This window comes from Erpetoichthys calabaricus, chromosome 9, assembly GCF_900747795.2.
Source record: "Erpetoichthys calabaricus chromosome 9, fErpCal1.3, whole genome shotgun sequence".
Taxonomy (NCBI): Eukaryota; Metazoa; Chordata; class Cladistia; order Polypteriformes; family Polypteridae; genus Erpetoichthys; species Erpetoichthys calabaricus.
The window spans coordinates 133,773,685-133,845,773 of record NC_041402.2 but is presented as its reverse complement, the minus strand read 5'-3'; the positions used below and the strand labels follow the sequence as shown (position 1 = coordinate 133,845,773).

Here is a 72,089-nt window from a genome sequence, read left to right as displayed (position 1 = left end):
TGAACATTCAGTGCTTGGTGCGAATAGGCCAGCAGCATTTTATTTTACTCAGATCTCAGCAGCAGCATACAACAATGCGTACCGCGCCACCTGTGGAGATTTGTATGCGGCTTACAATGTGTACCTCGCTTCGCACACATCAACATCTGCGGACTACGGTAGTGTAATGATCGTGATGGCTGTGGAGTCGTTCCTGCCGCTGAAAGTACTTAATAATAATATGTCCTTACGTATTATTTTCAGTGTGAGGGTTGGCTGTGATCGGGGCTAATATCCAACGCCTGGGCGGAAGGATTTGGGATTTCAGAATAATAATCCCGAAATGCGTAGCATAAGTCCGCCGCCTGCCACGATGTTGGGGTTGGATTTCAGTCTCGTAAGGTTTTTCGGGCAGCTGCACAGAAGGTGACTGTGCATTCGGCTTTGGACATGCATATGAAGGCGACTGCGCATCCGCCGCCTGCCGTGATTTTGGGATTGGATTTCAGTCTCGTAAGGTTTTTCAGGCAGCTGCGCAGAAGGCAACTGCGCATTCGGCTTCAGACGTGCGCAGAAGGCGACTGCGCATTCGGCTTCGGACGGATGTGAGTGAGTGAGTGAGTGAGTGAGTGAGTGAGTGAGTGAGTGAGTGAGTGAGTGAGTGAGTGAGTGAGTGAGTGAGGCGAATTATGTATTAAGATAGCTTGTGTATCCACTAAGGTCAAAAAATGAAACAAATTAGTTTTGTGCAAATATTAAGAACACCTGCTCAGGCTTTTGCATAATTGTGGCAAGTTTCAGTCAAATGCTGGCTAATTGTTGGCATATTGTTGGCGCCTAGCAAAAATGTAGTGTTAAGATGATGTAATGATGTTAAGAAATAGCATAATAGAAGATGCATGCGCTAAATTGAGAGGCTTATTCCATGGATCAAGGCAAGACTTGCTACTTTAGAATAAGCTTTTCTGCATTCTCAATTAAACTCGAGACTGATTTTTTCAAGAAGAGTTCTATCACCTCAAACTCAGCATCACAGGCTCAGGATGCTGTTTGCTCTACTGCTTGATTTGTTCAAGGTTTGACTGAAAACATGGTCATCTGTAGGAAGCAGTGAAGAATAATAATATTCAGTGGGTCACTATGGTCTGTATATTTAATAAGCTTTGCAATTATATAGCCTGTCTATTCATGTGTTGGATGGGATTGGCTCCAGCAGACCCCCATGACACTGTAGTTAGATGCAACATGGAATCGAAACAGTTAAACGATCTGAAGTAATAAAAATTATACAGACAATAATGGATACAAATCCATACGTCCAAAAGTATCGCACTTTACACGAAATTTATCAGCAAAACACGGACAAAGAAATTTTCCTGAATTTCTATATGAATCTGAAAAATCACAGTCGCATTTATAATAAACCCACACGTGACGAATTGTCAGCAATAATAATTTCAAAACATGTAGATATTAAAGACAGAGTAGATATCCGTGCATATCCAAAGGCAAAGCATGATTTGTCATTTATGTCAAATACATCTCCACATGCCGACCCTTTACTCTTTCCTTTGCTTTTCCCAGATGGCGAAACAGTATGGTTGTACAATATGAAACAAATGCTTTCAGAAAAACGAATAACACCCACACAATATTTTGGGTCAAAGTTAGTGATACGTTCCCCTGTATTTAACCCACTTCTATCATCTCAACGTCTGTCCCAACATTAAATTATTAATGCGCATGTAAAAGTCACAGCTAATCGTCTCTTCTTTATTAAATCGAATCAAGCTAAACCTTGAGCATGGGAAAGGCGCTATATAAATAAAATGCATTATTATTATTATTATTATTATTATTAACATATGCATTGTCTCATTGATCACGTTCAAAATTTAAATATCAATAGTTCAGACAAATTCAAAATAGGTAAAGCAATAATATTACCATTATCATATCAAGGTAGTCCAAGAGCATTGCAACAGTTATATCAAGATGCAATGGCAATATCCAGAACTATCAGTCAGCCAGATTTATTTATTACAATGACGTGCAATCCATAGTGGCCAGAAGTCCACAGCTTCTTGAGAACAATGCCACCAGCTACATCGGCTCTGGATATTCTCACTTCCGTAAGTAGATTGTATTATCAGAAAGTCTTATTTTTATTGAATGAACTCGAAACGGTGTTCGGGCAAAAAGGAGATCTTGATATGCCATTCGTATTAAAATGATTACAGTTTCCTGTGAGAATAACTTTTGCAATGACAATTAATAAATCACAAGGACAAACATTGGAAAATGTCGGTTTATTTATAAGAGACAAAGAAACGATATTCACTCACGGCCAGTTATACATTGCATGGTCACGCTTTAAGACCAAACAAGGAATCAAAATTCAATGCGATCTTAAAGCAAAGTTCATTCCAAATATTGTTTTTACTGAAGTTTTAAAATGAAAAGTGGACATAATGCATATGTAACAGTTCCCATGAAAAATAAAAACACTTTAAATTTTATTTCCAAAGGACCAAGCCCGGGGGTTGGCGAGCGAAGCGAACAGGAGGCAGAGCCCCCTAGTGTATATATATATATATATATATATATATATATATATATATATATATATATATACGAGGGTTGTCTGGGTTCCGTGCGGAATTTTATCATTTGTCGAGTGTCAGCCTGTCGAAACCTGTTTTGCTGTGTAGAGGGATTATTCAAGTGGTTGCATGTTTTTGTTTAGATCTTTTGCTCCCTCTCTTCCTTCAGAATGAACAGGAGAAGCAAACGAACTGAGAGTGCGCAGCCGGCGCTAGCGCCGAAGCTCCCAACTCCGTGCGTGCGTGACTTTCGAGTGATAATTTTTTACGACTTTTCTGATGGTTTAACAGCTAAAGAGTGCTGCCAAAAACTTTCTCGCATCTTCAAGAAGAATGCTCCAAAGAAGATGATGGTTTTTAAGTGGTTCCAGCGCTTCAGCACAGGCCACTTCAACTTTGACAATGAAGAACATGAACCGAAACCGTGAAGTTCGACTGATGGCAGAAATGCTGATCATGTGAAGGAGTTCCTGGAAGAAGATGGTTGTGTGACCATCAGGAAAACTGCCGTGGAACTTGTGATGACCCGGTATGCTGTCGACACCATCATTTGACGAGATCTTGGCTTTACAAAGAAATGTGCCCGATGGGTTCCAAGGCTGCTGACTGTGGAACAAAAGCAAGCTCGCGTGGAATGGTGCAAGTTTTTCCTTGACAAGTTCAACAATGGCCAATCGATCTTGCACCATGTGACTTTTGGCTCTTCCCGAAGGTGAAAGAACCCCTGCGAGGCCACAACTTCGAAACTCGAGAGGAACTGATTGCAGCTGTCAAAGAACAGCTGGACAACCTCCCAAAGACAGCCTTTCGCGAGTGTTTTGCGGCGTGGGTCAGAAGAGCCCAAAGGTGCATTGATGTTGGCGGTGAATACTTGTAACCTAGACAACCCTCGTATATATATATATATATATATATATATATATATATATATATATATATATATATATATATATATATATATATATATATATATATATATATATCTATTTGCAGTTGGAGATCCACAAAGGGAGAAAAAACGAATCACGTATCATAAAATAGTTTTATTCCTGAGCTTTCAACCCCTATCAGGGGTCTTCATCAGAGGATAATGCTTAGACTTACAAGAATCAAAGGCAATATATAGCAACACATTCAGTAGGGGGGTGGGTGGAGATGACTAAGTCCGTATGATCAAAAGGGGTGGGGGGTTTATCGTTAAATTAAAGTGCATATGTCCTTCTTAAGTTGGCATATGCTGGGTTTATGTCCAAGTGTCTGTTGATGGCATTTTCATCTGATAGCCAAGACTCGGACAACTCTCTGGCGCTTTTTGTACTGGCCTTAAATTTTACTTTCACGTTGTCCCAGTTGAATGTGTGTCCTGTCGATCTATATATATATACTCTGATATATAGTATAGATTTTTTTTTTCCAGTTTATTATTATGTTACAGTAAGCAGTTTTCAATTTTTGTTATGCATTGCTTTCCTTTGTTTTCATTCTTGTGCTCCTGCTGAAAAGCATTTCTTCGGCTTTGCAAACAGAAAAGTTAAGAAGTATAAAAGTATTAATTGGCAATGAGTGATTTTGCTGTGGTTGTGGTGGTGGCAATTTTGTCTCTTTTGTGGTTTTGAGATAGCATGGTAAGTGAAATGAGCTTACATAGCGCGATTCTTTGCACTGAACCCAGTCCTCCAAGGAGCTAGCACTTTTTGAAAAATACACCATGTTTCGTGCCTGGAATCTTCATATGTTTCTGTTTCTCTCACCAGGTCTGATACTTACAGTGCATCCGGAAAGTATTTACAGCGCATCACTTTTTCCATATTTTGTTATGTTACAGCCTTATTCCAAAATGGATTAAATTCATTTTTTCCCTCAGAATTCTAAACACAACACCCCATAATGACAACATGAAAAAAGTTTACTTGAGGTTTTCGCAAATTTATTAAAAATAAAAAAACTGAGAAATCACATGTACATAAGCATTCACAGCCTTTGCTCAATACTTTGTCGATGCACCTTTGACAGCAATTACAGCCTCAAATCTTTTTAAATATGATGCCACAAGCTTGGCACACCTATCCTTGGCTAGTTTCGCCCATTCCTCTTTGCAGCACCTCTCAAGCTCCATCAGGTTGGATGGGAAGCGTTGGTGCACAGTCATTTTAAGATCTCTACAGTGATGTTCAATCGGATTCAAGTCTGGGGTCTGGCTGGGCCACTCAAGGACATTCACAGAGTTGTCCTGAATCCACTCTTTTGATATCTTGGCTGTGTGCTTAGGGTCGTTGTCCAGCTGAAAGAAGAACCGTCGCCCCAGTCTGAGGTCAAGAGCGCTCCTGGAGCAGGTTTTCATCCAGGATGTCTCTGTACATTGCTGCAGTCATCTTTCCCTTTATTTTGACTAGTCTCCCAGTTCCTGCCGCTGAAAAAACATCCCCACAGCATGATGCTGCCACCACCATGCTTCACTGTAGGGATGGTATTGGCCTGGTGATGAGCAGTGCCTTGTTTCCTCCAAATGTGATGCCTGGCATTCACACCAAAGAGTTCAATCTTTGTCTCATCAGACCAGAGAATTTTCTTTCTCATGGTCTGAGAGTCCTTCAGGTGCCTTTTGGAAAACTCCAGGCGGGCTGCCATGTGCCTTTTACTAAGGAGTGGCTTTCGTCTGGCCACTCTACCATACAGGCCTGATTGGTGGATTGCTGCAGAGATGGTTGTCCATCTGGAAGGTTCTCCTCTCTCCACAGAGGACCTCTGGAGCTCTGACAGAGTGACCATCGGGTTCTTGGTCACCTCCCTGACTAAGGTCCTTCTCCCTCGATCACTCAGTTTAGATGTCCGGCCAGCTCTAGGAAGAGTCCTGGTGGTTTCGAACTTCTTCCACTTACGGATGATAATAATAATAATTCATTACATTTAGGATGATGGAGGCCACTGTGCTCTTTGGGACCTTCAAAGCAGCAGAAATTTTTCTGTAACCTTCCCAAGATTTGTGCCTCGAGACAATCCTGTCTCGGAGGTCTACAGACAATTCCTTTGATTTCATGCTTGGTTTGTGCTCTGACATGAACTGTCAAATGTGTGACCTTATTTAGACAGGTGTGTGCCTTTCCAAATCATGTCCAATCAACTGAATTTACCACAGGTGGATTCCAATTAAGCTGCAGAAACATCTCAAGGATGATCAGGAGAAACAAGATGCACCTGAGCTCAATTTTGAGCTTCATGGCAAAGGCTGTGAATACTTATGTACATGTGCTTTCTCAATTTTTTTTATTTTTAATAAATTCGCAAAAATCTTAAGTAAACTTTTTTCACGTTGTCATAATGGGGTGTTGTGTGTAGAATTCTGAGGAAAAAAATGAATTTAATCCATTTTGGAATAAGGCTGTAACATAACAAAATGTGGAAAAAGTGATGCACTGTGAATACTTTCCGGATGCACTGTATAGGTTCCTAAAAGGTAGGGGTGTCTACACAGCATATCTGCAACAGTCCACTGCTGTTCTGATACATATTTGGCTATTAATTTTTTATGTCATGCACTCGCAGCTCAGTGAAAATGTGGTATGTGTATTAGGTGATCCTCAAAATTATGTAGAACTATCGACAAAAGTTTCATGGGTTATAGGGAAGCCTGTCCTGGATACCATACATCACTTCCAAGAGATCACAATTCGGTATCAAATTCTATGTGCTGTATGAAGCAAGCTCTAGATACATTTGGAACTTTACAGTGGTAGAGGGACCAAGTGGGGTGACAAGTACTGTCAATATGATAATGCTGATCAGGCACTGATATTCTACACAATCATGCACAAGCAACAGAAAAAAATACTACAAAAAATCTTTTGACATTTGCTCAAACAGTGCCTAGGTGTGTCAGTGACTGTTTCAAATCATGTCACACCAAGTATGCATACTAAATCTGCATCAGTACAACAGTGAAAACTAGACATACCTTTCAAACTGTGATTATGTTGATGTTTTGGTATATATTTTACACATAATAATAAATTAAATTTTTTGTCATTTAAAAAAATTACAACATATTTGGCTTGTTTTTCCAGGGGAAAATATTACATTAAAGAGGCTATGGATTATATGAATATTGTGCAGCATATGTACAATTGACAGAAACATTTCAGCATTCAAATGTCTTCTAAATTGGTGGTATACTCTAAATCAACCACTGGATCTCTATTTTGTTTTTAACCGTTAATGGTAATTGGGTCACAGAGCAAAGAATACAGTATGGTGTAAATATAAAAGAGTTCCATGTAATGTTTGAAGGAAAGACTTCAGAATTATTGGAGGGAAACTGGAGAGCCTGAAAGGCAGGAATTGTTGCATAGGAAGAAGTTGAGTTTGCTGAATTGTGTAGGATTATTTTTCAGAGGTCCTACATGTGTTCATGTTTCTTAAATTAAATATTTCTTAATTTTGGTAACTCTACTGTAAACATAATAAAAAATACGCATAACATTTTCTATATGTTTTTGACAATTTAATGCTTCTTTTATGACTAAATGCAAATACCCATAATCAGAATACAGTATTTATAAACCCGGTAAAGCAATTTTGATATTTGCAGATTTTTACAATCAAAACTGGCAATTAAAGAAAGCTTACATATTTACTTGTTTTGTGTCTAATGTACATATTAGTTTGATGTTCTTCTGAACCAATGGCCTCAAACCACTCACTTTAAAACAGCTTTGTGGTTTAGTTAGAAGTGCGATCAGTCTGAGTGTATCTGAATGTCGATATCCTACTTTATATTTCCGTAGTACCTCAAACTTTGCTTTTTTATCTTTATTTTGTGAAAAAAATGAAAACAGGTCAACATTTACTATATGCAGATTTGAATCTGAAAGGAATACTAAAGTGGCGGAGCAGGAGGACTGTTAAATCTTTGTGTAATAAAAGATGGACAGGTGCAATAAAATAATTTATACATGAGTTGGTGAAAGTGCCTGAGCTATTGTGACTGTTGTGGAATAAATGTATATAACTCAGGATTTACAGATGTACAATAATTTAACAAACAATTTAAAATTATTAATGTGTCAAAAAACTGACATAAGTTTTGCAAATAAAGTAAAGGTAGTAATAATGTGCAGTCTGATGACTTGTAGTTTACAAAATAACAATGTAAAACCACATCCTGCTTTCCCACTAGTCTATCCTCCTTTCATCTCTATGGTTTTAGCAACAAACAATTAATTATACACTATAAAAAGGTGTGTGGTAAAACTGAATTTTTAATATATCACAAAAACACTTGGTTAAAGTTTATTGTCACATGTACACTATACAGTTCATTATTGTATTTAGATTCATTTCCTCCTCCACCTCCAATAGTTTCTTTATTTATACTGCTTTACAGTTCCTTGAGTTATATTGTAGAAAAATAAACGTTTTAAACAGGCACAAGCATTTCCTGCATTTTTAAAGGCATACAGTAAATAAAATAAAAATTGAATATATATACTAGTACATATATATACAGTATACTGTATATATATATATATATATATATATATATATATATATATATATATTGTGGCAGATGGCCGGGGCCCATGCCCGGCCAGGACACCCCTTCAGTATTTGTTCAAGGGGAGCTGTTCAATACCTCCCCCTGGACGCTAGGTGGCATCCCCCCTGGGTTGGAGCAGTGCCTCAGTCTCCCGCAGGACTCCATGGGAATTGGAGTTTGGTGCAGCCCTGTTGGGTCCCGCAAGCGCCAGCAGGAGGTGCTGCAGTTGGGACTCCTGAGCCCTTATGGGCAGTGTTTTCATCACCCCCAGAAGTGCAGCCGGAACTCGGCAATCAAGCACCTGGAACACTTCTGGGTGCCTTATAAAAGGAGCCAGCAGCCACCACTGAGGGAGCCTGAGTTGGGAGGACGAGGACAACAATTGCCAGGAGGAGTAGTGGTGTAAAGAATAGTGTGTGTTTTGCTTTGAAGTGTTTTGGGACCAGGTACTGCCTGTGGGAAGAAAAATAAAAATTTATTTAGTTTTTATACGTGCCTCCGGTGTCACTCTGTGTTGGGTTGGTGCCTATATAGCACCTTTGTTACTATATATATATAAATAAAATCAGTACCTAATAATCTAACATATATTAAACAATGCTCAGTGTAGTGATTTTTTAAAAACTTAATTCTCTTACCGGTAAACAAAAACATTATAGCAGAAAACAGCTCATCAAGAAAATGAAAATAACATTGTACCGGTAATTACAATATATTTCAAGATCATAATAATAAAGAATTAGACATTCTAGTATTAAGATGTCAATAATTGAATTAAATAAATATATCAAATAAAAATACTAGCATTAGGTAACTTGATTATTTACAAAATAAAACATAACTAGGACTTTCTGTGATTGGCTGCATTATCTATCCTATGAGTATGCATCCTTGCTTTTTATGTTTCTGATTATGATTAATAAAATTGATCTAATATAATCTGAGCTAATCTTGTAAATCTAGTATAAATTATAAATTATTTAAATAGATTAATATAATGTAAAAATAGTATAAATACATTTAGAAATTTATGAGATAAATTTAAGTCTGTCCAGTCTAGGACTACTAGACTTCATTACTGAATTCACCCACATTTTAGTCTTGCTGAGCCAACCTACTAGTAAATTTTACTTAAAAATGGGTGGAAACAATTGACTAATCCAAATGCTCATGAAAGCGGAAGAGATGGTGATTTTGAAATGCAAAAAGCAGAGGTGCTCTTGTTGATCTTTTCTGACAGGGAGGAAAGTTCTGATTATGATAAAATGTCTACACTGTCTAAAGCCAAAAAGTCTCCTAAATATACTCCTATTAAAAATGTATGCTGCATGTGCAGAGTGCACATTGCAAGTGTTAAAAAATAAACATGACCTGTTGCAATGGAAGAACCTTTTTGTTATATTGGACTATGCACTGATATTCAAAGATACCAACAGACTAGTGGTAAAAGTGAACAATACGTTGTCACAGATGCAGCATGTGCTCTCTGTTATTTATTTACCATGGCAGCAATGGAGTCGAAGTAAGGTGGGAAGTACTGGCAGCTATGTTCATCAAAATATGAACGGCAAAATATTCATTTGAAGTAAACAATGTGTCAAACCCCATCAAAAGGGGAGCTGTTAAGGTAGATGATAACGAAGAGCCACAGGAGATGCAGATTTCAGTACTCAAAATACTCGATTCAATAAATCGGTGTAACGACAACTGTAAATGCACACACAAGACTGAATCCAACTTCTAAATGTTCATCTAAATAAATAAAGTAAGTTGATATTACTGTCTAATTGGAAATGCAAATATGCTCTGCCAGAATATACCTGCAATGTTTTAACACGTAGTATATACCTAGACAATAATGCTTACCTAAATTCTGTTTACTGTTGTTATACCATATAGTGATGTGTTACTCAAAATCTCATCTGGGGGGTATTTTTCGTACGTGGATTACTTGTTTAGCCGGATGTAATTGTTGACGATTTGGCATGTTCCTGGATCTGTCAGTTTTTTGAAACTCTTGCTGGAAGTGTTGTCATAGCAACACATCCTAATCCTCAAACCTGCTCGGAGCAGGTTTGTTCTATGTAAACAAGGATTAGCTCACACACTTAATCAGTTTCCATGCGTGGAATTCATTCGGTCATGGCTTTGCCGTTCATGAATGAGCGACCAATTGATATCGGTACGCAAATTATAAGAGAAGAATTTCATATAGAGAGGAGTTTGCGCGATCAGCAAGATCCTTTATCGCTCCTGAAGGAAATTCTTTTCTAAAGATACCGCTTTAGCAGTATTAGGACCTTATATTCGAAGTCAAACTCTGTGAAGTCGGGCTCTCACAACCACACAGACAGTATGCATTGCTTTGAGGTTTTTGCAAACAGCACTTTTATATATACTGTAGGCGATGCGGAAAATCTATCTAAGAGTGCAGTTTGCCAGGCAATTCGTAAAGTCTGTTTGGCTCTGAAAGATTTCCTTCGGGTTTTCATTGTGTTTCCTGGACACCTGCGTGTGCAGACAAAAGAGGCATTTCATGCCATTGCAGGTATTCCATAAAGAATCTCACAATCAGCCTAACATTCTCATTACCCAGGGTTTCCAAATGTGATTGGGGCACATGGGACTGATCACAGTGGAATTTGATCAAACATTATTTGGAAAATGTACCTCTCCTCCTGATGAATAATCGGACACAGTGTCTTCATCAAATATTTGACCTTTGTCAATATCTTGTTGGTCAGACACAGGTTCTAGGAATATGACATTCCCTGCAACTGACCCAACAAAAAAGAGGGCTATATGGAACATACCTACAGTGCATCCGGAAAGTATTCACAGTGCATCACTTTTTCCACATTTTGTTATGTTACAGCCTTATTCCAAAATGGATTAAATTCATTTTTTTCCTCAGAATTCTACACACAACACCCCATAATGACAACGTGAAAAAAGTTTACTTGAGGTTTTTGCAAATTTATTAAAAATAAAAAAATTGAGAAAGCACATGTACATAAGTATTCACAACCTTTGCCATGAAGCTCGAAATTGAGCTCAGGTGCATCCTGTATCCCCTGATCATCCTTGAGATGTTTCTGCAGCTTAATTGGAGTCCACCTGTGGTAAATTCAGTTGATTGGACATGATTTGGAAAGGCACACACCTGTCTATATAAGGTCCCACAGTTGACAGTTCATGTCAGAGCACAAACCAAGCATGAAGTCAAAGGAATTGTCTGTAGACCTCCGAGACAGGATTGTCTCGAGGCACAAATCTTGGGAACGTTACAGAAAAGTTTCTGCTGCTTTGAAGGTCCCAATGAGCACAGTGGCCTCCATCATCCGTAAGTGGAAGAAGTTCGAAACCACCAGGACTCTTCCCAGAGCTGGCCGGCCATCTAAACTGAGTGATAGGGGAAGAAAGGCCTTAGTCAGGGAGGTGACCAAGAACCCGATGGTCACTCTGTCAGAGCTCCAGAGGTCCTCTGTGGAGAGAGGAGAACCTTCCAGAAGGACAACCATCTCTGCAGCAATCCACCAATCAGGCCTGTATGGTAGAGTGGCCAGACGGAAGCCACTCCTTAGTAAAAGGCACATGGCAGCCCGTCTGGAGTTTGCCAAAAGGCACCTGAAGGACTCTCAGACCATGAGAAAGAAAATTCTCTGGTCTGATGAGACAAAGATTGAACTCTTTGGTGTGAATGCCAGGCGTCACTTTTGGAGGAAACCTGGCACCATCCCTACAGTGAAGCATGGTGGTGGCAGCATCATGCTGTGGGGATGTTTTTCAGCGGCAGGAACTGGGAGACTAGTCAGGATAAAGGAAAAGATGACTGCAGCAATGTACAGAGACATCCTGGATGAAAGCCTGCTCCAGAGCGCTCTTAACCTCAGACTGGGACGACGGTTCATCTTTCAGCAGGACAACGACCCTAAGCACACAGCCAAGATATCAAAGGAGTGGCTTCAGGACAACTCTGTGAATGTCCTTGAGTGGCCCAGCCAGAGCCCAGACTTGAATCCAATTGAACATCTCTGGAGAGATCTTAAAATGGCTGTGCACTGACGCTTCCCATCCAACCTGATGGAGCTGGAGATGTGCTGCAAAGAGGAATGGGCAAAACTGCCCAAGGATAGGTGTGCCAAGCTTGTGGCATCATATTCAAAAAGACTTGAGGCTGTAATTGCTGCCAAAGGTGTATCGACAAAGTATTGAGCAAAGGCTGTGAATACTTATGTACATGTGATTTCTCAGTTTTTTTATTTTTAATAAATTTGCAAAAACCTCAAGTAAACTTTTTTCATGTTGTCATTATGGGGTGTTGTGTGCAGAATTTAATCCATTTTGGAATAAGGCTGTAACATAACAAAAGGTGGAAAAGGTGATGCACTGTGAATAATTTCCGGATGCACTGTATGGCACACATTGAGGACAAATATATGCAATGACCATCCTTTACCTGAAATGAAGTGACCACTGCATCCTACCACTGGTTCTGAGGAGGAGCTTCCCCGTGGAATGCCCTCAGAACAGGGCGATGGGCATTTTGCTGGAGAGCCAACTTTTCTGCAGGGGTTTGGTCTGGACCGTGTGGACCTCCACCTGTTTTTTGCTTGTCTGCCTTCTTATTAGCTTTAAAATTAATCTTCTTTACATTATATATGATTATTTATGTCATCAATTCTTTAAATAGTTATATACCAATATTTACCAGTTTGAAGTATATTCTTGTACTTCACTTTAACCTGTTCCCGTGTTCTCCTTGTGCTCACGTTTGATCTGGAATTATGACATATTAAATAATAATTAATATGACACATAGGAAATGAAACGCTGCTTTCAGTAATTACAATGCACACGCATTTAATTTGTCGGCCACTTTTTGCCAGCCGTCTTTTCTGGTTCGGGCTGCTTTTGCAGTGTTACCCCTTGTGCATATTAAATCTTGAAATTCTTCACGTCCTTCGAATGAAAGGTCTTGCGCCGCGTGTGTGAAAAAAAAATGCGCCCGTTCTTTCGTCATTTTGTTACAGCCTATCAAAAACTTGCTGATCATGTTTTCTAGACTCAATATATATGGGCTTTTCAATCAGCGCGGGCGCGCGCATTCATCTCGGATGATTAGATCCAGTTTGACTAATCTACTACACAGCTGTGTTTGAAAAACCGACTTATTCCGGATGAGTTTCACTGGCATTAACTCATCCAAGATGAGGCATCTGATCTCGGATGATTTAAGCGACATACGGAAAATACCCCCCTGGGGCCAAGTAGCTGCAGTGGTCTACGTGTGTATGTTTGTTTATCTTCTGTCACTGCACTCTTTACAATGACCAAATTAATCATTAATCTTCACTTACTTTGTCCTACTGTGATTCTAAAATAATAATAGCAACTTTAAGTTTTTATTTATTCTCAGCATGAAGTCTTCTATTCAGTTTCATTTGTTCTCTCCTTGAAACCCCGGCAGTTTAAACACACGGACTTCAGTAATTGGGATTGGGTGTTTTAGGAAAAAAATCCTGCGGGCACAGCCTTTGCTGCAGCAACATTTTCCTCTGTTCACTTCAAACATTTTAACTTATACTGTCCAGATATGTATTCATTTTTCAGAATCACTTCTGGTCTGAGGAGACTACCAACATCTTTGACCTTTGGGTATTTATGTAATAATTTTAAACATGTGTAAGTGTTCTTGTAAAATCAATTCTTTGTCAGGTGTTGGAGGAGCAGAGATATGAGTGATCTTTAAGATTGGATTGTAGTGTTTATTGCCTGATCTTCATGAAAATTAAACTGCATGCAGTGTTATGCCAATAAAGCAAAATTAATTTTTCCCATCTTACCTGAAAATAGATGCTATTAGAAATGTACAAGTTATCATTATATCTTACATTAGATCAAAATTATAGTATCAATGCTAAATATGAAAAGTAACATTTTATTTTATCCATTTAAAAGTTTCTGTACTTGATAGGACCAATTCAGGGTTAAAGTGGAGCCAGAGACTAACCTAGTAGCATTAGGTGCTAGATAGGAACCCACATTAAATGGGACACAGAGTGAGTGCAAGACATGTTTCCTCACACCTTAACATTCACGCATGTCACACCATTTTAAACTTACCAAATTATATCCAAGTGTTGGAATGTGAGAGAAAAATAAGAATATTCCAGTGAAAAATGCAGAAGACACAGAAAAAATGTGGAAACTCCTCAGAGCAATGACAAGACTGCTCCTTGAGTTGTGATTCAGCAGCACTAATCACTGTTATGCCCTTATTTGATTACATTTCATCTTATTATTATTTGCAAATTTCTGCAAAATATCATAAACTTAGCAAATAATGTGGTTTTAAATTAAAAAAAACAAACAATTTAACATCTTATATTTATTCAAATAATTCTATATATTCTGATAATTGCAAACCCTCCATATTTTTGTCCCCAAATATTATACTTTGAACCTATCCCTATATTTTTTTTATATTGCCACGAGACGGTGCTGTGGTAAAGTGAGGTCCGTGGCTGTTTGGCATTTTTAAATAAATAATTTCCACACTGCCATCTTTACGGGGGTGTGTGTGTTGTGTGTTGTGTGTGTGTGTAGGGGGGGGGGGGGGGGGGGGGGGGCGTAGCAACATAGTGAGTGGTTCCTGTGTGCAATGCAGGAATGGACAGCCCTGCATTTAGTGCACAGGTGCAGGATCATCCCCAACCCTAACTGACGCCGGGAGCTGCTCATTACCACAGCTGTGCCACATCCCCAGTTTAAAAGGGAAGTGTGAGTGCAAGAAAAGGAGGAATCAAGAAAGGAAAACAAGAAGAAAAGCCAGAGGTTAAAAAAAAAAGAGAGAGAGAGAGAGATGGAGGCGGAAGGAGCTGGTGCGGGAGTGAGCGAGCTGAAGAGAGCATACTTGAGGGAGAGAATGCAGGCAGCTGAGAAGTCAGCGGCGAACAGGAGTGTGGCCGACACTCAAGGAGGTGGGTTGGAATGGGTCACTCTACCTGTGCTGCAATGAGGTGTAGGAGTGACCGGAAGTTTAGACAGCTCGTCACGGAATAAGGAGCAGGGGTCAAGGAGGCTTGGGAGGAGAGCCCCAGTGTGAGTAGCCTGGCTGTTGGGAATCCAAGACGAGGTCGGGAGAGGGAGCCTTTCCGTAGCCATGGGATGGCATGAATGCAGACCTGAGGAAGGTCAGCTGCGTCTGCTGTTAGGGCAACAGGATAAGCAGAAGAGCTGCCAGTTAAAAGATCGAGGATAGGATAGTTTCCAGTCAGTTGGCTTTAACCACGTTTTAATGGATGTATTTTCTATTTTGATTTTAACCTCCACTTCACCTTTGTTATTAATTGGATTATTCATTTATTGAACTATTTTTTTTTTTTTGAGCAGCGCACTGCACTTTTGGAACATCTTGATTTGTTTTTAATAAAAGCACTGAGCACTTTACATTTTCCCCTTGCTTCATTTTGTCCTCATCAGCCATGCTCATCCCGCTTACATTATCGATGGTGTTGGGTTCAAGAGTCTCCTTAAAGAAAAACAAGAGCGAGCAAGGAGCCGACCCGCACTGTCATGGGTACACATTGTGGTCCACTGCCACAAGACACAGCGCAGCCTAAAAGTTTCCATTTGATAGTTCACACTTAAACATCAACATTGTGGTTGCAGCAACAAGTGGAAGCTTCAGCTATGCTTTGGTGCTTTGATTTATAGAAGACTCACAATTCAAATCCTTATTCTTAAAATTAGAAATTATGACTTGATTACAAAGGACAACTTGCTTTATTACTTACTTCACAACTTAAAAAATACATAGTAGTAAAATATAACAAACAACATCTGTTTACAAATTAACTACAGAACTTTAATTTAGGGCTCTGTAAATCTTTAAAAGTACATAAAAGTGGGTGACTTGCTTAAATACTAGAACCTTGCTTTTTTTAACTTTTAAATGGAAAATGGATGACATTTTTTTTTTTTTAACGGAATGCAGAGCAAAAAATTACTTTGATGAAAAACGTGTATGAATGAGGATAAGAAGTGCATTTAAAGTGTACAACATGGGATGAATCTTTAATAGATTAACAGATTCAAAACATTGGTTATTAGTAGATTATATATAATATATGCATACACACACACACACACACACACACACCAATGCTATATTTTTAAAAAGGGTTCCATTGTGTAGGTCATTTTAGATGCATCTATGTATTTTCTAACATACCTGTTTGGATTCAGTGTCATGTACAGTGAGAATCTATCCAAAAATTGAGGATCCAAACCTGGAAAAGGTGCCAGTCCACCACAGGGCACACTCTATTACATATCCCCATTAAGCCAATCTACAGTTTACCAATCTAAAATAAACCTAATACATAAACCTTTTCCAATGTGAAAGAAAAGCCAGTGTAGTAATAGGAAAAAACTTTATTTATGTAGCATGTTCTTAGACACAAAGTGCTTCCCAAATTCAATGAATAAATCCAATATATATACATATATAAAGACAATAACTAAAAACTGCAAACATCTAAAATAAATAAAACCTATGATTAGTCAAATACCTGAAAAGATAAGTCTTCAGCTTTAAATTATTTATATTGCCTTTTGAGTGCATGGCCAGAGTAAGTGAAGTCTTGGAGCTACCACCTTTAATTGAGTCCTAGGGATAGTCAGTAGAGCCTACCCAGAGGACCTAAGGGATCAACTTGGAGAGAAAGAACGGAGAAGATCCACCACAAATTCGAATTCTTGGCCATGCATGGCACAATATATAAGAACCAGAATTTTAAAGTGAATTCTAATATTAATTGGAAGCCACTGTAATGCCATTAAAACAGGAGTAATATGTGTTCTTCTGTTTGTTTTTGTTAAAAGCCTTGCAACAGCATTTTGGATGTTGAAACATCAAAAAAATTCTAAGTCCACTAAGTGAGTGAATGGGCTTGCCCCTGAATCCAGCCTTCTGGTGCTGTAAGTCTGCAGTGCTAGCCACTGAGCCAGTTTGCTGTCCCTCTTCCTCTTTATAAAACCTGAAAAATAAAGTAAAAAATGCCACATTTCCTAGGACTAATCTAACATATGCATAATTTTACATTTAAATGGTATTGTGATAAAGGGATAAGTATGCTACAAGTTTCAATTTCCAGCTTGGTCCCTGTTAACTGTTTGCATGGCTGCTCACCTGTTTTTTTTTTCCCCCCTGGATAATCAAGTTTTCTCTCACATTCCCTGGATGTGCATGGTTGTTTAATTGGCCCAGTACAACTACTTTTATTAAACACCGATCCCATATTTTAAACATGAAACTTTGTTGCCTTTGGTTCATGTAGGAAATTCAGCATCAAGTTGCGCAAGTACCTGTGCAAGCTGAAAGCCATAAATTACTGGATCAGTTTTGTTAAAGAAATAACTAATGAACATAAGGTTAGGTTACAGAAATATACCCAAGGATGAGGGAACCTTCATAAAAGTGTACAGCATTACATAAGACATACTGTACAGTACAATGTAGTTATGGATAAAATGAGGTGACATTCAGTCCATGTTGCTGTCTAAATTATTCAAAGGACAGCAAGCATGATTTCACTATGACAATGTTCTGGTTTGCTGTTAATATGAACAGAGATGCTGATCTTCCCAACAATTAATTCATTGCAAAGATTACTTCTTAGTACAATTCTGTTCTTGCTTTTAGAAATTTTCTTTTGTGAGAAGACCTGCTTGCAGCTGTATGTGCCACCAAATACTGATGTCATATGCACTGCCAGCTTGCAAAGTCTTCCAAACAATTCCCAAGTACAATCTGTGCAAATCAAGCAAAGAAACTCTGGTAGACTTATTTTTAAGTTTACTATTGTACTGAAATCCAGCTAAAAGACTTCTGGAGCAGTTTTCACATTAACATAACAAGGAGATGAAAACATTGCAAACTATCTCTTGTCACCTAAAATCCTGAAACTGATAATTCAAATTCACGCCGAAGGAAGACAACCTGAGCGACATGTCTGGAAAAGTCTACACTTCAGTCTTAACACATTTCCTTAAAATTAGGAAAATCAACAGCTTTTACATGTTGCCTTTAATTCCGATTATTGAAAAATTTGATGAATGAAGAAAAAGATAAATTAACAGCACTAAAACAAAACTGGAATGAGCTCACCTGGAAAGCCTCGGCTATCCTCTTCTTCTAAATCAACACACAAAAACTACAAAGGCACACTGGGGATGTCGCTACCATTACATGCTACTCCTTGTTTTACCAAAAATATAGGTTGAAGTGCAAAAATAATCTACTTTAGCAGAAAAGGAACACCTTTCTTCTAATTTGCTTTTTCTACATTAGTGCACAGGCCTGAAGTCACACCCACGTTCCCGCCATCCACCAAGTCTATCGCTGATAAAACTGCCACGCGCAAACTAGCAAGGAAAGCAACCATCCACGTGGCTGTGTTACTGACGTTCTCTATTCAATGGGTAAAACCTGGAGTTGTTTACAGTAATCCCTCCTCCATCGCGGGGGTTGCGTTCCAGAGCCACCCGCGAAATAAGAATATCCGCAAAGTAGAAACCATATGTTTATATGGTTATTTTTATATTGTCATGCTTGGGTCACAGATTTGCGCAGAAACACAGGAGATTGTAGAGAGACAGGAACGTTATTCAAACACTGCAAACAAACATTTGTCTCTTTTTCAAAAGTTTAAACTGTGCTCCATGACAAGACAGAGATGACAGTTCACTCTCACAATTAAAAGAATGCAAACATATCTTCCTCTTCAAAGGAGCAAACAAATCAATAGTGCTGTTTGGCTGTTAAGTATGCGAAGCACCGCGGCACAAAGCTGTTGAAGGCGGCAGCTCACACCCCCTCCGTCAGGAGCAGAGAGAGAGAGAGAGAGAGAGAGAGAGAGAGAGACAGATAAAAAAATCAATACGTGCCCTTCGTGCTTTTAAGTATGCGAAGCACCGTTCAGCATGTCGTTTCAGGAAGCAGCTGCAGCTGCACAAAAGATAGAAACGTGAAGATAATCTTTCAGCATTTTTAGACGAGCGTCTGTATCGTCTAGGTGTGCGAACAGCCCCCCTGCTCACACCCCCCTACGTCAGCACAAGAGAGAGAGAGAGAGAGAGAAAGTAAGTTGGGTAGCTTCTCAGCCATCTGCCAATAGCGCCCCTTGTATGAAATCGACTAGGCAAACCAACTGAGGAAGCATGTACCAGAAATTAAAAGACCCATTGTCCGCAGAAACCCGCGAAGCAGCGAAAAATCCGCGATATATATTTAAATATGCTTACATATAAAATCTGCGATGGAGTGAAGCCGCGAAAGGCGAAGCGCGATATAGCGAGGGATTACTGTAAATTTTTTTGGATGAAAAGGCATGGCAACTTACTACGTTTACACCAGTTGACTATAGCATTATCTTGTTAAGAACGTCTTGTGTGCTGCATTAACTGTAAATTATGGCTGTTATAATGGTTAAGAAAAGAGTAGCCCCGGACATTTTAAAAATGTAATTTTTAATAACTGTGTACTCAACCATGATACATTATTTTGCCATATTTTTAATTGACTTAATACCTTTTTGTTTTCCTAACTCTGAGGAATCAAATTAAGTACCTGGTTGGGCAGACCAAAAAAATTAACAGATTCAAGTTTTCCACAAGGCAAATTATATTCTGTATCTAATTTATAACGTACAAAATTTGAATGTAAATATTTAGAAGTCACCCCATTTGCTAGTTTGTATACCATATAAACTGAGCAGGAGATATCTGTTCCACACTTGTAGGTCTACACCATTAGCACAGTCTTTGATGAAGTTGGAAAATTCTTATGAAGGTTTATGACCAGTCAAAGAATAAACTTTTTCTGTTCCTCAGCCTTTGCTTGTATGTCGCCGTAATTTTTAATATGACTTTTTCCTCTTTCTTCGGAAATGAACAAGACTTTTCTCAGCCTTTCTCCATAAAGACATCAAAGAAGGATATTTTTCTTTTTATTACCAGATCCTCCAACTTCAGCTTCAGCTTAAAACATTAATGAATGTTTGGTAATGGTGACTGCTGCAGGCATTTGCATCATCTTTTCATTTGTTTCTGCTGGGACTTCTCTCATCAAAAAGGGCGTAAAGATAAATGTGTACTTTCTCGTAGAATTATCCCTCTCCATTTTTCCATTTTTTTTTTTTGGTTTGTTTACTAAGAAGTCAGCCACTTAAGAACTCTGGAAAAGGGTTTGCATGAAGTAACAATCAAAATACAATGGGAATTTCTCACAATCTGGCCAAAACTTCACAGGAGGACAAAGGCAAGCCTTATGGAGAAAGAATTTATATGTGTAGAATCATATGAACTGGTTTGTGGACCATCCTCCTGGAAAGCCACCACTTTAACTCAAGCCAATTCCTTAAAGTGAAGCAATTTTCTGCTGTTAATGAAAATGCATTATTTAATTCAATGGCTTGTTAATACTCCAATCTGCTAAACAATATATTTCTATAACTGTTGGTTTCCTTTTTACCCTGAGAGAACCATCAGAATGTTTTGTAGATCAGAACAGATATTCTTTTCAAACATTTTATTGAGACAGATATGATAGACAAAGAGCGGCAACTGGAATGAAGTCAGCTGATCATTTGCTGGCTTTCTTTGCATTACATTATTTGGTTGACGATAAAGGAAAACAAAACCAGTGATGGCTTCTGAAATTTAAAAAAGGCCCAATTAAATATGAGGCTATGGAAAAAAAAAAAAAAAAATGTTTTAAAATGTAGAACTTGCTATTTACCTTTTTATTTTTACCTAGGTCTGCTAGGCATAAGAAAAAAGATAGTTTAAAGGCTCTGGTGATGGTAATTCCCTGCTGCTTCAGGGGTTGGCGCTGTGTAACAACACCTTTTCTTTTCCTTCCTCTGCAATCTGGAAGACCGGCCGTTTTTCTACCATTGACATTCAGGTATCTGTCCACCTGGGCCCGGCCCTCTCTACTGGAAGTAAACATAATCGGAAGCTCCTCCATTCTTCTGATCAGTCAGTGCCAGACTCCTGTCTAAAAAGACATCTTCATTTAATGCTGTTAAATCACTTTTTTTTTTTTTTTTTTAAATCAATTACACAGGCTTTTCCCACAGATGCCCTGACACTTCTTACTGTGTCTTCTTATTCTTACACAGGATATATAAATTCAGCATATGTCATCCTGTTTTACTCATTCCATAACGTCTCCATGCCTATAAGAACTGGCATATGAGGATATTTAATCAGTTTCTATTAGAGAATTTGAATCACATCTCATGAGGTACATAAGGAATAAAGGACCTCTTTTTGTTAATTACTGTCGCTTATGTTTTCTTCCACAAGGCAAAACAAGTCTGTTCCATTAGTGGCAGAAATTCACTGTGTACTGAGAAAATGGCTACAATAAAAACCTAAAAACCTGCAGCCACTGCAGTGATTCCAGGACCTGAGTTTCACACCCCTGACAATCAAGCTTGAAAACAGGAGGCTAGCACTGAAAGGATTGATGCTAGATATTTAAAGATGGAATGACCATTATAGACAGCATAATATAAATAAAGCAAAATAATGCAAAAGAAGACTCTTACAAGAGTTGGTGTTTTTATTTTATAATTTTCTTAAATATATGCATGGAAATTCATAATATTTACATCATTTTTGCATCAGTAAGACAATATAAGCTTAACATATACTAAGGACAATGACAAAAAAAACAAAACACCTTGACAAACTTGTATTTAAATACATATTTATGTTTGGAAAAAAAAAAAAAAAAACAGAAAATTAAACGTAATGTAGTAGTACTGGTCAAGGATGTGCTCTTTTTCCTGTAAATTTTTATTCACAAAACTAAATACTGAAATTAATGAGATCATATTCTTAATTTAAACACTAACAAATCAAGTACTATAAATAAAGTGCCTGCTATATCCAACAGTTGCAAACCAACCAATAACTGTGCAAATTTAATACTTGAGTTTAAAAAAAAAAAAAAAGTGCAGCAGAATATGACAAGAGAAATGTAAACTACCTGTGTAGAGACTACACAGTAATGCAGCAAAGACCACCACATTTTTAAAACCAAATGCCTCAAATTCTTAAGAATTTATTAAGAATAAAAAAAAAAAAAATGTTTTGCAGCATTACTCACTAGCACTTTAAACAGCAATACGTTTTGTTCTTTCTAACGTGGTCTTTCAGTTCAAGTATACCCACAGGTACTTTTTGTTAAGCAGGAAAGCAGATGAATAAATTAAATGACCAACATTTAAAAAATACTTTGAATGACTAAACAATACAAATATCTTTACAGAAGCAGACATGATTTAGCAACTAGCGACAAGGATTCAACCATTTGCACAAACCAGAAAATGCATTCTACCAAAATCACTTGCTAGAACAAGCTGTCCTTGGAAATTATTCAAGTTTAACATAACAAAGTAAACCTTCATATTTCAAAACATAAATTAATTGCATAAGTATTATGCTGGAAAAAAATGGTGAAAAAAATAATGGGGACAGTTAAGATATTCAAGATACTAAACTCTTATGTTTAAGACAAATTATTGAACATCACGTCAGCAATGTAAACAATACCAAAAACCAGATACCAGACACTGAAGCGTGACATTTAGTAAAGACAGTCGAGTTTGCATATATTGATTAGTGTCTAAGTAATTTCAAAAACTGTGCAGCTCCAAATAACTGGACGTACCTTAGTAATTGTGAAGTTTACAGACACTCAACAGAAAACCAAGTATGCTGTTAACATTTGCCCACAGTTAGACAATGCTAAGCAGTAATATCACTTAGATTATTTTTTTTACAAGAATTAATGTTAGAATAGTCAAAAAGTACAGTAGATAACATATACGGATATGTAATGTTACTTGAATGAACTATGCCATTTACATCAAATATATGAAGCAGATGCTCTTACTATGTAGTGAACAAAATGATTTACATTACATTTATGTAATCACAATGCCAATGAGTAAAGAACTTAACTTTTTTCTTTACACAAAGTTATATGCATTACAAGAATACCTTTATTTTTCCAAATGATAGTGAAAATGTGAATTGTCTGTACATCTAATAAAGAAGAACATTTTAGTCAAACTACCACCAGATAAAATACCAGAAATCAACAGTGATGGTTACTTAAAATATGTTCTCTCTTCAAAATGTAAAATAGTCAATGTATACTTGTATATCTACAGATTTTATATGCAATCAATCAGTTGCTATTCCAAGGTGAACACAAAGAAATATTTACTAGATTTAACAGAAACCTATCCTTTAAAGACATTAAATGTCTGGCATACTATATATTCTACAATAAAAACATGATATACTGAAAGTAATGCAACTTGTCATTTTATCATTGCTCATCTTTTCAACATTTTATTTTGATAACTTGTTTCAGTATCAAAATTTAACGTGATCATGAATTGGTTTTGTGTTAAACATTTAATATTTCACATTTGCTTCCAACTGACTGGGACATTGGCTGTCACATGTAGCACTGGAAGAGAGAGATACAAAATTTACACTAGCTTTTAAAACAAATGTTAAAAAAGCAAAATTACACATTTTATTTTTCAAGACTCACAGATAAGATATATAATCATAAACTATCCTGAAGATGGAAAAATAAACAAATACAGTTAAAAGAAAACCTAAATAGAAGGAACTGTAAACTTTGCATTTAGAATGACAGATTCTTATAAAGTAAACGTCTAAAATCTGTATATGTTAAATGTTGCATTACTTTACGGGAAAATGTAAATAAAATCTCATAAGTAGTACAATGGCTTTCATAACTCTGTTGATCAAATTAGTGTTGATTTGGGTTATAGGGAGACAATTCTGTAGGATAGCTCGGAGTACTATAATTTAGCATAAATGGAATAGCAAGTGATTGGACTAGTAGAACTCTGGATTTTGATTTCAGAGCAGATTGTTAAATGACAAATGCTGAAATACATCTCAGAACTGGACCCAGCTGGATGACTGCTGACTCTGATTAGAAGCTGAACTATAGAGAAAGAAAAAAAAAAAAAGTTAACACAAGTTGAAGTAAAGGCAATAATCCTAAATCCAAAAAGTGATTAAAAACATTAAAGGAGAAAGCATTAATGAAAAGATTCTGAAAGTTCTCCTACACAAATTCTGTTTATTCAGAATTCTAAAAAGGTTTTCCAATATAGTATTGGCATAAATACGAATATAAATTAAGTACACTTAATTCCAGAAGCAAAAGTCTATGGGAGTGAGGCTTGCTAGTGGGGTTGTGACATAAATACACATGTTCAGGTTTAATAAATTAATTTCACTAACCAGTACGACTGAACTAATGGGTTTATTTCTATGAAAATCAAATTGGTGTTTTTATCTGATGTGTAAAGTTGCTTAATAATGGTTTGCAAAATAATGAAGGTCTGTAGTATTTACTGGATAGGAAAAATGCAGATTTAGTTACTGGTTTTAACTTATTGCCTGTACCTTGATGAGCTAGAAAAATCTCCCCAAAGGTCAGTTGCTTGTGCAGATTCTGATGGAACAGAGCTGGGCATGTCCAAGTCTAAAAGAAAACCTTAAAACACACAAAAGAACAAAACAATTAGACATTATAATTGCATAGTAAAAATTGTATGTTACTACTTTTTTTTTTTTAAATCTTTCAGTTTCTTTTCTAACTTTTACTGGCATTTTTCTCAGGCAATGACAACATGCACAGTTCTTTAAGTACATATTTTTTTCAACAAAAACTGTCCCACCTGTGCAATATGGGGTTAATATACTGTTAGAAAATATGTTTACGATATAAAGCATTTAGAAAAAGTCTAAAAAATATTTCTAGATTCCACATCATGTCAAATTAGGTAATAATGAAAAATTATGCAATCCTAGGTGCATTCCTACATTTGACTTAAAGTGTATCAGCAAATTAATTCCTTTTAATTTACTTTGCAACCAATATTCAAATTTCATGCTGGACTAACTAGATGTTTACTCGGCAACACTGGGAAAAGGTTTTTTTTGTTTTTTTTTTTAAATCTTTTTTACTTTTTGATCATGCATGTTTTTTTTTTGTTCATAAAGCAAGTTTGTTATTTTACTCTGTGGTAACAAATAATTCTTTAAAAAAATGCAACATTGCAAACATTGGATGTTAAATACATTTGTATCATGCATATATCCACCTTAATAAAAAAGATAATTGATTCTGTGTGTGTGTGTGCACATTTTATATATTTCTCAGTTTCATACCTGTATCGCCTGTGCACTGGGAAGCATTGCCAGGAGCAGCAACTTCTGGAATGTGATTAGGAGAGACAGAAGACACAGGGGGAGCTATTTTTCCACCTGGAGGAGGAGGCAGAAGTCCAAGGGCCCCAGTACCTTGTAATCGTGGTTTAGGCCCATCTTTTTTCTTTGCTTGCTAAGGAAAGTTTTAAAAAGTAGAAATATTACTGACAAATGTGGTTTTATGGCATTTTTACATTTTTTTCATGACCTACCCAAGACGTACAGTCTTTCTAAGCCCAAGTTAAAGGAGTACTCAAACCAAAAATGATTCTTATGTTAGCTACCCCATGTAGTTTTGCAGTGATGGCCATACATAATCTAACTAAAACAACTTTAATGGATGCCATTATTCTTAGTTCCATCAAAGTTATCATTGTCAATGCATTATTAAAGTAATTAGTGACAGATTTGAATGCCAGGTATTATACATCAATTTTAAATCTGCCATTTTTTCTAATTTCTTAAAAAGAATTCAGTCTTGTAGCTTTAGTCTCTATTTACAGTAATCCCTCGCTATACAGTAATCCCTCCTCCATCGCGGGGGTTGCGTTCCAGAGCCACCCGCGAAATAAGAATATCCGCGAAGTAGAAACCATATGTTTATATGGTTATTTTTATATTGTCATGCTTGGGTCACAGATTTGCGCAGAAACACAGGAGGTTGTAGAGAGACAGGAACGTTATTCAAACACTGCAAACAAACATTTGTCTCTTTTTCAAAAGTTTAAACTGTGCTCCATGACAAGACAGAGATGACAGTTCACTCTCACAATTAAAAGAATGCAAACATATCTTCCTCTTCTAAGGAGTGCACATCAGGAGCAGATCATGTCACAGAGATAGAGAAAAGCAAACAAATCAATAGAGCTGTTTGGCTTTTAAGTATGCTAAGCACCGCGGCACAAAGCTGTTGAAGGCGGCAGCTCACACCCCTTCCGTCAGGAGCAGAGAGAGAGAGAGACAAACAAAAATCAATACGTGCCCTTCGAGCTTTTAAGTATGCGAAGCACCGTGCAGCATGTCGTTTCAGGAAGCAGCTGCACAAAAGATAGCAACGTGAAGATAATCTTTTAGCATTTTTAGACTAGCGTCCCTATCGTCTAGGTGTGCGAACAGCCCCCCTGCTCAATCCCCCTATGTCAGGATCAGAGAAAGTCAGCGCAAGACAGAGACAAAAGTAAGCTGGGTAGCCTCTCAGCCATCTGCCAATAGCGTCCCTTGTATGAAATCAACTGGGCAAACCAACTGAGGAAGCATGTACCAGAAATTAAAAGACCCATTGTCCGCAGAAATCCGCGATATATATTTAAATATGCTTACATATAAAATCCGCGATGGAGTGAAGCCGTGAAAGGCGAAGCGCGATATAGCGAGGGATTTTATATGTAAGCATATTTAAATATATATCGCGGATTTTTTGCTGGTTCGCGGATTTCTGTGGACAATGGGTCTTTTAATTTCTGGTACATGCTTCCTCAGTTGGTTTGCCCAGTTGATTTCATACAAGGGACGCTACTGGCAGATGGCTGAGAAGCTACCCAACTTACTTTTCTCTCTCTCTCTCTCGTGCTGACTTTCTCTGATCCTGACGTAGGGGGATTGAGCAGGGGGGCTGTTCGCACACCTAGACGATACGGATGCTCGTCTAAAAATGCTGAAAGATTATCTTCACGTTGCTACCTTCTGTGCAGCTGCTTCGTGAAGCGACATGCTGCACGGTGCTTCGCATACTTAAAAGCTCGAAGGGCACGTATTGATTTTTGATTGTTTGTTTTTCTCTGTCTCTATCTCTCGCTCTCTCTGCACCTGACGGAGGGGGTGTGAGCTGCCGCCTTCAACAGCTTTGTGCCGCGGTGCTTCACATACTTAAAAGCCAAACAGCCCTATTGATTTGTTTGCTTTCCTCTCTCTGACAGTCTCTGCTCCTGATGCGCACTCCTTTGAAGAGGAAGATATGTTTGCATTCTTTTAATTGTGAGATAGAACTGTCATTTCTGTCTTGTCATGGAGCACAATTTAAACTTTTGAAAAAGAGACAAATGTTTATTTGCAGTGTTTGAATAACGTTCCTGTCTCTCTACAACCTCCTGTGTTTCTGCGCAAATCTGTGACCCAAGCAGGACAATATAAAAATAACTATATAAACATATGGTTTCTACTTTGCGGACTTTGTTATTTCGCGGGTGGCTCTGGAACGCAACCCCCGCGATGGAGGAGGGATTACTGTAAATAAAAAAAAGCAGCCTTTCACCCTACTGACAGCAAAGAAAGAAGTTTAGGTTATAAAATATAGTATATCATAATATTATGGTTTCTCACAGCTTTTGAAGCTACCAACCAAAGCATTATGTAACAGACTCATAGAATTTAGTTGAACTGTCACAGTGGATCCCTTCCTAAGAACAATACCTATTTCTACCAACCAGGGAGGGGATGCATACCTTATCTCCCCACAGATGGCAAGGGGGCAAATAGCAAAAAAAAAAAAAATTTGAATGCCACAGTTGAATAACTGAAGTGTGACTGCACCTTATATTACCATGCCTCAAAATGAACAATCAGAAGGAAAGCGAACTGAAAAAGACTATTTGGAAAGGATGCAGAAGCAGTCACTTACTGATAAGAATGAAGTTAAAGAGCTTGGAGTTTGCAAAAACACAAAGGCCAAAGCTAGTAGCTTATGCAGTCAGTACATTTGGAGTTTAGGCATAAAGGCATTCAAAAAAGCATATTACATATAGAGGAAACTGTGTTGGTGGAAAGCTGATTCTGATGACACAATTATGACCAACATTACAAACGTTTTCAAAATTTGCTTCTGCCAGAAAGCAGGAATTTGGTTACAGGTGTTCCTTCAGTATATAACCAAAAAAAAAAAACATTCAAAACTTAAATAAGGAAAATTAACTATCTGTGAATTACATACCTATTTTAAGACAGCTGCAAGAGAAATTGATGAGAAAATGACCTGATTCATAAAATAATTTAAACATGCAGTTCCAATCTGAGACTTTTGTGTTATATCAACCAATGTGAAAGATAAAATAGTACAATATAGTTATCCACCTCAGTTTTACATTGGAAACGGAATTGAACTGGCCACAAATTCTGGTTACCAAGAATTTCTCAAATTATTAAATACTATCTGTGCTACTTTTCTAAGTCAGGCTGAAATCTAAATAATCAAAAGATTTCAGCGCTGTTTGCAGTGCACCTTGCAATGGGTATGTGTCTGTTATATACCATTTGGTGTGAGATTCATAAAAGCAGTGTTAATGCTTGTGATGTGCCATCCATTCGAATGACAAATACAAAGCATTTTATTACTAAAAAATATTTTTTTGATGAGCCAACTTCTGGAATTACAGATACATAGCAACTGGGCAGACACAATTCTTAAACTTTATTTCGAAGACTCGTATAATAAAATCAATGCTTGGACCCAAAAAGGGCATTATTATCATCATAATGACACAGTCAAAAAGAAACAAATAACAATAGCTAACAAAGGCCATATAGTAATAAATTAAAATACCACTGCATAATTGGGATTATTTTACTGCTGACATGTCACACTCACATAATACAATTTATTTATTATGACATTATAAGATTAAATTATACATATATTTACAAATTTGCTAACTCCAATTCATTATAAAGTAAGCTCTGTGCTCCTAGTTGTATAAAATGCTCAGACAAACTCACAAATGGTTTACACTTAAAGAATTCAACTACTTTAAGATGCTTGAAAATGTAGTGCTGTCTGAGTAAAAAATTACAAAATCACTAGTCTATGCTCATTTGTCTTTCACCTTTGTCTTTAATTTTCAGTGTCATACCTACTAGAATGCACAGGGGTAAATAATTAAAATTTGTAATTACTGAAAAGACACTAAAAACATATAAACTGGGGAAGTGACAGCTAGCCTAAATAAGGTAGGGTTATAATTAAAATCGGAATTTGATTAGGGTGAAGAACCTGCAGCCCCAGGAATCCCCCAGGACTGAACTCAAGAAACAATGATTTAATTTGTTCTTTATGAATAAACATGCTAGCGAGTATGGCACTGTTGTTGCTGCTGCCTTGAACATTTGGTTTTATTTGCAGTGTTGTCCAATCTATTTACTGTTACTTGTACTTATTAGGATAAAATTTTGGGAGCAAATTCCATAGAAAAGGAGTTTTAAGCACTTAGAGCTATGGCAAAAAAAAAAAAAAACATGTTTATACATTTCTTTTATAAATATAAAAACAATCTCATATTACTGCAAAAGCAGGATAGGAAGTCCCCCAGGACCGAAATTGTCTATTACCATGTTTACTTTTAATAATATTGTATACCATTTTAAGATATTGATTTTCAAAAAAACAATTTTCATCACCCCTTGATATAGTAATGTAGACAATGTAAATTAATGAAATACACAATCTTTATTCATTATTTTGCCCCAAATAGAAAATATTTATTTTCTAACAAAGTACCACAAAAAGGTGAAACACCTGCCTACTATTACACATCCTCAACCACTATGCAGTACTATTTACCATTATAAACCTGTTATAATAATAAAACATTCATACCCCAATATTTAATGTGATTGTCTGTCCTTCTTTGAAGCCAAGGTCTAGTTTTGGACCTGCATTCTGGTTCTGACCCTCTTTAGAGATTTCATTTTCTTGTTTCACCCACCTAAAAATATATAAATTTTTCAATGACAAGCAGTCAAAGTATGCAAATATAATAACACAATAAGCACTTTCTTAATAAAAGCATAGGCATGAACACATTTCCAATTGCCAACCTGCCACCAAATGTATTTATTTTGTTTGCCACTTTCACAATGACACTGTATTAACTCAATATAATGTGAGGAGTCCTCTAAATGCAAAGGACAGTAGAGAACGCATCAAACTTATTGACTGACTAGAGTACCCCTATTCCAAAGTAGGGTAAGGTTTGTTTTGAAGTGGGTAGAAGCCTAGAGTGGAGGCATTGGCTGTACCATCACTGGTTAGAACATCAGTATATTACAGAGCACTCTCACCCACACCTGTTTAGACAGAGCCATTTTAGAGAAATTGATGAACCAAATGTGCAGGTCATTTAAATATTTGTTGTTTTTATTTTCCTCATTGATTTTTAAAAGTACACTGCAGTATGTACATGTCAGAACCAACTTGCCCACAGTAGGTAATTTAACATTTAAATTCAAATTCAATGGAATTGCCCAACCCATCTGTAAAGCTATGAAGCCAGATAACCCATTACACTTCAACATCTTTAACTGACATGTAGAGCACACCTTTCCAAAGTGGATTTTGCATTGTGGCTTGTGGGGCTTTGCAAAGTCATGCTGTAATTTGTATTAAATTTTGGTTTAAAATTTATCAAAAAAGGGCTTGAAATTAACAGCTGCCATGTTACTTTTAGCTACAGTATGAAACATTCTGAACAGTTATTCAATAAACTGAATTATACTACCCCAATCCTATGTCTGAAGAGACCAACTAATGCAATGAATCTATGTACAGAGCCAGAATTCTGACATTTTAAGGGATAAAAATTCAGACTAACAGATAAAACTAAACAATACAGTTCAGATACTAAAAGTGTTATACAGCCTTTTATCTCACAGTTTCATTAAGCTGACATTATACAGCTTCTTAATGATTCCAAATATAAGGTATTAAAATTGGAAACCATATTTTGAGTTTCAGAAGCCAAAAGCTGATGCAACTACTGTAAAAACAACCCAATACAAAAATAGGATTGTGTATGCAAAGTGACATCAAAAAGAAAGTGTAATTTGCATGTGCGCGCACACACACACACACACACACAAAGACAAAATTGCTTGTGACTGCTAAAACATTGAATGTGATCCAAAAAGAAACACTGCAGTACAACAGATCAGATGTGCTGGACCCGACCCAACTTGATACTTTTGAGTACTTAGCACCAGTTGAGCACTATGGGCAGGAGCCAGGAATCAAAGAACAGAATAAGGGACTATATCAATGTCAGCAACTCCAGCAAGATGTACTATGTATTATCCAAAGCAACTAAAAAGAACACTGCCTACATTGAAAAAGCTCATGAAAATTATTGCTTCAAAGCTATGGTAAGAAGTTATAATAAAGAAAAAAAAAAAATCATCAAAAGGGTACTGTATTTAAAAAAAAAAAAAAAAAGTTTACTTGATGAAGCATTGCATTACCTTCTATTACCTTCTCCCACATCTAATTCAATACCAAAAAAATTAAAACTCACCAGTAGTATTGGAGTCACTTACAGTTGCAAATAATTTAATAAAAAAAATTTAAACATAAACATCGCTTTTTGTTTTTCTCTACTCCCCTTCTAAAATATTGCTACCTATGCAAATAGGCTGGGGCATTGAGGAGAAATTTCAAGACCACTGCAGTGGAATAGGTTTAGAAAGCACTGATTTAGAGGATTCATTGATATCCAATATGCTTACCTAAGGGCAACATTGATAACCATCCATCCATCTTCCAACCCGCTGAATCCGAACACAGGGTCACGGGGGTCTGCTGGAGCCAATCCCAGCCAACACAGGGCACAAGGCAGGAAACAATCCTGGGCAGGGTGCCAACCCACCGCAGGACACACACAAACACACCCACATACCAAGCACACACTAGGGCCAATTTAGAATCGCCAATCCACCTAACCTGCATGTCTTTGGACTGTGGGAGGAAACCGGAGCGCACGGAGGAAACCCACGCAGACACGGGGAGAACATGCAAACTCCACGCAGGGAGGACCCGGGAAGCGAACCCAGGTCCCCAGATCTCCCAACTGCGAGGCAGCAGCGCTACCCACTGCGCCACCGTGCCGCCCAACATTGATAACTTCTTGTCTAATTCTACAGCAGCTTTGAGTAGTTACTTGGATGGAAAACTTGGTCATTTGAAACAGAATGGGACATCCTTTTCCCTCTGTGTTACAATGGGTAGATTAGAATTTTTTCCATTTAAACATTATGAGAGTGTATGTATTACATGCACTGTATTTTTAAAGATTTCTCTGTCTTCAGGTATGCAGTATGTGTATAAAGATTCTCCAACCATAACTTTAAACTTTGCGAAATATTTGATTTTACAGATAATGGCCCTTGGTACATGGCTTCCCTTGGAACCATCATTTTTGAAAATTCTGAAAACATACAATAGATTCAGTTATTTTTGTCCATAATCTCTTTACTGCTGAGCATTTTACATTTCCTTTGTCCTGAAACTGAAGGCTGTAGGAAAATGTTTACCAGTTAAGAGGTGAGCTGCTTTAATGTCCAATTTTCATTAGTTCTTTCTCCAATAAGTTTAGTAAAGAACTTTGACATACGTTTTAAAGGAATTGACAGACTCGCCTGTTTGTGTGTTTTTTTGGCTTTATCCAAACTTTAACAGATGTTGAAGGATTTTTTGGGAGTATATAGTGGATTCTGTACCAAAGCAATACAGACTACATATATTAAAATGCAGAATGATACACAAAATACTTGAGAGCAAAATAACATCATTGAGAGAATATGTGCCTCAAACATCCATACTTGATAAATGGAAAAGTCCAAAACAAAAGATTCTGATTATTGTTTTAGTAAGTACATTGCACTGGCAGGGGTTTGGATGCATCAATGAATGGATATTGTAGTGGATTTGGACATTTTAATTAAGGGAAGTAATTTAGCTCAAAATATAGCAAAAACAACCAAATACCTAAATGTAAAAGTGATGTGTGGATGAAAATTTTAATTTGGAATGGAAGGATTTCTTCTCTCCGATTCTGATGACAGAAGAATGTACACAGGAGAGATTACATGGACTTTTTTATAGTGACTGAAATGCAAAACTAGCAGACTGAAATGTTGAAGCAACATTACTTGAATTGCTTGACTTAGTTAAGGTTTAACAACTGGTCTTGGTTTGTAGCATTCTTGTTTAATTTAGTTAAGATTAAAAAAATGGATTGCTTGTTTTTCTATTTGACAAAAGGTTTAACCATTTGAAAGGTGTACTTAAATATTAAATTACCACATGTATTAGAGTTTAATTTATAATAAGGATAACAAGGAGGCATGTCTTAGGACTGGACAAATCTAATATAGGAAAATTAAATTAGACAATGAACTAGAGAGAATGTCTTTTCCATCTGAGAATGACATAAGCTGCTGCGAGTTTGCTTCTGGAGAGTTTCGTAGCTAAGAAATGTGCTGGTTAGACAGAGAATACGGACCACTTTAAAACTGCTGCAGCTACAACAGTCCAGGTTGGATACTTTATTTAGTACTTCTGCCTTTGTGTCTGCTTAAGGTATTACACTGAGTAGAAGAAGTTTGCCTTCACTGCTATCTTACCATATGGTTTCTCGCCATGGGAATTAAGAAGCCCATTGTTAATTCCACATCACTAGAGGTGAGAGAAGACAATTCTGAATATTGTGTTGTGCCCCTTATAATATTCTTCCTGCCCAGCAGAGCCTGAATAAATGGTACCCTCTGTGTCAAGCACCCACATCACTGAAGCACATTTTAACAGGAGGCATAATAAACCTCATCCAACAGCAGTATATCAGGAGGCATAACCAATTACTTGGGCAGCTGGCATCAATTCTGAAGCAGAGGCTAGTCACAACAAACAGAAGACCCCCCCCCCCCCAAACACCAACAGGAAAGGCTCTCCTTCAAATGTCTGTACTAGCAGACCAGCTCAGAGAGAGGCCTATAACACCAAAAGATGCAATTATTTCCATCAAAGATAATGGTTACAACACTGAGGCAAGCTGGTATACATTGCAGAACTTATGGTGTCAAGGGAAGGCGGCGCTGAAGAATCATGAGAGAAAGAACTTGAAGTACACTAAACAGTAATGTCCTCATGTCCTGGGCTCATCATTGAAACCTCAAGGATGAAGGGTGCCCACCTGATGCTATGATGTACTAATCCTGTCTTAACAAAGGGACTAAAATATCAAGTCCTACAAACTTTAATGTGCATAGTGTAGTCTAGGGTAAAACAGCAAGACTAACTTTGTGGTTTTAGCCCCAACTGCCAAGTCGCCACATGAGCACAAGACTGAAGCATGTAGTGAGGACAGCAGAGAGGTTCATCAGGGTCTCCATCTCCTCCATCCAGGACATTTTTCAGAAACGCAGTTCGCATAGTGCCTCCACCACTGTGAAATATGTCTCTCACCCATCATACATACTATTTGGCCTCCAGCCGCCAGGTAGAAGATACCACAGCATTAGGACTGGCAGAGTCAAGTCCTATATAACAGCTTTTTTTCCCCCCAAAGCTTTCAGACCTCTGAACTCCTCCATGTCGCCCAGTACTATGTCCCTATAACATTTTCCCCAATTACGTACGGTTACTCTACAATCTGCATTTTACTATGGGTATTGAGCACATTTGAACTGCATAGTACTGCATCTTTTGTTTTGTTACATTGTATTGTTGCAATGGTTTTGCTAAGGTTATGGTGTATATTAAATGTATATTGTGTTGTATGTGCACCTGGAACTCTAATGAACTAAATTCTGTTGAACCACACTCTACATTTTTTCTTTAAATATAAACACAGACAAGGCTGTGCATACATACATATCAAACTCTACAACTTAACAGTGGCCTTTCTTGCAGTATGTAGATTAGACTATTGACTACAACTTGACTTAAAGCTGCTTCTATGGAGTGACCAGGGAAAAAGCCAAACTGAAATTTCTCATAAAGGCTGCATTTTTGAGTAAAATTTGAGTTGTAAAAATCACAATTTTATCCAACACTTTAGAAAGAAAATACTGGTCCATAATAAGATTTAATACAACATACTTGAAGTGGTCCTGCAATGCCACGTTGAAATCAAAAGCATCTCCTCTATCACTAAATCCAATTCCAATAAATGCACTTCGTCCTAAAAAAAGCAAAACAAGCATTGTAAAGCATAGACTAAATGTCTTATTAATGATTTCTGAATAAGTATATGTTGTATATAGCATTGTTGGTTGAATCTACACAACTTAAAAATACAAATGAAGAATGGACAAGCTGCTACAAAATGTGGGTTGATGAAAATGTCAAGTTAATTCTTTCCATTGTTGGGTTTACAGTAGATCCCCGTGAAGTCGCAGTTCAGAGTTTACGGCCTCAGTCATTTGCAGATTTTTCCTTAGAACCTATCTAATAATTGTTAGCGGAAACCACAAAAGTCCTCCGCAATTTTTATGGCAATACTGTACTGTAGAGAGAACAGGAAGCAACTGTAGAAGAAAACGCGGCTTGGAATGGTGAAAGTAGCCGAAAGAATTTGAAACTGCAACTCCCTGCAGTGGCTCTGATTGGTCTTCTGCTGAGGGTGCTGGGGCTGTTAGGATCAAAGGATGTCAGCTCAGCTTTTTAAAAGGGGGCCGGTGACCAAAACCAAAAAAAAAAAAAAAGTTTTTGTAATTTGTGTTTCAAGTTCCTGTCTGCTTTCTGTTGGGTTACTTGTATTTATTCGTTTTGTCCTGGATTGTTTTGTGGTTGGCGTATGGATTGTCTGCCTGTGGACATGAGGACAATAAGTGGATTCATGGCCAACCTGCAAAGAAAGGAGCGCTCCTGAACCCGTCCACCCAAGTTCAACCTTTTCAGGAACTAGCGGTAGGACTGCCTTTACATTACCATTCAACGTGCGGATCTCTGGACTACTTTCATCATTACATTTCATCCGTTGACATTTCTCATGAACTTTTTTTTTTTTGTGTGTCTTTTGTTTGTGCTTTGTTGTACAGTAATCCCTCGCTATATCGCGCTTCGCCTTTCGCAGCTTCACTCCATCGCGGATTTTATATGTAAGCATATTTAAATATATATCGCTGATTTTTCGCTGCTTCGCGGGTTTCTGCGGACAATGGGTCTTTTAATTTGTGGTACATGCTTCCTCAGTTGGTTTGCCCAGTTGATTTCATACAAGGGACACTATTAGCAGATGGCTGAGAAGCTACCCAACTTACTTTTCTTTCTCTCTCTCTTGCGCTGACTATCTGTGATCCTGACGTAGGGGGTGTGAGCAGGGGGGCTGTTCGCACACCTAGACGATACGGACGCTCGTCTGAAAATGCTGAAAGATTATCTTCACGTTGCTACCTTCTGTGTGCAGCTTTTAACTATGCTGCACGGTGCTTCGCATACTTAAAAGCTCAAAGGGCACGTATTGATTTTTTTATCTGTCTCTCTCTCTCTCACTCTCTCTCTGCTCCTGACGGAGGGGGTGTAAGCTGCCGCCTTCAACAGCTTTGTGCCGCGGTGCTTCACATACTTACAAGCCAAACAGCCCTATTGATTTTTTTGCTCCTTTGAAGAGGAAGATATGTTTGCATTCTTTTAATTGTGAGACTGAACTGTCATCTCTGTCTTGTCATTGAGCACAGTTTAAACTTTTGAAAAAGAGACAAATGTTTGTTTGCAGTGTTTGAATAACGTTCCTGTCTCTCTACAACCTCATGTGTTTCTGCACAAATCTGTGACCCAAGCAGGACAATATAAAAATAACCATATAAACATAGGGTTTCTACTTCGCGGATTTTCTTATTTCGCGGGTGGCTCTGGAACGCAACCCCCGCGATGGAGGAGGGATTACTGTATTTAATGTGTAATTGTTGTAAGGGGAACAAGGGTGGTATCGTTTACATTTATTTTGATTTGTTTTCATTACATTCTTTATTTGCTGTTTGATTACCGGTTTGCTTTGTTTTTGTCTCCGTTTGTGAGTGTGTGCGGGTCGGGTCAAAGCTGGGTGCGTCCCTGGAATCTCCACCATAAAAATAACTAAATCACCGTCTTCTTGACGGTGTGAATCTTAGCGGCACCAGACCACTACAGCATTATTCGTTTCTCCTTGCTGCTGATTGACTGTGATGCATCTCCAGCTGAGCGTTGCATTTTCCATTTTGTTCCTCTTAACCCTTAAACCGCCACAACCGGCTATAGTCATTTCCCAGTGCCATTTGTGAGCACGCAGGAGCTGATCAGTCAGTGCTGTACATTTGTTGGGCAGCCATCTCATGACCACTGCCAGCCCCTTGTGAGCAGGGGGTCTGAATACACTCCTAGAAAACACGAACACTCCTCAAAAAACCCCTCTTAAAAAACACTTACTTGTGGCTGCCCTGTCACACGATATGCTTCTCGCGGTATGCATACTTAAAAGCCTGAACAGCACCTGTCCTTTTTGGCTGATTGCTTTGTTTCTCTCTCCTCCCCAAGACATCCTCTGCTCCTGTTGCGGGTCCCGCTCCCATTGTGCTCCCCTATGATGTTTGTCTATTGTTTAAATCGAGAACTAACTGCATACTGAGCTTGTTTTACTTCTATAAGAGACATGTTTGTTTGAAGCATTTGAATAAAGTACCTGTCTCTACAATCTCCTGTGTTTCTGTACAATTCCGTGACACCCTGCTGCCTCACTGTCCCTAGGATTGAGCCGCTTCACTAGACTAGCCTGCAAGCATCAGCACTTACCTCTGTGTGCTTGAGTGCAGACAGTTCAAGCGCAGTTGGCTTGGTGATTTACTGAATTTCATCCATGGCATCAGTTGCACCTTGTACATATTGTTCCAGTAGTTTTTAAAATAGTTTTTACAGTTCATTAGCAGACTGTAAAATGATCAGTGTTGTAGTAATTCTGATGCTCTTTTTTTTTTTTTTTTCATGCAAAGTGTTCCATTAAAATTTCACTTTTTCTTTGTGAAATTGTGACGTTTACTTAAAGTGCAGCAAAAAAGTATTTGGCGTCCAGGGATGCATTAACCCCCAAGTATGTGGCAGTTTAAGAGTTAAAGCCCCAAGATGCCACCGAAATGCCCTGCACTTTCTAAGGCTTCTGGCAATGAAAATGTGCTTGCATGAATTATAGTACATATAGCGGTAACATCTGTATTTTACATTCTAGCACTGTAGGAGACATAGCAGTACAGCATACAGGTTTAACTTTATATTCTTTTTTTTAGGTAATGTATTAAGCAGAGTTTGAAATTAAATTAAAGCGTTTTGGGGGCATATTTAGGGTTTAAACTATAAAAGTAGGCTTTTTTTTTTCCCACTACATCCAAAATTCGCAGGTGCTCTAGGAACGTAACCCCCTGCGAATTTTGGGGGTGTACTGTATTGTACTTCTCCCTCCTTGTAGTAGGGTATGTCATAGTGGGATATTTTTGAGGTTTAATTTATTAATTGCTTTTGTTTTGTTTTTTTCAATTAAGTTAAACTCTCTGGTTAACTGATGTAGGCACACACATGCACTTGCCATAAAGAAAAAAAAAATTTCCATTAAACTGCATGGAGATTACACAACATATGCTGGGGCTGGCCATGTACAGGTAGATAAAAAAAAAATGAAAAAGAAAGAAAGAATTAAAGAAATTGGGAACAATGTACATTGAGAAGGGAGCAAGTGAGCACACACTCCAGAAAGGTGAGTTCGAACAAGCATGGCTAGAGTTCTGTACGGATTTTCGATGGAGGCATGCAAGAGAGAGAGAAAGCATGAACCAACTAAGAACAGCAGGTTTTTGAGATTAAATAAGGCAGCAATGAAGGCAGAAAGTAGCTGTTGGGACTAAAGGAATGGTCCGGAGGAGAAAGGGCAGAGCTGTGTGCAAAACCAAAAGAAGCTGCTGCTGTGTGTGTTGGCTTGGGACAATGGTAGCTGTGTGCAAGTTGCCAGGGTCTGACCTGATCTCCCAGAAGAGGCTGAAATGTGACACATTCCAGGTCAGTACCCGTCCTTCCGATATGGACTAGTGTGTTGTTTTTTTGTTTTTTTTATTAAATGCACAGATTTTACTTCTCTGGGAAGTGACTGCTTTATATGGCTTGTGTTTTTAATGAAGATGATTTACTGTAACTTTATTTATCTCAGGACACTTGATCTAAGAAACACTGCAGACACTTGAATTCTTTGCTCTTTTAAATAAACACAATGCACTTTTTCACACTTTTAAAATGTTGTCCGTCTCCTCACTCACTGGTTCATCTTCAGTTTATGAAATACAAGAAGCCCCAACAACAGATAAGGCCAGGGGAGTCATACTGCTTAGGCACTAGATCATACCACTTTAACAAAAACATACATTTCACTTTTAAAAGACCATAGATTCTTGGAGAACCCAGCCTTAATATTCTATATTATATATTTTATTCTATAATATTAATAACCCCCCTCTGTGGGGGTTAGGATCTTACACACAGACATTAAAATGCTTTTTTATTTAGAAGAGAATAATACTCCACCAATTTTACAACTTTGCCTTCTCTTCTGGGGTTCGGGGGTGAACAGAAAGACACTGTCAGTGGATCTGTGACAATTTGTTGAATTGTTGGAATTATTAATGAAGACACATTAATGAATACAATCATTCTTTCATAACTTAGTCAGGAATTTGATCATTTTTCTGGGTTTACATGGACCAGTTTAAAAGGTACATGGTGGGGTCACAGCTAAAACCGTAACACTGATATGTCTGTACATTTATTTTGCAGTTGGAAGCCACTAATGTGGAAGATGAAGTTTGATATATGCCCGATTCTACACACTGGTGCAGCCTTTATAAACGTGAGACTTGCCACTGACAGTGTGCTTTTGAACATCCTTTAATTCTTTGATAAATGCGGATTTCTGCCTGGATGTCCAACCCTTTTATTCTCCTGGTCATTTATTTTATAACATTTAAAACCTCACTTGACTTGGGAAAGGGAATGGGACATATATACACAAAACCACTGATTCACTAACTAGAGTGAAAGCCTCATAGAAGTTAAAAATCAGATATGCTTGCAATAGGCTGCACTTCAGACACATGAACATGGTGGTAGCATGTTTTCTTGATTCTATTTGTTTAAGCCATTTGCTTAAGAGCAAGGCCTTCTTCTGTTCAAAACATATTGATCAGTAATTTGTTTATATCAGTAAAACAACCATCACTTCTTTTAATTGCACTATTTTATTTGATTTACTCAAGCAGAATTAACATTCTCAAATATAGCTGTATTATAATTAAATGTAGCCAGTTTCATTGATATGATTAATAGCATACTATAAGACAAATATTGCATGTAATAAAAATAAAATGTGTAAAATTATACACCCACCATTTCCATCCTGAATTCGAATAACAAAATATCGACTGGAATCACTGACAGTCTCCACAGCAATACCAGGGTATTGATCAACTGGTGCTTGAGCAAACAGTTCACCTACAAAGAGACAAGAGACAGTAATGGCTCTCTGGCTCAAGGAACAGGGCTGGTAACTCAAAGGTTGCCTGTTCAGATCCTGGCAGTGACTGAAGGAATGCTACTCCATTGGGCCCTTGAGCAAGGTCCTTGCCCTGCAAATACTCCTGGAGCACTGTACAAATAGTTGACCCTGAGCTCTGACCCCACAAAACCCTGTGGAGAGTAAGTTGGAGTATGCGAAAAAAGACAAATTCCTTATATAAAAAAAAAATGTATATGGCGAATAATAATTTTTAAATTAAACATACGCAAAACACGTTTGCCAAGCATTACCTTTAATGCCCTCTTCTAAACTAATAGAGAAGGGTCATTTATAACTCTCTCTACCTCTTTATACAGCATCACTTCTAACATTAGCTCTTTTGTAATAATAAAACAGAAAATAAGACTTCAGATGTCAAAGTAAATTCTAAAATTAACTTTTATAACCAAACAAGAAATTCTTCGCTCGATTTCTAAAGATAATCTGGTCATATTCCCTAGACAAAGTTAGTCATTCACAACATTTCTTTTAATCTAATGCATTGGAACAAGTACTAGCCTTACAGGTTCAGTCTAAATCTAACCAATATAACCTTTTCAAACAGTTTCATTCTGCAGTTTGCACTACAGAACAGCCTTAATGACATTTTGATATCTTCAAATGGAGGAAATGTTATTTAGATTTAGATGTAGCTTTTGACAGTATTCACCACACAATATAAAGTTGGACTTCTGTGCTTTAATCGCTTAATTCATACTGGATTTCAGTACATACAGAAACGTCATGATTGACCTTCATAATTACATTCTAAATGTATACCATACGTGGTATGCCTCAGCACTTGCTTTATATGATACTGGTGGAAGATACAGAGGGAAAAAAAAAAAAAAAACGAAATAAATATTCAATTTCTCCGAATATGAACTAAGTAGCATGTGTGTGCAGATTAGACTCCACTTGATTTATCACTATCACCCAGTAAGGCTTCTTAAAACTTTGCCTCAAGTTAAAACCCTAGGTTAATAATAATTACTTACTTTAAAAATGTAGACAAAATACAAATTTGTTTGGTTGGTGAGAATGTAGCATCTACCTTTTAAGCACTTAGAATACTGCAGTATACAAAGCCTCATAACAAATACAGAGAAAAGACATTCCTATGAAGGATGCAAAAAAGTAAATAAATGCATTTATATTAAGTAGACTTGACAAAGGCAATGCTTCATTTAAAGAATGTTTAAATCATTAAATTTCTACCTTTCCTTCAATTCAAAACACTGCCATGATTATCCTTACGAGGACTAAAAGGTATTATAACTTCTGTCCTCAAGTCTCTATATCAGTTCCAACTGATAACTGCAGGGCTAATTTCAAAAATCCTCTAACTTAACAGTTTTATTATTAGAGTGGTCAATTATGCCTTTCAGATTGCAAATTACAGCAATGAATATTGGGATTTTGATCATAACATCCCAGACAATCAGTATTTATGAGACTGAAGAATACCTTAAAAGGGTGGGGTGGTCTGCTACTATAGGTCAACAGACACATTATGTTCACCTTACAAAAGGCTGTCAGCACAGAAGTATAGCAAGTTGTTTTAGCATTTAAGATTTTTTGGGGAAGTGAACATTTAAAATGCCAATATTATTTCTTAAATTTGGTATCATTGCTTTCAAATTTGATACAAGGCTTTTGAAATTTTATTATTGGATTGTTCAATGGTTTATAGCTACACTTGGATTTTAATATCAATGCTTAGGAATTTGATACCAATATTTTTTACTTTGGTAATCCATGCAGCCTTTAAAGCTTGCAAGATGGACAGTCACTTCAACCAATTGAGTAAAAGTGTCACTCTGCGGTGCCCCCTTAAAGGTGCATCTGCCCTCAACATAAACTCTAGACTAATGGATATCCATATTCATTATAAGGCAGTTTACTTCTTATAAAAAATCTCTCCTTCGATGATCAATATTGAATTGTTACAGAAATGGGTATGATGTCATAGTAGATTCAAAATAATGAAGAAAAATGGGGCAATACTGCAATCTGTGAGTCTGTTAACAGTATAGCAGCAAATTTTGTTTCCATATGCAGAGACAGACATTTCAGTAAGATCACATATTCCTGAAAATAACATTAACTCTAAATTTTTAGCTTCCACAAAATTTGCTTTCTAAAGGTGCGATGAACAATTTCACTGGAAGGTCTTACTCACACAGTAACAATATCAGTTACACCATCAATTCTGTACAACCTTTCACAATAACGTTTTATGTAACATTATGTATACACATGTACACCTAATGTGTTAATATTTCTGAATGTAAAGTTACATTTGCAAATGCACTAGTTAATGCTAATGCTCCAGGCAACTAGAACTAATGTTAAGAAGAGGAAATGTGAAATGGGGTGGGATCCAAGGACACAAGTGCCGCCGAAGAAAGACTCGTAGCAGGCTTTTCAAATTTGATATTAAGTTTCTGCACTTTAATATCAACCTTTATTAAAATTTGATATCAGCATTTTAAAAACTGACATCAGGGTTTAGTAATTCAACATGATTGCATTCAATAATAGGTATCAGGGGTTAATCTTTGATAGCCACCTCTGAAAATTATCATCAGCATTTTATAATTTAATATCAACTGTTGGAAATTGGATACCAGCTTTTAAAAATGTAATATCCTCAATTAGAAAACTGAATAATGTAGTAATTGAATGTAACGCAGATAAACATTTCAACAGTACATGAGATATAAAGTTTGTTACCCATGTTCTAATTTTGATAAACATTCCGATATGCGTTTTTCAAAGTTGATATTCCTAAAATTGAGATCAAATGATGAAATTTGACTACAAATTTAAAAGACACTGGACAAGAAATTGATTTTCAACTTTTAAAAGCAGATATCAAATTTTAACTATTTCCTGAAACAATTTTTAAAAGTGCCATTTCAGCCTAAAAAACTACAAACTTGTTGTATACTGAAATTCTCAGCAAAAAATAAAAATCAACATTTAAATAATTCAGTCTCACAACTGATTAAGGTGCGTCTGTCTTGCTAACTGTAAATGTTGTGTTCACTATCCAAATTCAAAATATTGATATCAAAATGAATACAGATATCAACTTTTAAGACACTGGTACATGCAATAGCAGGGTCTTGATACCAAAAAAGGTGATTAAATGATAAAAAGTCTTTCCATACAAGAGATACATTTCCTTCAGAAAGTATGTTACATTTTTGTTTCCCGCTCTGACCCATTGCCAACTGCTTTACTATTTGTTTATTCTGATGTGTTAATAATGTACAATTGCGCAGTGTTACCATACTACAATTGCATATCTCTATATACTTTCTGATTTTGTACTCCGAGAAGTTAAGCAAAATGACACCTTTTATTGGCTAACTAAAAAGATTACAATATGCAAGCTTTCGAGGCAACGCAGGTAATTTTTTCAGGCCCTTCTTACAGCTTGCCTGAAGAAGGGGCCCGAGTTGCATCGAAAGTTTGCATATTATAATCTTTTTAGTTAGCCAATAAAAGGTGTCATTTTGCTTAACTTCTCACTACATCCATAATGGCTAACACGGTACAACACCCTAGTACTCTAAGAATAAATAAATTGAATATTTTATTAATAATTTAGAAGCAAAAGATGTCTACCTATTTCAAAAACATTATCATTTTAATGTATTTACTATGTAAGGATTTTGACTATGACAAGTTAGCATAGCATAGATAAACAATTTTTCTATTTTACAGGGGGCAATGGCATGCTCTGAAGCAAACTAACACTGCACATGTGCAATCTGTTCATCAAGAATGTCAGTGTGATGAATATTAACTCACACCAAAATTTGTTACAAAACCCCCCCCAAAAACAATTTCTTAAATGGTATACCTGAAGATTTGTCTTCCAGTTTAATAAATGCCACTTTTCCTCTTGCAGTAACTCTCATTCGGCCCTTCCAGTCAGGTTGTTCCAACTTCCAGTCCGCTGCTCTAAAACATGAAATGCAGTTTCAAAGTCTCAACCAGAAATATTTAAAATGTACATTATTTTTAAATATGTATTCCCCAAAACTAAGTGCTGAATGTTAGATTATCAATAACTTAATTGACACTTCTCTGGTGAAGATACTGTAAATTTAAAGGTAAATAAAGAATTCAACATAGAACATAAGGTAAAACAGAAAAAATAAAATATTACATAAGTGAGAAATTCAAACTATACATGTAAGTAGGGATGAGACGATAAATGTACAACACCATTAAATAATTTCACCAGATTTTATACTGAAACATAACACGTTTGAAACTGTTCTCATTTAAAAAACAAAACGTCACAGTCTTAGATGTTTTAAAACTATTTGGTTTAATGCCAGAAGTTATAAAAGTCAAATTTAAAATCACTCACATGAACAGCATTTATGTTCCGTATGCAATAACCACAATATATAAAATGCATATTTAATCAATATCAACACACTAAAATAAACAATTCAAATATGCAACTAAACAAACCTCCTATGATGAAAAACAATTTTGGACGGCGTTTTCCCTTGCTCGGACGTGGGTCACCGGGGCCCCACTCTGGAGCCAGGCCTGGAGGTGGGGCTCGATGGCGAGCGCCTGGTGGTGGCCAGGCCTGCACCCATGGGGCTCGGCCGGGCACAGCCCGAAGAGGCAACGTGGGTCCCCTATCCCATGGGTTCACCACCTATGGGAGGGGCCAAGGAGGTCGGGTGCAGTGAGAGTTGGTTGGTGGCCGAAGGCGGGGACCTTGGCTGTCCGATCCTCGGCTACAGAAGCTGGCTCTTGGTACGTGGAATGTCACCTCTCTGAAGGGGAAGGGGCCTGAGCTAGTGCGCGAAGTTGAGAGGTTCCGGCTAGATATAGTCGGGCTCACCTCAACACACAGCTTGGACTCTGGAACCAATCTCCTTGAGAGGGGCTGGACTCTCTACCACTCTGGAGTTGCCCCCGGTGAGAGGCGCAGAGCGGGTGTGGGTATACTTATTGCCCCCCGACTTGGAGCCTGTACATTGGGGTTTACCCCGGTGGACGAGAGGGTAGCCTCCCTTCGCCTTCGGGTGGAGGGACGGGTCCTAACTGTTGTTTGTGCGTATGCACCGAACAGCAGTTCGGAGTACCCACCCTTTTTGGAGTCCCTGGAGGGGGTGCTAGAGGGCATACCTTCTGGGGACTCCCTCGTTCTGTTGGGAGACTTCAATGCTCACGTGGGCAATGACAGCGAGACCTGGATGGGCGTGATTGGGAGGAATGGCCCCCCCGATCTGAACCCGAGTGGTGTTTTGTTATTGGACTTCTGTGCTCATCACGGATTGTCCATAACGAACACCATGTTCAAGCATAGGGGTGTTCATATGTGCACTTGGCACCAGGACACCCTGGGCCTCAGTTCGATGATCGACTTTGTGGTCGTGTCGTCGGACTTGCGGCCACATGTCTTAGACACTCGGGTGAAGAGAGGGGCGGAGCTGTCAACTGATCACCACCTGGTGGTGAGTTGGCTTCGATGGTGGGGGAGGATGCCGGTCAGGCGTGGTAGGCCCAAACGTGTTATGAGGGTCTGCTGGGAACGTCTAGCAGAGCCCCCTGTCAGAAGTAGCTTCAACTCCCACCTCCGGCAGAACTTCGACCACATCCCGAGGGAGGTGGGGGACATTGAGTCCGAATGGGCCATGTTCCGTGCCTCTATTGTTGAGGCAGCTGACCGGAGCTGTGGCCGTAAGGTGGTCGGTGCCTGTCGTGGCGGCAATCCCTGAACCCGTTGGTGGACACCGGCGGTGAAGGATGCCGTCAAGCTGAAGAAGGAGTCCTACAGGACCCTTTTGTCCTGTGGGACCCTGGAGGCAGCTGATAGGTACCGGCAGGCCAAGCGGAATGCGGCTTTGGTGGTTGCTGAGGCAAAAACTCAGGCGTGGGAGGAGTTTGGGGAGGCCATGGAGAACGACTTTCGGACGGCTTCGAGGAGATTCTGGTCCACCATCCGGCATCTCAGGAAGGGGAAGCAGTGCAGTGTCAACACTGTATATGGTGGGGATGGTGCGCTGCCGACCTCAACTCGGGACGTTGTGGGTCGGTGGGGGGGGGGGGGAGTACTTCGAAGACCTCCTCAATCCCATTAACATGCCTTCCAATGAGGAAGCAGAGCCTGGGGACTCAGAGGTGGGCTCCCCCATCTCTGGGACTGAGGTCACCGAGGTGGTCAAAAAACTCCTTGGTGGCAGGGCCCCGGGGGTGGATGAGATACGCCCGGAGTTCCTCAAGGCTCTGGATGTTGTAGGACTGTCTTGGTTGACACGCCTCTGCAACATCGCATGGACATCAGGGACAGTGCCGCTGGATTGGCAGACCGGGGTGGTGGTCCCCCTCTTTAAGAAGGGGGATCGGAGGGTGTGTTCCAACTACAGAGGGATCACACTCCTCAGCCTCCCTGGAAAAGTCTATTCAGGGGTCCTGGAGAGGAGGGTCTGTTGGATAGTCGAGCCTCAGATTAAGGAGGAACAGTGTGGTTTTCGTCCTGGTCGCGGAACAGTGGACCAGCTCTATACCCTTGGTAGAGTCCTGGAGGGTGCATGGGAGTTTGCCCAACCAGTCTACATGTGTTTTGTGGACTTGGAAAAGGCATTCGACCGTGTCCCTCGGGGAATCCTGTGGGGGGTACTCCGAGAGTATGGGGTACCGGCCCCCCTCATAAGGGCTGTTCGGTCCCTGTACGATCGGTGCCAGAGCTTGGTCCGCATTGCTGGCAGTAAGTCGAACCCGTTTCCAGTGAGAGTTGGACTCCGCCAGGGCTGCCCTTTGTCACCGAGTCTGTTCATAACTTTTATGGACAGAATTTCTAGGTGCAGCCAGGGCGTTGAGGGGGTCCGGTTTGGTGGGCTCAGGATTGGGTCACTGCTTTTTGCAGATGATGATGTCCTGTTTGCTTCATCAGGCCGTGATCTTCAGCTCTCTCTGGATCGGTTCGCAGCCAAGTGTGAAGCGGCTGGGATGAGAATCAGCACCTCCAAATCGGGTTGGTAGCGAGATCCTGCCCCAAGTGGAGGAGTTCAAGTATCTCGGAGTCTTGTTCACGAGTGAGGGAAGAATGGAGCGTGAGGTCGACAGGCGGATCGGTGCGGCATCCGCAGTAATGCGGGCGCTGCATCGGTCTGTCGTGGTGAAAAAGGAGCTGAGCCGCAAGGCTCAGCTCTCAATTTACCAGTCGATCTATGTTCCTACCCTCACCTATGGTCATGAGCTATGGGTAGCGACCGAAAGAACGAGATTGCGAATACAAGCGGCTGAAATGAGTTTCCTCCGCAGGGTGTCTGGGCTTTCCCTTAAAGATAGGGCGAGAAGCTCAGTCATCCGGGAGGGGCTCAGAGTAGAGCTGCTGCTCCTCCGCATCGAGAGGAGTCAGATGAGGTGGCTCGGGCATCTGATCAGGATGCCTCCTGGACGCCTCCCTGGTGAAGTGTTCCGGGCACGTCTAACCGGGAGGAGGCCCCGGGGAAGACCCAGGACACGCTGGAGGGACTGTGTCTCTCGACTGGCCTGGGAACGCCTTGGGATTCTCCCGGAAGAGCTAGAAGAAGTGGCCGGGGAGAGGGAAGTCTGGGCATCTCTGCTCAAGCTGCTGCCCCCGCGACCCGACCTCAGATAAGCGGGAGACAATGGATGGATGGATGGATGGAATATGCAACTGCTAACATCAAAAGATAAATGTAAACACTTCAAATAAGCAGCAGTGATTTTAATCTCTTCATAAAGAAATAAAGTGGCATTATCTTCCATATGAGCTGATGTGAAAATGTAAACATGCTTGGTCTAGTTTAATCTGTGACCTCTGAGGGGAGACAATATCCCCACCTGGTATTGAACAGTCTCTCTAATGGTACACCAGTTGCTGAAATGCATAAAGGCTTCCCAGCAATCTTGGTAAGATGAGGTAGCTTTGATGCATGGTCCTTCCACCACACCGATAGTTTCTCTTCTTGGATGTCAATGAAAGAACTTAAATTCACAACACTTAGAACTAAACGCAAGTTGTGTTCAAATTATATCTGTGCCTCTACTAATTCAACATAGGTTATTAAATTTAGCACAATACCTTCGATTTCAATGATGATGTTCTTTCAGATGGTTGATTGTTACAGTAAAACTATTGTCTATCCAAAAGCTCCTTTAGAGGTTTATGGATAAATTCTATGTTAGTGATTAACTCGCACATTCTGGAGGGCCTTAATATACGAATACAGCCATTCTGGAAAGCAGGGAATATCTGGGTTTATATCTGAAAGGGCAGTTACACTGTGTGGCTTTATAATCTGTTTAATGTTTTTCCTCGGTTTTTAGTTGTTCACAGTTATGGACGCAGCATGCGAACACAGAGGTTTAAACCGAACTATAACTATGGCTATAAACAGCTCACTGGCCAAAATATTTTATGGAAAATTTTGTTACCTCTAAAATTTTTGTGAAGCCAATAGATTTTTACACACAAATATGTATTTGTAATTTCTTCATCACATAGGGTTTTCAAGAAAACTGCAATTACACATTTAGCATTGTAACATCTCCGGCAGCATAGGACTATGCTACGATATTGCAACGTAAGCAACAGGAAGAAAAAAACTAGAAATGTATCGTCACAGATTTTCATTTGTAGTCAATGTCCAATGCTTTGCGTATCAGTGTCCAACAATAGTCTCCCAGCATAGACTGACTCCACTTTTCCTGGTAGCATTTCTTCATGCTTACAATGTCTTGGTAAAACCTTTCACCGTTTGTCACTAACAAAGCCGAGGTTGGCTAGAAAGAAGTCCAAGTGGGAATGAAGAAAATACATCTTCAGCGACAAGTTGCAGTTTATCGACTTGTATGCAAACAGTAGAATTCCAGCCTATTCAAATGTAGTTTGGTGTATTGTAGTAGTCAAGAAAGTTAGAAATGAAACTTTGAAGGTGGTCTATGCGCCATGTTCGGCACCCTGCAGAAGGCCATCAAACTGACTATCCTTCATTACATCTTGGGTCTTTGGGCCAATGAAAATACCTGCTTTTATCTTGGCATCACTGATACATGGAAACATCTGTCACAAGTATGCAAAAGCTTAACTTTGCTTGTTCGTTGCCTTAAAGGTTTTCATTAACCCAAGTTTGATGTGCAAAGGTGAAAGAAATATGCTCTTCGGATTATGATCATGTGCAACATTCTTTTGCCATGGAACCAATTTCCTGAGCAGTGATCAGTCCTTTATCATGTAATGTGAATCTCTTGCTCAGCTGTCTCACTTGCAAAGAAAACAACAATATTTGGTGTATCCAAGCTGCAGACAGAGTTAAACTGCAACCACCTTCAGATCATTGAATATATTCCACATGTACCTCAAGTACTGAATGTATTTTAGCAGCTTCTGCATGTTCTCATACACTTCCTTTTTATGTACGGCATGTCTAACAGGCATGGGAAAATAGGTATCACCAGTGTGCAGCAAAACAGCATGCAAATTTAATGACGAGTCAATAAACAGTTGGATCCATTCTTGTAATCTTGATCCAAGTAGTTCTGCTGGACTCTTAAATAAATCTAAATCGCTGACAACATCCGAGTTCTGTCCGAGAAATTCAATGAGGATCACTGGATATTGATGGCTTAAAATCTGGATTGTTAGTAACTGCAGCAGCTTCCATCTGCATTGGCTCGTCCATCTCTGCCTACTTGTTCTCATCCTCCAGCATCCACAACTCTGGCGGTTTTGGAGCAGGAAAATTGTTGTGTTGCACTGGACTCATTGCAGAAGCAAGGTTTAGGTACTCAAACTTCCTCTTCCTGGAAGAAAATCCTGAGACATCATCATGCAGAAGTAATCAGTTACATGATTCTTCTGCTCCTTTCATATAATTGGGATGGTAAATGGCAGGGAATGTAAGCCCTTCACACGCTCTACATTAAAGCTAGCAGACTGGTAGGGCAAGATACACAACATATATGAGGAGCTCATACTTTGTCCTGGTCACAAATTTTGCACCCAAACTATAACTCATGGCTTCTTTATGAGTGCTGTCATTCTCTGTTTCTGTGCTTTCAAAGTGAAAAAACCACGGATATTAACAAAATGTGCCACAGGTATTGTGACAATGGCAAAACATTTCAAAAATTAATGGCCTTTGAACTCAACAGTTTTATTTCTAATGTAATGAAGCAGATATCGGTTAGAAAGACTGCAGCAGCTACTCAATGCTATTGCTAGGTATATATAGGGTTGCATTGCCATGGAAACAAGTCATAGTCTTGAAGGCACACTTGGGCATGCCTGCGCGCCCAAGCACACATGGACAGATTTTCTTGCAATATTTTAGCTAACCTAGTCTCTCGTATAAACTGCATTGGTTAAAGCTGTAAAATATAATGATTATGCACCTAAGAAGATCATGAGTTACTTCCAGGCAGCTAAACCTGAGCACCCATGACTATGTGAAACACCCCGATTTGAAAATTTCATAATATATTTAATAAAAAAAAAAAAAAAAAGCTGTTGCTCAAACACCTTGCGTGACTGGAAATTTTTAAAGTTATCTCTGAGATCAGCAACACAAAATCTATCTGGCACACAAGAAACTATGAAGGAAACAAAAACCTTGTAAACTAGTGCAGGGTTTGAAATTAATTATTTTTGAAATGGGGAGGTCCCGTAAAATTTAATACAAAGTGATTTCAGACTCAAATGGTGGGAATGAAAATGTGGTTGGGGAGTCAAAAACAGTAATTATTTTTATAATATTTCAGGCGTTTTTTTTGATGTCACAACTTATTCCGTTTACAGAAATGTATAAAATTTTGACCAAGGTTATCAGGCAGTCTTTCAAATCGCTTATTTCTATGGTTTTAACTGTAAACAATCTTTTAATATTGCAAAACTGTAAAATAAAATGCACTGAGAAAAAAAAGTATTTTTACATTTTTTTATCCACACTATATTTCTGCAGACCTAAGGCAATTGAGCACTCACACATACTGTGAATGTTAAAGAAATTTGAATTATTTAGTTAAAATATAATTAATATACTATTGGCTTAGGTAGGGCAGTAATGAAGCCTGTTTAGCACTACAACTTTACAGAGCCAGAATACCGAGTTAAAAACTAGCATCTGTTGGTTTGGAGTTTGTATGTTCTCTCTGTCTCTTATGTTTTTTCCCTGGGTATGCCAGTTTTCATCCAACATTCCCAAAGCTAATGCAGAGAGATTAATTGTATTTTTATGCTTATTATGATAAACCTATTGCCACATCAAATATATAGCTGTGATAAACTTAAGCTGCAATTAAATTAGACAAGTAACTGAAATACAAACTAAAAGGCTAAGAGCAGAGACTCTTTCATATTTGTAATTTGTAGAATTATAGAAAGACAAGTCTTCCCACTGTATCTTTAATTTCGACTAATTCAAGATTTAAAATGTCCAACAGGGGAATAAGTATAGCCAACAGTTTAGTTGAAGGGTGTCTACATGGAGATTCATAACACACAAATAGGTTATTGAATAACATACTATTTAAGAAGCAATATTTGATTATTTTAAGAATTATGAACCTCTGCTCCTTAGGGACAAGCTGACAGAGATGGGAGTAGATTCATACCTGGTGGCATGGATCGTGGACTATCTTACAGACAGACCTCAGTATGTGCATCTCGGGAACTGCAGGTCTGACATTGTGGTCAGCAGCACAGGAGCACCGCAGGGGACTGCTTTCTCTGGTCCTGTTCAGCCTATATACATCGGACTTGGAGTCCTGCCAAGTGCAAAAGTTCGCTGACGACACTGCTATCGTGGGCTGCATCAGGAGGAATATAGGAACCTAATCAAGGACTTTGTTAAATGGTGCGACTCAAACCACCTACAACTGAACACCAGCAAAACCAAAGAGATGGTGGTGGATTCTAGGAGGCCCAGGCCCCTCACGGACCCCGTGATTATCAGAGATGACTGTGTGCTGAGGGTACAGACCTATAAATACCTGGGAGTGCAGTTGGATGATAAACTGGACTGGACTGCCAATACTGATGCTCTGTGCAAGAGAGGACAGAGCCGACTATACTTCCTTAGAAGGCTGGTGTCTTTGAACATCTGCAATAAGATGCTGCAGATGTTCTATCAAATGGTTGTGGCGAGCACCCTCTTCTATGCGGTGGTGTGCTGGGCAGGCAGCATAAAGAAGAGGGACGCCTCACGCCTGGACAAACTGGTGAGGATGGCAGGCTCTATTGTAGGCACGGAGCCGGACAGTTTGACATCTGTGGCGGAGCAACGGGCGCTGAGCAGGCTCCTGTCAATCATGGAGAATCCACTGCATCCACTGAACAGTATCATCTCCAGACTGAGGAGCAGCTTCAGCGACAGACTGCTGTGACTATCTTGCTCCACTGACAGACTGAGGAGATTGTTACTCCCCAACACTATGCAACTCTTCAGTTCCACCCTTTGGGGTAAACGGTAACATTATACAATGTTACTGACTGCTATACCTGCCTCGCACTCTTCACCTTGCAGTGTTATCACTCTTTAATTAATATTGTTTTTATCAGTATGCTGCTGCTGGAGTATGTGAATTTCCCCTTGGGGATTAATAAAGTATCTATCTAAAGTAATATTGTTGGTAAAATAATATAGATGTTTTATAAAGTAGATGCCATTGCACTGTGTTAAAACAAGGAGGCCCACATAATATGTGCAGATTCTAATGTGGTAATACATGTTAGTTAAATTATAGTGATTTCTGAATGAGTGCAGTGCTGTGAAAGTTTTTTTTTCCCTTTTTTAAAAAAATTGATATTTTGTTCCACATCTTCCAAATACTGATGTTAACTGCTCATTACTAAGCATCTCTTCTTAAATGTCATTCCATACTTGCATGTTATGAAGTCACTATGTAGAAAGCCTTCAAATAAAGCATTACTGAAATTTGTCACATTATGTTAATGTTCTCTATGCATGGGTAAGTAGTCTAAAAAAAGCCACCACTTCAAATTATATCAGTGCACACTAATTCAGTCAAGATAAAAATGATACTGAATCAAATCTGTGCATTGTGAATCAGAATAAATCTGGACATAAGTGCAAATACCCAAACCTAAGGAGTATCATGCAAAAGTTTAGGCACCCGAAGATATTGGATGTCTCAAACCTTACTTAGCTTGTCAGAGCTATGGCTTATTCACAGTCATCATTAGGAAACCCCAGGTGATGCAAATTGTAAAGCTGTATAAATTCTCTGACTCCTCAAACCTTGTTCCAACAATCAGCAATCATGGAATCCTCTAAGCAGCTGCACAGCACTATAAAAAATACTTGATGCTCACAAAGCTGGAGAAGACTACAAGATAGCAAAGCATTTTCAGGTAGCTGTTCCATCGGTTTTTAAATGTTATTAAGAAATGGCAGTTTAGAAAACTGACTGAAAGAACTGCTCTTTGGATTGCTAGAACGGCAAATAAAAACCCACATTTGTCTGCAAAATACCTTCAGGAAGATTTAGCAGACTCGGGACTGATGGTGCACTGATCTACTGTGCAGAGACATGAACAAATATGACCTTCATAGCACAGTCAGCAGAAGAAAACCTTTCCTGCATTCTAGCCACAAAACTCAGCACCTAAAGTTTGCAAATGAACCTCTAAACAAGCCTGATGCATTTTGAAAACAAGTCTTGTGGACTGATGAAGACAACTTACACCCTTTTGGTCATAATGTGTAAAGGTATGTTTGGAGAAAAAAGGGTGCAAAATTCCAGCAAAAGAACACCTCTCTAATTATTAAGCATATGGGGGTAATCGATCAGGTTTTGGCCTCATGTTGCAGCCAGTGGCACAGGGAACGTGCCATTGGTAGAGGGAAGAATGTATTCAAATAAATACCAGCAAATTCTGGAAACAAACATTGCATCTGTATATTTAAAAAAAAAAAGTGGATAGGTCCTACAAGAAGATAATAACCTGAAACACACCTCAAAAGGCACAAGGTGACAGTTTTGCCAGGGTCCTCACAGTCCCCCGACCTAAACATCTGTGGATAGATCTCAACAGAGCAGTGCATGAAAGACGGCCCAAGAATCTTGCAGAATTAGAAGCCATTTGACAAGGATGAATGGGCTAAAATACCCCAAAGAAAGAACTGAAAAGACTCTTAGCTGCCTACAAAAAGTATTTACAAGCTGTGACACTTGCCAAAGGGGGTGCTACTGACCATGTCGGGTGCCCAAACATTTGCTTAAGGCTCTTTTCATTTTTTTTGGCATTTTGTACCTGTAAATGATAGAAATAAAAATGTAACCTTGCTAAAATTACTTAATAGGTCATCTTTAACTTTATGCCTTTTGCTGATCAGTTCATTTTCTGCTCACTTTACTATTCACAGTAACAGACATTTTAAGCAGGGATGCTCAAACTTTTGCATACCACTGTATACAGTAATCTGAAGGTAGTATTTCCAGCTTTGCCAAAAGAATTAACAGATATTCATACTTCTTGTCCATATTAAATGACCAAAGTAGTAAATTTGTGCACAGTGCAAAAAAAGTTTAACATTTTTCAAATTTTGATAAAGGAACAAAAGTGTGAACACCACCTAACTTTAGGTAAAACAGCAGCTCAAATGAAAAATGCATCAAAGGTAAAGTAAATACTATTTCCCAGATTTCAGATATAAATGAATGTATCATTTTGAGTGGAGGTGATAAACAGTCTAATTATGCTGTACAGGTCTACCAATTAAACACTTACATTAATTACACTCAAGAATGAGCTAATGAGTTGTGAAACAATGAATACAAACCTGCAGCCACAGTGGTTCCCCATAACCTGAAATTGGGAACCCCGATCCTAGAAACTCCTTTGAGGATTACGTCAATTAAATGTTTCTTAGGAGATTAAATGACAAACAGACTGCTATAAAAGTGTTCATTTACTACAGCCCTGTAATGTACTGGGACATGCACAACACAATATCATGATACCTACATGTATTCAATTTATCATATACAGGCTATCCTATGAATTTATCAGCAAATTCTTGATTTGAGTGAATGCAAGAACAAATATGGCTTAAGGAACCTCATGAACGCTCACTGAGCAGTTTAAAGTTTAGACTGAAAATAATTCCCAGGAATTTTTTTAATTTAGAGTGTTTCTGAACAAAGCTAGAAAACTACAGAGTAAAGCACTTAAAGACAATCTTAAGAGGCTTCTTTAATTATTTTCCTGGACTTTTTCTTAGGTGGGCTTCTTTGACTATTTTCCTGATCTTTTCCTTAGGCAAATAGCTGGAAAATTGACCAGTAATTTTGGACAGCTTTTGGTGTTATGTCTCAGATGCATCTTTTAATATTCTGCAAAATTAAAGCTTATTAGGAAAAAAGAATGCAGCCTTTAAAAATTGCTGCTCAAGAAAAAAAAAAAAAACCTCAAGGCATTGTCCTTTTCTGGAATGAAATGTCGATGTGTGAATGATATAAACCTGGATTTTGCTTGTGCGTACATGCGCGCGTGTGTGTGTGTGTGAGAGAGAGAGAGAGAAAGAGAGAGAGAGAGACAGATACAGACAGAGGAAAAACATGTTTTGTTGAATGCATACTTCAGAGGTTATCTAACCTATGCAGGTATTAACAAAGGTAAGAGCTTGTTAATCACAGAAAATCTGACTGTTTAGCTGGTTGGTATTTAATTGATGTGATTGGTGATCTGCATCAATGTATCTACTGTAGCATGTTGCTGTATACAGGAACATACACAATTTACTGCCATGAAAAAAAGTCACAGCTAAGATTGATTTTATTTTTTTAGAATGTGTTTGAACATCTGCACTGGAACTGATACACGGGGCTTCTGGTCACCCTATTTTAGTTATTACCTTTCTTTTTTACTGCTCATCTATTATCTCCGAAATACTGTGAGCAGGTTTTATATTGAACTGCCTCTGAATGTTGTACTCTTTAAGGATCAACACACTGCTTTTCCATTCTCCTCTGTAAAAGTGCATTTACTCTGCCAATTTTCCATAACAAGTTGTTTGTTATGTTTCACTACCTACTTTTATACTACTTAATTTTCAGTATTTACTATTAATTAATTTATTATTATTAATATTTGGATAAGCAGATCACAACTACTGAATACAAGTGTAAACTTCAGAAAATTACTTCTATTTGCGTCATAAAAAAAGCCTACAAAATGCAATTTTTATTTATTTATTTTTTAAACAGTATTCTTGTGTGGGCTAAAACACAGATCTGGATTAAATTAATGGAAATAGTGCATGCTATTTAAACAATACACTGCATGGATGAAAGTGTTATGGTTGCCATTATTCATTATGAGTAAATTAATATTTTAAAAGAAAAACACACACACTAATAATCACCCACCATACCAAGAAATGGTCAACCTAATCTGCGATTCTTAAACTATGCTGGATGTTCGATTCAAATTAAAGATTTTCTCACCTCATAATTAATCTAAAGCAGTTTATCTTTGAAGTATCACTACCTCATTGTATAATACGATACTTGGTCATATTGTAGTTAGAAACAAAGTTAAATAATATTTTAAAAACTACAGATAGGTCTCTGGTTACAGAACCAATCTGTAGATACAGATGTGCAACTAAAACTACATTTTTCTTTAACTGAATTTCAACTCGCTTTTTTTTTTTTTATAAACCTAGACAAGAAGAAAATTAGTTCCAAAATGTATGAATGCACAGGAACCATCATGGACGTTACAGTACATACTTAGTTACTAGTTTCAATCATTTTGTGCTTTTGTTTGCATGGAATTCACAATTGTCAGCTAATGGCCGATGGCAAATTTTTAAACCATCAAATATGCTTTATAATTTATAGTAATATTACTTCACTGCAGGTGGGTGTTGAGTAATGTGTAATTAGAATACCAATAAAACTCATTGCATTTTCAACTCCTAACAAATATTCCCGAGAACGCATAGTACTGTTGGATTGATACTAAAATTTTGACTTTGGTAATGATACCAGCTTTTTGCACCTCAGTACAGATATCAAAAGAATACTGAATTAAATAATGTATTCTGCCCACTCCCATCCACTTTCCCCCGGTGCCTGCAGTGGATTCCATTCTGCTCCTTACCACATTCCTACATTTCCCTTTAAAATGCACTTGAACTGTGCACATCACATAAGTGGAGTCTTAAAACAGATGAATCAGAGTTAGGAAATCACACAAATGGAAACAAATCTGTTTAAGTTTTTTTTTCACAATACAATCAACATTGATCTATTGATACTGTTTTTAGACAATAATAAGCAGAAATGACATTAGTACTTGACGACAAATGCTTCATTATTATTATTATTATTATTATTATTTTTAAAGTTCCAAAAGAATAAAAATCAGGTAATTTTTAAAAACCAATCAGGTCTTCCCCTAGGTAGCAGTCTCCTTTTCTACCTCAGATGTTGTCAGTATGGTAAAAAAAATTATAAAATTAAATAGTATGTTTTTTAATGGAAGAGGAGCTGCAACCTTGCAAGTCTTTAAGATGTTTACTTAGTAGCTGAATATAAACATATTTAAATCATTTAATTAGAAATCTTAATAAAAGGCCTGTCGTATATGAAGGCGTATGTCATCAATACTCACCGGCATCCGCACACTGCTATTAAATTTTACTCACTTGCCATAAAAAAATTAGGTTGGATCCCACAGGATGCCCATGACACTGCAGATCTCTACCTTCCAACACCATTTGCAAACAGGCATGCAATGTCTTCAGGTTCAACTTTTCATTTGCCTTATAAGCAAAGTATTGCCATATCTCAATTTAACTTCCCTGTTTGTTTTCCATAGTTTTTTTCTTTAAAGGCACAACACTAGTATTGTGTGCAGGTTTTCTCTACTGTCTGTTGCCTATATACAACACCACACATTTACACTGCTGTTCAACACACCCAAAACCAAGCCGAGGATACATGTCTCAAACACATACAAGGAGGAATCCGTATGTATATGGGCTCACATATGTAAAAATCCCAAAACACACACAAAGCATTATATATATTCTTTTGACACACTGAACATTGTAAAATAAAGCCATATTAAAAAAAAAGAAAATAAATGAAGGAATAAATACTCAAGAATAACTTTTCTGTAGTTTGGAGTACTTAGACAAGCAATAAGGCTACTTAAATAGCATTTATAATACACTGTCAACTTAATATTAGATATCAAAACTCTTCATTGCAGATAAAATAAAACTGCATCAAACCTGATGTGTGACACTGCTATGTTAAAACACACATATACAATGGCAGATGTTAAACCAAAGAGCTTTTCATCAGAACAGCTGAATTCCAATTAGTCTGGAAATGGAAACTCTGCCGCAGTTATGTAATCAATGTACATTATTGTCCAGAAAAATTTTACATTTTTTGCAAGTCATTTTAATTCAGTTCATTTCCAAGTTTAAATTTTTTATTATGTAAACCCATGAATCAAAAGTGTATATATAGATATGATTAAAAATTTGCGTTGGTGGTGTTAACATGTCTGGATGAGGGTTACAAATGGAGGTTTCAGATGTCCACAAGAACTGATAGATCAGCCTGTGATCACGTAATTACAACTTCACTTATTTGTAACATAAAGCTATATTCAATACAACACCAATAAATACAATGGACAACACACACATGACCTTTATATAAATGCATTACTCAAGATGAATACAGGAGAAAAATGCTACACTGGTGCAAGAAGCAGAATTAATTTTTTTTTCATTAGGTCGTAAATGAGTCATATTTCAAATTGTACTTTGTAAATATTAAATTTTGCTGAATTTGCTAACACAGCAGCATTTGAAATACATAGCTTTGAATACATATCCATATATCTGTATTTACAAGTACTAACTCCACAAACCTAAAACTGCAATTAGAGTGCCAAAGATTAAAGTAACATTTACAATAAAATTTAAACAACCTGTAGTTAAAACCAGATTTTCAAGCATATATTAATCTCATTAAAACATGCTTCTTTGTTCTTTTTCCATTTTAGCAATGTGGCTAACCTACTCTAACACCACCTCACCAAAACATTATTTTAAGAAATTTGATAACAATTTAAAAAAAAAAAAAGTCTAACAAACAAAAATGTGTTAACAAAAGTTCTCAACTGTGCTGCAACCATTCATGGGTAAGAACACATTAAAGTGAAAAAACAAAAGACACACAAAACATTACTTTTTGAAGAATAAGCAGCAATGTTGATATGCATGGTCGGTTTCTCTGTTTAAATATAAATTTACTTTGGTTAGGAAATTACTTTATATCAACAACATACACTACATTGACAATGTGATAAAATGCATTAATTTTCAAGTAGATTTATGAAAAGAATCCAATCAGTAAATGGATATAAAACGTGTTCAATCAATCTTGAATTATTGTTGCCGAAATTTATGATTCAAACACTGCAATTTGGCATCAGGTTATTTTGTTACTATCTGATGAAAAAGCAGATTAACACTCGGAAGAGAGCATACACAGAGCGGGATTCAGATTCTACAAAGCCAATGACATTTGGACCTCTGGTGCCCACCCCACTCACACGGACAAATCAAATGCAATATACTATACTCCATCTCTTCTGGGAACAAATATAGAAATTAAGCAACATTGTAATGTGGCCACATTTCTACACTTTTTCTTTTAGCACAAGGTGGCTTTTAACATTTTAGTATGACTTTAAAGAGCCAAGTGCTTACCAAACCAGCACAAAAATCATTAAATGTCATGGAGCTGCTACTCACAAAATACAATGTGTTCCATATCAAGACCAGGTTAAGAAAGTTTTTTTCACGCGTGTTTAAAAAAAAAAAAAAAAAAATCAACTTCAGTGTCATGGATGAAATGTCCCATGAGCCAATTCTGCATTTAAATTCTCACTGACCACTCAGGAAGCAAATCTTTGTTAATGCTTTTGCAAGTATGGCTGCAAAACGTTTGTGGAAGTATAGTAGAGAGGACAGGCTGGCCAAGCTGCTGCAAGAAAATTACCCATTACAAGACATTTTTTCCAAGAAAGATCATAGTTGCACTTTCAAAGTGTAAATACTGGGGAACACTGCCCAATGGCTATAAATTCAAAGCAGCACTAGATGTTTGTGCTTTTAACAGATTAGTAAAAGTAACTCAGTTTTGCTAGGCACAACATAAAAGGTAATCAAGCCAATATGGATAGTGAACTTAAGCTCATTTAGAATACTGCAAAAAAAAAAAAAAAGACCTACGGAGAAATATCACATAATTCTTCTCAGTGCTGAACTATGCGAGTGCATAAAGTTTCGGCCAGTGATCTCGCAATACAATCAACAAGATTGACTAAAAGTGACACCCATAAAGGCGCACAGCATATGTCTACTTTCAGTCAGATACAAATATAAACAAGTCATTAAGTGTGAGCGAGCACACAACCTGCCAAAGTTATAACAAGAACCCTGTGTTGTGTACACCCACCCCCAAGCTCATGCCTTTCCATTTCATTGTCTTAATTTGCACAACCACAGAATTTAAAAGAATGTGGGTGTCTAGCACATGTGAACTTATGGTGTTCCCCCCTTTTTAATTGCGAATATGCAATCATAAAGAGGTTTGTGAAACTGGGAAGTCCACTGTTAAGGGTTGGGTTTTTGATGGCCGTGTCCCCGCCAGCCCCACCCAAGTCCTGGTACCTATGGGCGCTAGCTCTGTTGCCATTATGGTTGTTCAGACTTGTGTGTGTGTGTACATAACAGTGCACGATACGGTTTATAGTTGCCCGATATCCGCTCTACTCCATTAAAAATGTGTAAGTTAATTTAAGAAACCACACATTTTCTTTCAAGCAAACTGGGACATAAACAAGATCATTACCTACCGGTTATTAGTTATTTGCTTTGCTGTTGCATTCTTCCAAAATTAAAGCACGTTTATTTGGTTCATAACTTATGCCTCTCTCTCTAAATTGACTTACTGTAATTAAAAAGTAATGGATACAAAAACAATATGCAGTTTACGATTTATTATTGCATCTTTTAAAATCACTACGGTAGCACCAAATGATTTAAAATTGCAGAATGCCAGATTATGACAAATGCATTTATATTATTCATGTAAAGAAATTTCTAAAAGCGCACAACAGAAAAGGCGTTTTTGTCTATTTACGCCTTATGCAAAATATCGTCAAAACGGCTAAGTCTGTGTGCATCACGACGTGATAGTACTAAAGCAAAGTGCCGCGTTTTAAAATTGCATAACGTGGTGTGAAACATTTGCCCTTTTAATGAATCGTGATAACAGATGCGGCAGTAATGTTGTAGACGTGACTCTTCAAGAAAAGGCTAGGATTAATTACCCGGCAAATGATATGACAAAGAAGTGCAAGTTTTATGAAGCGCTGTTACACCTTCATTATGAGAAAGTCCGTTAAGCATTTATATGTCTGTCATGTTATTACTACAGCTTTCTTTGATAAATTGTGGTTTTATTCACATTGTAAATCTTTGCCAATGCCTACGTCCATTTTTATTTGTTTAAATGTAATCGTACCTGTATCCTCGGTTAGAGGCCCGAGGAGGAATCCTGTATACATTAATATCTGGTTTAACACAGAGGATTGACTCGTACTCTCCCTCTGTCGCCATTTTTCCAATCACGCTCAGCTGCTGCGGGTTCACAACAAAAGCTGCATTTCCTGCCTGCAGGTTGTTAATTTCCTTTATCCCTCACCAATGAGACGTCTCGTTCACTGGTAGCCGCCATAGAAAGTACGGAAAGAGCAATTGGGCTTTACGGAACAAGTCGACCCCATGCGGGAGTTGTATGTGTGTCTTCATAATAATATTAACTCTTATCTCACCATCCTTGTCCAGCTTCCATCCATTCGAGGCGAGCTAAAAGGGAGGTAGTGGAGTAGACGGGCGCACCTTTTATTGACTCATGCTAATAACAAGCATAATAGTAAAAAAGTTAATAATAAAAATGGTATTTTGAATTTAATAAAAGTATCTCTGCCTGTATCTCTCTCTCTCTTTATATATATATATATATATATATACACACACACACACACATGATTTTATTTTCTTCCAATAGTTTTTAAAGTGACTGAAAATTTAAATGCAGTAAGGTTGATAACGTCTACTGAACAGTACCGTGCGTTTGTACTAATAGTATTCTAATTAGCTGCTTTTCTTTTCTTCTATTTTTAATTCAATTATACGTATAATATAGCCATGATTCTTTCCCTTATTTAAAGAACGCATCTAATTCTATATTGTCTAACATAGCTGTAGATCTGCTGGACTTTACAGTAGCACCTCATAGTAAAGTGCATAGTATATAATAAGTATATACATACATATACATATATATATATATATATATATATATATATATATATATATATATATATATTATACACACTTAATAAAGTGTGTTTGGTAATGAGCGAATAAATAGATGGATAACATAAACAAAAAAATACATTACAGTGTTATAAATATAATTTCTAAGTACTGTATACACAAACAGAAAAATACTGCCTGCTTAGTAGTACAATAACAAATATCTACACTAAAGATAAAAGAATAAGAATTTTTATATATGTACAGTACTGTATATGTGTGTATATATCTGTGAAGGATGGTGGGCTTTCAAACAGGGAAATCATATTTTGGGCCTACATCATAAAGTTATTTAATTATTGCATCATGTTATTTATATGTATTTTCTGCCCTCCTTTCTTTTTGTAGAAAATGATCTGTGACCCTGTCATACCAACTAGCTGTCTTTTCCAGAGACTTGACCAGTTTCCTCTCAATGGCCAGGACAGCAAGGTTGCTTAAATGGTTTTAGCCCACTGTATTGCAGCTGGACCTCTTGACTCATTTTAAGCAAGAGAAGCTCCTCTCTATACCTGCTGATGTAGCTCTAATTGTTGTCACTAAAGACAATAGCTTGTATAGCTGAAACATTGCACTATCCTACTCCATGTCTTAAAAAATGCTAAGAAATTACACATCTTACCCCTGTTGCCTTGCAAGTCACAATTTGAATATAGGAATTGGAGTTCAGCTTTCAGTCTCTCTGAATCAAAGAAATGGCCATAACCTTTCAGGATATTTTGGAATGCCTACTCAGGAAACACCTGTCTCATTTCAACAAATTCCCCTGCATTGATTAGTTCTAGGAAGTGCATACTTTCCAAATTTGACAAATGCTGAGACATCTGCTCCATAAGATTGTCTAGAATGGCCATGTAAAGGTTTCTATAACACTCCTGGGGATCCTGCCATTGTGACAGACGTTGATGCTTTAGCTTAGGCTCATTTTGAGTGTCTGACATGAGACTTCAAGCTTTTGCATAAACAGCTTTGAAAGCCTCCTCTGACCTCTTCTCCTTTGCAAAAGCAAGAAGACTCTGAATTCTTTGTTTGCAGTAAAGAACATTCATAGCCCTTCGCTGCACAATGTCAAAGACCACATTAATTCTGAGAAGATTTGTTCATACAGTATGTGTTCAACATAAAAACAAACTCAAAATCCTCCAGTGTCCTTAAGAAGCCTTTGGCAGCACTGAGTGTGTCCTCAGCTACTATGATCCCATCCTCAATAATCTTTTCAAAAGTCTGCAGGAGCCCATCAAAGTTGTTCACTGCAGTGCTCAATATTTGTGATGTAAAGTTCCACAGAGTAGGAGTGTTTCTGAGTACACACTGCAGACTCGGGAAAATAGTATGAGACATCCTTTAGATTTAAAAAAATGTGTCAAACCCAGAGAGAGATGCAACAAAAATGTTGAATTCAGACAAGCATTTTGTTCCTTGAGACAACACCAGGTTCAGTCTGTGCATATAGCAGTGTACAAACATTGCATTGGAGGCTATTGCTTTAACTTTACCCTCTAGTCCATTCAGAGAGGAAGCCATGACAGCAGCCCCATCATAGGTTTGAGCTGCAATTTTTTCTTTGTAATTGCAGCCCTGCATGTTTTCATTTAAAAAAAGGAGTGTCCAATTTTCATTCTAACCATCTTCTTAATTATTGACCAGTTTTTGCTGCTAATTAACTTCTTTTGCCTTCATTTTAATTAACTTGACTCACGCCCCTGAATTGTTTCTTTTTTCTTTAATTAGCACCCAAACAATAACGAGACACCAAATGAGCCAACACATGACCAGCTGACCTGCATTCATTACACAATATCTGAAAATAAAGAAAGGTAAAGTTCTCAGCAAGACTGATTAGCCAAGGTCAGCAAAACATTTTGATGGTGTTCTTAGAACAAATAGAATTTCAACAGTTTTGGAAATGTGTGCTGTGGCGAAATAAGAGCACAATCAAGTCATGGAATTAAATAACAGGTTTAATTAACAGCAAGAATCGACTTCTCATTAACTAATTGGTTGGAGAGAAACTGGTTGGAGCTTGAAGCCCAATTTAGCTGGTCTTCAATAGGCTCACTTCAAATTTAATTTCTTTTTGGCTGCCATTTAATGAAGAAAAGAATCAGTTCAGAGGACTGAATCCTTAAAACCAAGGCTATTAAAATGACAGGAAAAGAAGTTAATTAGCAGTGAAAACTGGTCACTGATTGGGAAAAGGGTTATACTGCAGCCCACCAGGATTGGAGGTGGGCACATTTGATTTAAAAAATCAACGACAAATTGGGCATCTCGCCCCCCTGAATAATCAAAGAATCCAACAAATCACTCCTAGATTTGACTTGCAGTAGCAACCTACTGAACTATGACAGACATGAAATGTCAGTTTTCTTATCTACTAGCCATGTAAAAAAGGTAGCAGTTTGAATTTGACCTTTGATTTCATCAACAACAGTGGCTGCAATAGCAGAAATCAAATAATTTTGAATGGAATGGGACATGCCAGAAAACACAGAAGATGAGGAGAAGTGTGTGGCCTAGACAGAATCCTATTTAGATAAGTTTTCAGTGAATTCTCTGTAATTCCCCATATTAGCTGATTCACTACCCTCATCAACCTCTGAATTCCAGCACTTGACAGCCAAGTAGTGAAGAGATGTCAATTAAGCAGCCTGAATATGAACATCATCATTAATTGCATGTTCTACTCTGACCCTGCCTTTTTCATTGGCTTTCTCATGTCTTTTGTATGTCCTGTCAAAGTTAGCCTGATCCTCAAAAACCCAGTTTTGACCAAACAACAGATGGTTTCATTAAGTGGCATTGCCAACAGTACATTCTCTTTGTCACAGCACTTCCAATTAACTAGCACACCTTGTCATACTAGGAGAGTTGAAAAGACCAGTTATTCTTCCAAGATTTTTGAGCCAAATCAGTCTTGGACGTTTATCTGCCCTGCTGTTTAGTTTTGAGTCTCTCCTCATAAGGATGACTATCAAATGGCTTTGCCAAAATCAGGTCGTCAGTATTGGCACTCATGGCCATTATGCACAGCTAGCTAGCTGGCTGGCTAGTCCCCACCCCCGCTCCTGTGACCTAGTTTGAAATAAATGAACAAACTTAACCAAACTGAACAAAGGTGCAAACTCAAGAACACTTTGTGTTTTTATTTACAGTAGGATACAGTATGTACAAATGAAATAATGGGCTATATTGTTAGAAAATAACAGACTACTAGCAGCAGCTTGTCTCAAAACTTCACTTGCAAAAAATCACATGGGATGGAAATTGAAATGCTCCGATGCCAAAGAGCTGTCAATCAAAAAGAGGTCCAGCCATTTCAATAGTTCTTCTGATAATCATGCAGCAGCCCAGAGTCCTCGCCAGCCCACTGCCCCATTTACTCCCTGAGCTGAGATTCCCTGGAAATTACATTTTAAAGCATTTATCACAATAAACATTTAGATTACTGAAAACAAAGCATATTCTGAAGTGCTATTGATGTCCAGCAAAGTTGCACTTCAATGGGTTTTAATGGATCGTGCTGCCACAGGAATATATGAGAAAAAATGTCATGTTAGACAACATGCAAGAAATGATTCTGAATAAACTTGCTTGATTGTAATAGCAAAGTAAACACTACAGAACATATATAGCCAATTTTTTGGTTGACAGTTTTCACAGTTTTTCTTCAAATTTAATCAATTGAATTGCAATAGATGACCTAGAATGGTGAAAAGGTAAGCATTAAACTTCCAGAGGTTTAAACTAAAAGTTTAGGTTAGTAAAACCTGAAAAAAGGAAATTTTGTAATATTGTAAATGGCTTCTTCAGGGAATAATTAATAGTTTACAACCTACAGATGTTCTGTATCAATTAAAGTAAATTAAGCATTGCAAGTGGAAGCAAACAATTTGCACAAGTGTCCTAACTTCTGTTGATTATTTAAAAGCCCCCTGTTACTACACCCTCTTAAGTACTACTTGGACAAACTGTAGAAGGTTGTATTTTCCAGTGATAATGGCAAAAAATGGCAATTGATAAATGAAATGAGACAGAGTATCATTACCCTTAGAAGTGTAGGCCTTCCATTTAGAGAAATTGCAAAACAAAATCAGTGTCAGTGAGAATGGTGTCTTACACAGTTCAAAGACAATTGGAAACTTGATGAAACTCTGATAGGAAGAGATCTGGCAGACCCAAAGTCACAACCCAATCAGAAGACAAGTTTCCTTGGGTCACCAGCTTTCGTGATAAACACCTCACAGCACAACAGCTTCAAGAACAACTTCAAGCCAGCTTAACAGTAGTTGAAAAGAAAAGCAACTCTCAGTTTCTACTGTGAAGAAGAGACTTTGTGCTGCAGGTTTGACAGTGTGAGTGGCAGTAAGAAAGCCATTCCTTAAAGGACAAAATAGGGCCTTGAAATACCGGCTGGGGACTACTGCAAACTGGAAAAAAGTCTTATGGACTGATGAATCAAACTTTAAAATCTTCTGTTCATCATTCAGGTTGTTGGTACACCATCAAGTTGGTGAAAGGATGGTTCCTCAGTGTTCTGACACCAAGCTATCAAACATGGAGGAGGAATTGTGATAGTCTGGGGTTCTTTTCCTGGAGGCAGACTTGGTGACTTGCATAGATAGAGTCACTCGTATTTTGAACTAAATGTTTTAGCACAGTTTGGCTGATATATCAGCAAAAGGTGGATACCTTGATTAATCAAAAATCTGAATAAAATTTTGTACACTTAATGATTCCTTGACTTATTTTTTTATTTGCCATTGTTTATTTGTTCTATGCTTTGATTTCATGAAATATTAAGACATTAAACTGTATGCATTGCCATACAAACTAAAAAAATAGGTGTTCTGAAACTTTAGACTGGTAGTTTATATAATTTTTTATTTACTGGATTGAGAAAGTACTGTATTCTGATCCTTCCTTTTCTGTGCACTTTATTGTGCTGTAGATTTTATTATAAATTAATACATTTGCCATTTTTGCCCATTAATCCACACTCAATAACTCATAATAAAAAAATGAAGACATTTTTCAGAAAACCTTTCAGAAAGGTTTGCAAATTCAGGAGTCAGAATACTTTCTGAATCCATTGTGTATGTATTCATTCATTTATTAATAAAAATGTGAATTATTATATAATTGAAAGATAGCCAATTGCATAAACCTAAACAAAGAATATCAAGCAATGCACAAAGCCACAAAATGGATTTTTTTTAATTTTTAAAAAATGGTCTTATAGTTCATAAATCTGTGAATGGACATCACCAGTGTTCTTCAGAAGCATACTTTAGATCAATAGATATCTTTAGAGCCTGCTCATCGGTTGGTTTATTATCAACAGATTAGTAAGTGATAACAAAAGCCATGCAAAGTTCCATGAAACATCCCAAGTCCATGGGCCCCCGGCCTGACAATAAATTCCTCACAATCCCCACCACCACCACCACCCCAACAGAAGGCAACACCTGCTATCCGCCAAAACCAATCTACAAGAACATCAAATAAAAGTACATTATTCAATCACATGTTAATGCTGATTTGTCGTCATTATATAGGACATTAGGACATTCAATGCTATCTAGCAACTTCATTACAGTATCTGATCAGGCAGAACATAACTACATAATTTACACAACATTCATTTAAATTGGGATTAGCATGCTTTACATGAAGAGCTGTGAATTGGGGAAAAAAACAATAGCCTATACACACTCTGCATTCAATTATATAGCACAAATGCACTATAAAACTCCATGATAACAAGCCCTTTAATATCAGGAATTGGAAATAACACAGTTATTGTTTGGTTCCCTTCCTTCCCCACAAACAATCACAAAAGTGGGTCTCATTAATGAAACATTCGTGAATTAACAAACACATTTGCGCATATAAGGAGATTTTACTAAATCATTGGTGCACTCGATAAAAGCCTGTACTATTGCGTGTACATTATTATAAGACCATTCCTGTTGCATTTGTGGGTTGTTTAGAAGTTTCATAAGCCATCTCTTCAATGTGTAACCCCTGTCCAATATGAATATAAACAGTTAACATATTTATACCTCTCGAATAAATACAATTTAATCTATAGGAGAAACTTTACTCTCACCGAGAAGCCAGCTGTCTTGCACAGCTCCTTGTTTCAGATATGTGCCAATGGAACCGTGCTGCTGAATAAAAATTTTGTGTGTACCACCAGGCCATCGGTCAACGACATTGAGCAGTACACACTTTGCATCACATATAAGTTCCATGTTGATAGAATGGAAGTGTTTTCTATACTGTACATACATGCAATCGCATTATTGGATGGAGCTTTGATGCACACATATGTGCAGTCTATTGCATCAATGACCCTGGTTAGGTTGGCCAGCTCATAAAACACTCAACTAACTTCCATTTGCCTTTCACCACCATATGAGAGTGGGATATAACTCCAAATTAGTGTTAATATGCTGTTAAGTACTCCAGGTAGTATGCTACTCACAGATGGCTGAGAAATCACTGACCTGTCTGCAGTGTCCTGCTGAAGTGTCTCTGTAGCCAGAAAGCCAACTGTCAATAGGAATTGCAGATGTATAGGTATGGCACGGCATCTTGTTGTTGCTCTTTTCAGAACAGGATTCATAGTAATGTATAAATGGACCATAATGGGTCTGGGGTAGTCTAAAACGACTAATCAACCTTTCATCACTCTCTGCCAACACATCAGCGTGATCCTAGAATCTGGACTGTCTCCTCAGTGCGGCCTGGGCCAATTCATGCATTAGTGCGAGAATCGTCATTGTTATATTCAATCAAATCAGGTTCAAATCATTGCCCTTGTATAGGAAAATACTCTTGATTACGTAAAGACCTGTCTGATGTGTTTACTGAGAAATAAAACAAGACACCTGTGCTGTTGAATAATTATTAAATTAGTAGCTAATATGACAGAGATTTCATTGAAGGATGTGATATCTTGTAATTTATAATTTACATATTTATACAGTATTTTATTCATTTAAATGTGTTTTGTGTAAATGGCATTCATATCATTCATATATCATGCTTTTTATTATTTACACACGCACTATGCTTGGTCCTGAGCATGTGTAAGATCCGTTTGTTTTTTTGAACAGGAGGTCTTTGCTAAAACATTGATAAATGCCGAATTTTCCCTCCATGAACACTTTTCTGCCTGCATCTTTGAAAAGCACAGGGCGCCAGTGGTGGACCTGCAAATTCTGGTATTCTATGGTGGACCTGCCAATTCTGGCATTCTATGGCAAATGCTTATCGAGCTCCATGGTGCCAGGCAGTGAGCACAACGCCCACTAGAGGATGTCGGGCCCTCAGGCCACCCTCGTGAAGTCTGTTTCTTATTGTTTGGTCAGAGAAATTCACACCAGTGGCCTGCTAGTTGTCTTTTTGTAAGGCTCTGACTTTGTTCATCCTGTTCCTCCTTGCCCAGAGGAGCAGATACCGGTCTTGCTGATGGGTTAAGGACCTTCTATAGCCCTGCCCAGTTCTCCAAGAGTAACTGCCTGTCTCCTGGAATCTCCTCTATGCCCTTGAGACTGTGCTGGGAGTCACAGCAAACCTTCTGGCAATGGCATGTATTGATGTGCCATCCTGGAGAAGTTGGACTACCTGTGCAACCTCTGTAGGTTCCAAGTATTACCTCATGCTACCAGTAGTGACACTGACCATAGCCAAATGTAAAATTAGTGAAAAAACAATCAGAAAAGATGAGTAGGGAAAAATGTCAGTGGCCTCCACCTGTTAAACCATTCCTGTTTTGGGGGTCGTCTCATTGTTGCCCCTAGTGCACCTGTTGTTAATTTCATTAACACCAAAGCAGCTGAAACTGATTAACAACCCTCTCTGCTACTTAACTGACCAGATCAATATACCAGAAGTTTAATTGAATTGATACTATACTCTGATTAAAAAGTGTCCCTTTAATATTTTTGAGAAGTATATTAACATGCAAATCTAGCATAGCTGAATTTGCACTTCAAAGTCCCATAATTTATCCAGGAATTTATAGTAAGCCCTCAACCTTAAAGACCAGTTAAAGATGTAATGATTCTGATAGAAAATGCAATGCTGTGTTCTTTTTAATTTCATTTTTGTTTTGATTTTTTCATCCTTGTTATTTGGTCACTGTGCAATAATGTCATTACCTAATTATTTTTGGCTTCTTAGGTGCAATGATTCTATGTGTTGTTGATGACGATGGGTACTATATTTACGGCTGTTACATGTGTGGCAGTGTAATTTTTACCTCTCCTATTTAAATTCAAGCCACTTGCTCTAGTATTTGTTTAAAGACTTTTTAGAAACATTTATTAAAGATTGATCTTTGGTAAGAGAAAACTACTTTCTCTCTCAATTCATTTTTAATCATATTTTACTTTGGTCCAGTGTTTTTTGTTTCTAACTTTGATCCCATTTTTGACTCATTGTTTTGACTGCCAGTCCTTGTCTTTTCTGTGCATGATCTCTGCTCAATCGTGACTGCTCTTTTTCTATGTCCTCATTAACCTGCCTCCGCACTCAAATAAAAATATAAAATTTAATAGCATTAATGTTTGCACTGCATCATGCAATGTGTCTATCTCTGTTATATGCCATTTGGTATGGGATAAATAAAAACGGTGTTAACGTTTGTTAAGTGTCATCTTTAGGAATGACAAATGCAATGCATTTTATTGCTAAAAATGTCTGTGATGCACCATCTTTTGGAATGACTGGACAGACACACAGGCACTTATCCTTCAATTAAGGTAGAATAATATGGCAATGAGAAAGAGGCTTAAATTTAAAGTTTTATGTTTTGCCACAATTTCACATCTCACAA

At 37.8% G+C, this 72,089-nt stretch overlaps 1 protein-coding gene across 1 annotated transcript; it reads right to left on the bottom strand.

Annotated features, from left to right (window-relative positions):
* Window positions 1–21,731: 21,731 nt before the first annotated feature.
* Window positions 21,732–62,612, bottom strand: necap1 (NECAP endocytosis associated 1). Its single transcript, XM_028810181.2, has 8 exons — window positions 62,385–62,612; window positions 44,659–44,759; window positions 40,616–40,720; window positions 35,318–35,399; window positions 30,047–30,155; window positions 25,423–25,594; window positions 24,655–24,745; window positions 21,732–24,187 (listed from the first exon to the last, which is right to left on the bottom strand). The coding sequence occupies exons 1-8, from the start codon at window positions 62,477–62,479 to the stop codon at window positions 24,139–24,141; spliced, it is 804 nt and encodes a 267-aa protein (XP_028666014.1). The 5' UTR covers window positions 62,480–62,612; the 3' UTR covers window positions 21,732–24,138.
* Between the last annotated feature and the right edge of the window lie 9,477 nt (window positions 62,613–72,089).

Bases quoted from the DNA above. Each gene is read 5' to 3' on its own strand.
- necap1 (XM_028810181.2), bottom strand. From the start codon at position 62,479: ATGGCGACAGAGGGAGAGTACGAGTCAATCCTCTGTGTTAAACCAGAT. The intron at 40,721-44,658 runs GTATACCATTTA...GTCTCTTTGTAG, and splicing joins ACTGGAAGACAAATCTTCAG to GTGAACTGTTTGCTCAAGCA. The intron at 30,156-35,317 runs GTATGTTGTATT...ATATATTTTTAG, and splicing joins GCATTGCAGGACCACTTCAA to GTGGGTGAAACAAGAAAATG.